The 72,089-nt window shown below is 32.2% G+C and overlaps 4 protein-coding genes across 8 annotated transcripts in view; 2 read left to right on the top strand and 2 right to left on the bottom strand.

Moving 5' to 3' along the window:
* The window catches only part of LOC124934726, a 4,062-nt gene extending 848 nt beyond the window's left edge, over positions 1 to 3,214 (bottom strand). The window contains exons 1-3 of the mRNA XM_047475238.1: positions 2,712 to 3,214; positions 933 to 1,164; positions 1 to 69 (exon numbers count right to left, since the gene is read on the bottom strand). The exon at positions 1 to 69 is cut by the window's left edge and continues 848 nt beyond it. Coding sequence (XP_047331194.1) covers positions 1 to 69; positions 933 to 1,164; positions 2,712 to 2,954 — 544 coding nt within the window. The 5' untranslated portion in view covers positions 2,955 to 3,214. The remainder of the gene's footprint in view (positions 70 to 932; positions 1,165 to 2,711) is intronic.
* A 24,177-nt stretch (positions 3,215 to 27,391) lies between these two features.
* Positions 27,392 to 29,654, top strand: LOC124934095 (receptor-like cytoplasmic kinase 176). Of its 2 annotated transcripts, none has more exons than XM_047474567.1 (5): positions 27,392 to 27,536; positions 27,630 to 28,088; positions 28,179 to 28,321; positions 28,722 to 28,845; positions 28,954 to 29,654. In XM_047474567.1, the coding sequence occupies exons 1-5, from the start codon at positions 27,503 to 27,505 to the stop codon at positions 29,412 to 29,414; spliced, it is 1,221 nt and encodes a 406-aa protein (XP_047330523.1). In that variant the 5' UTR covers positions 27,392 to 27,502; the 3' UTR covers positions 29,415 to 29,654. The 2 variants fall into 2 exon arrangements, with proteins under 2 accessions (XP_047330523.1, XP_047330522.1); XM_047474566.1 differs by having other exon boundaries at positions 27,394 to 27,551.
* Positions 29,655 to 31,793: 2,139 nt separating this feature from the next.
* On the bottom strand, positions 31,794 to 48,638 carry LOC124933616 (AP3-complex subunit beta-A). 2 transcript variants are annotated; one of them, XM_047474048.1, is made up of 11 exons: positions 48,325 to 48,638; positions 47,902 to 47,978; positions 45,148 to 45,397; positions 44,038 to 44,655; positions 42,311 to 42,484; positions 39,657 to 39,783; positions 39,480 to 39,580; positions 35,522 to 35,722; positions 34,159 to 35,135; positions 32,921 to 33,172; positions 31,794 to 32,400 (listed from the first exon to the last, which is right to left on the bottom strand). In XM_047474048.1, the coding sequence occupies exons 1-11, from the start codon at positions 48,538 to 48,540 to the stop codon at positions 32,028 to 32,030; spliced, it is 3,366 nt and encodes a 1,121-aa protein (XP_047330004.1). In that variant the 5' UTR covers positions 48,541 to 48,638; the 3' UTR covers positions 31,794 to 32,027. The 2 variants fall into 2 exon arrangements, with proteins under 2 accessions (XP_047330004.1, XP_047330005.1); XM_047474049.1 differs by lacking the exon at positions 48,325 to 48,638 and having other exon boundaries at positions 47,885 to 47,978.
* A 16,792-nt stretch (positions 48,639 to 65,430) lies between these two features.
* On the top strand, positions 65,431 to 71,409 carry LOC124934416 (factor of DNA methylation 2-like). Of its 3 annotated transcripts, none has more exons than XM_047474945.1 (6): positions 65,431 to 65,681; positions 66,699 to 66,910; positions 68,264 to 68,484; positions 69,391 to 69,573; positions 70,006 to 70,215; positions 70,910 to 71,409. In XM_047474945.1, the coding sequence occupies exons 1-6, from the start codon at positions 65,641 to 65,643 to the stop codon at positions 71,147 to 71,149; spliced, it is 1,107 nt and encodes a 368-aa protein (XP_047330901.1). In that variant the 5' UTR covers positions 65,431 to 65,640; the 3' UTR covers positions 71,150 to 71,409. The 3 variants fall into 3 exon arrangements, with proteins under 3 accessions (XP_047330901.1, XP_047330903.1, XP_047330902.1); XM_047474947.1 differs by having other exon boundaries at positions 65,433 to 65,681; positions 66,704 to 66,910; XM_047474946.1 differs by having other exon boundaries at positions 65,433 to 65,681; positions 66,600 to 66,910.
* The last annotated feature ends 680 nt before the right edge of the window (positions 71,410 to 72,089 follow it).

The raw sequence follows: 72,089 nt of genomic DNA, 5'->3' as shown, positions 1-72,089 counted from the left end.
TATCAATTATCAAACGTTCTGAGTTTCTATTCTCCCTATGGTTGATAACATCAATGTACACGTGATCACCTGTATATACACCCCGTAATAAAAAAAAAGTTCATTATTATTGACGAAATAAGAATATATCTTAATGAGAAATCCTGAGCAGTTGATATTAAGAACAAAGAAGTCAAGTGCTAATTATAAGATTTGGGTGACCTAACTAGAATTAATTGATTCCTTTTATGTGTTCTTAGAAACGATAGTTACTTATAATTTTAATTAAAGGATTTCATTCTCTCGAAAAAAAAAAGAATCTATCTTAATGGGTTGTATTGTTATAAAAAACTATTCATCTCGATTATGATCCTAAAAATCTACATTTGTTATGTTTACTAAAAATCACAATGATCTAGAAAATAATCTGATAATAATCTAAATAATAATCTTAACAGTATCGAGAATATATAATCACTAAAAAACGTTATTATTATTGAGGAATAAGAGTACATCTAAGTGAGTTAGTATGAGAATGGGGTATTGATTCCTCAAAAGTAATCATGAGCAGTTGATTTGATGAACAAAGAAGTAAAGTGTTAATTATTAAGATTTATTTGAGTGATGTTAACTAGAATTAATTGTTTCCGTTTATGTGATAAAAGAATTTTCCGTTCCTCAAGAAAAAAGAGTCTTAATGGGTTGTTTTGACATGATCCCGAAAAATTTACCCGAAAAATTTACATTCGTTATGTATACAAAAAAGTCACAATGATCAAGAAAACAATCTTATCAGGATCGAGAATAATCACTATACAAGACTACAATTTGGATTATTATCTAGAAATATATCAAATGAAGCAACAAAACTCACACTAAAGATCATGATCCAAAAAATAATACAAGTTTCCAAATAGGCTCTATAAGAAGTTTTTTTGTTGAGATTTTCATACCTCCAGGAACATTCCCATGAGCTTGCCACTTGGAGGCACAAACGGCAGCATCATAACCAGAAATCCGCAGAAGCTTCACGAGTGAAAATCGTATGCAGCTTCCTTTACAAAGCACTTTAGACTTATTAGCTAAATGAAGAAGATCCTCGTCTGTGTCCTTTATGGACAAAAGAAGAGAATTGACAATGGATAGCAAGTCATTCTCATATTGATCAGCAGAATGTTTATAATACTGCATGGTGGAGTAAAAACGACAACCAAATATGAGTTCTCATCTCAGTGTTATCTAATGATACATACTGAAAAGCAGATTATGACCAGATAAACAATTAAGTCAAGATTCTTCCTTGTGGTCGAGAAGAAAAAACAAAATAAAAATTGCACATCTTATTTAACAAGAAATATCAGAGGTTTGTATTAAGGAGCTTCATTTTTTTTTTAAATTAGGGTGTCCTGGTCAATTTCTTGAGAAGGGTAACACAACAAAGTACTATTTTGACCTCCCACTTCAATGAAAATTGTACACGAGAACTCAGTGTAGTAAGTCCCTTAGTACAAGCCTCTTTATCCTACTCAGGTAAGTCTTTTCTTCTACCTCTTTTTCTTTCTTCTTATGTCTCATATTCCAAAACATCAAAATGCTTGCAATCAGCTTACAAATGGTTCTTTTAAAGAGTAATTTCTAAGATTCTAGCAAATAGACTGAAAGGTCTCTTCCATAATGTAATCTACCATACTAAAGCAATTTTTTATTTTAGAACGAATTGCAAGGGCGATTCTCCATCTTTTCACACTATAAAAAGGAAAGAAGTGTTTTTTGTAGCTAAATTGAAATGCGCGAGCTTTTGAAAATATTAAGAGGAAGTGTATAAAAAGTGTGTTCCTTGTGCTTGTTTTTTCCTAGACTTTGTTGACCTTATTACCCGGATGCATTAGTACTTCATTTATATCAATTCTGGCCAACACTGCACCTTATGACTCTATTACACCTAAGAGAGGTCGGTCTTAGGAAAGGCGATCTTATTTCCTCTATCTTTTCACTCTCGCTATGTAGGTGTTTGGGCTTATGATCCTCAAAGAATAAATGATAAATCCGTTAAGGGTGTTACGACTTCAAGAAAAGAACCAGCTATCTCTCATTTGCTTATTGATAATGATATCTTTCTTGATTGGTAAATCATCGATTCATACAACAACAGAGCAAATGACCTTTCCCCCCTCATATTCTAGGTTTTCATGACTAATTGGAGAAATAATGCAAGAACTATTCTATGTAATCAATTGCAGCCTAAAATGGAAGATGCTCTCATGTGGAAGGAGAACAACAATGGGGAGAACTTTCTACTAAATCAGTTTCTGAGAATTTATTCCTACTCTAAATTACCGAAAGACTCTTCGCAAGAAACATGGCAGATATAAAAAAAAAAAATCATTTGCAAGTTTTTGACAAATGATTTTCCCAATCAATCTCACCAAAAAGAGTTGAGAAGGACAAAAGGAAATGCAATAAATAGATTGAAAAGCATACTCTTCCTACCAATTGCCACCATCTATACATCAATGATAGATTCAGAAAAGGCAGTTAATAAGCATCTAAATATGTTCAGCATTTCACAAGAGATAATAGTGCAAATTGGGGAAGATGAAGAAAACAAAGGCTAAGGTAAATACTCAATTACGTGAAAACAAGTCCTGAACAAGTAACATAAATATTCATCATATAGAAAACCTAACGCATATACAGTAAACATTTACAGAGACAGGAAAATAAGAACAAACCAAAACGCTATCAGCAAGCTGAGTAAGATCGCAGAAGGCAACTTCATTATCACTGCTATGCCGTGAATCAGTGCCGCTACTACCGTTCTCCAAGAAATCGCTTACCATGGCCGCTAAATCGTGCTCGCTCTCGTAACTAAAACCATCGATCTGACTAACCAATCGACCACCTCCTCCTCCTCCTCCACTGCCCTTGCTGAAGAACGACAAGTCTCCTGAGGTCGTACAGACTTGGCACTCCATTTCAATCCCCAATTTTTGAAACCCTTTTGAGAAAACGCAATTCTTCCTCGAACAAACCCCCCCAAAAAAGAATTACGGAATAAAGAATTCAAATCATGAAGAAAATTCAATTTCCCCCAATAATCAAGAACAAAATTTGGCCGAAGAATCGAAAGGTTTTATAAAAGTTTCTATTAGCGACAGATTTATCAACGAATTTTGATGATCAAGAGATGTAAAGAAGGAAAGAGATCGCCTTTGATCCTGCTTTGCTGCAAACCTGCAACAAAGCAAACGAGAGAAAATGGAAGCGAAGAGACTATTCATATATATGAATAATTATAAATAATAACATTTTTTAGACTCATTTTTACAAAATAATATATTTATACAGTTCAAAATAAATAAAAATAAAGGGTAAATATGATGAATTCGGATGGACTTTGAATTGATAAAAAAATATCATAATTGTTTAAATGAAAATTTGATCCTATAATGAATATTAATTCATACCATTCACTAGAAAAAAAAAATTATAACTTAATTATACAATATATTTATAATTTTTTGATTTTTATTCTTTTTAATCTTATACTTATTCAACTATAAAAAATTTTTAATATATAAAAATAGTTTGATTTTCATTTATCAAGATTAGTTTCATAAATTAAGAAAGAAAATTATAAATTATAAAATATATTTCATTATTATCTCATTTGAAAATTAAGAAAGTCATCTTTTCAAATCATTAATTACAATAAAAAAACATTATATTTATTTTCTTATTCTTTTAAACAATATTAATTGACTCTTAAATATATAGATGTTACATTCAATTTTTTTTTTTCTTTTTTGCATAATCATCAAATTTTCATAAGGTTTAAGCTCTAAAAAAAATTCTATTGAAATTATGGACTCTTAAATACATTTGTGTAATATTTATTTTTTAACTTTTTTATTGTCTATTTTTATTTCGAATGTTTTTCATAATTTAAAATAAAAAGGTGTTTATTATTATTTTTCTCTGAGTTAATAGTTTCATATAGTTCACACAAAGGATAAGAGAAGGAAGATGCAAGATTCCTATAATTTAATATAAATGCTTGAAATATTATAAATTTGACCATGTTTGTTTAAATATATTTTTGAAAAATGTTAATTTTTTATTAAAATAAATGCAAAATATATTCAATCGTTGCAAAAGAAAAAACAAAAAGGGAAAACAAAGCAGATAATAAAAAACAACCTAGGAATTTGAAATGCATCCCTTATCAGCCTTATTTTTCTACATTGAAATGAACACGTGTAAAATGATTTTTTAAGATTATCGTACGACCAATTTCTTTTTTTTCATATCGTCTACCACAATTTACCACAATTTGTTAAGAATTGTAACAATTGTTTTTAGTGTAGATGTCCTATAGAGATAAATATCAAGTTGTATATGTTACTATCTATGCAAATTGTAATTTCTTATATTGTTTGGTGCGTTTTGATAAAAAAAAATTAGTAATTAATTTAAATTTTAGGCTAATTAAATTTTTGTCGTATTCTATACTTATTCTCTTCTCGATTCTCATTAAAGAGATCGAATCTTATTAAAGAGACGATGGATTAGAATAATTGATTTGATTAAAAATATTTAATTAAAAAATGATTTTTAATTAAATTAAAATTTTAAATAGCTAACATTTTAATTTTTAAAGTCGTCATTTGATTTTTTTTTTAAAATCAAGAAAATATTATACGTGTAGAAACGTAAATTAAAATTTTAAATAGCTAACATTTTAATTTTTAGAGTCGTCATTTGAATTTTTTTTTAAATCAAGAAAATATTGTACGTGTAGAAACGTAATTCTAAAGATTTTTTTGAGTTCGATATTTGGTGACACTCGAAAAAAGACTTACACGTCATGTCATTTGTGCCCGTTAAAGAACGATCTTTATCTCACAAAGATTTTGATTATTTAAAAATTGAATTCTTACATGTTATTTATCAAATTATTTTTTCAAATTCTGTATTTAGATTTGACATTTTAATATTTACAATATTAAATAAATGTTAATACATAATAATTTATGTTATCTAAAAAAAATATCAATTACAAAATTTGAATTTAAGAAATAAATCGAGACAAATCTTTAATAAAAAAAATGTAAATATTCTAAAATGTTTTTATTTATTTTTTAAAAATAGTTTGGATCCTTCCAATATTAAAAATGTAAAAAAAAATGAACAAAGAATAAATAAAGATGCCTTGGCTTGGGCTGAAATAGACTTGTGGTGGATCATTGGTTCAAGGGAAGCTGTCCGGGGTCGAGTTGGGCCAGATTGGGCGCAGTCTGGACAAGGGTCAAGGTGATTTGATGGCTGGTCAATGTTGGGTGAGGCACGAGTGACTCGAACGGTGAAGGTAAAGTTGAAGTCTGTCTTCAACCTCCATCCATACCAAAACTGCAGGTTTTGGTCTATAGTTAGCAGGATCCGATCGCGAATCCAAGAGTATGGGAGCTTCGTCTCCCCATTTAGAACTAATTGGTCTTACTTCAGAGTCGTCATTCAAGCAGAAAAGGCACAAATGGAGTTTCAATAGAAAGGGAAATTTTAAATAAGAAAAGATCATTTTTTCAAAGTTTTAATTCAAATTCTGAGATTACAAAAGTTTCTTAAAGTTTTTAGAGTTAAAACCAATTGAGTAAGACTAAATGGCGATAATTTTGACCAACTCAAGAACTTAAATTTTTAAAAATTTTGAAAATTTTTAATTGTGAGGGAGCATGCATTAAATTGACTGAGATTGGTCTTACAAAGTTCTTAACATCACATACAAACGATATAACATACAAACGATATAAGGAGATTTTGAAATTGTCATTAGTGAGTTATAGGTTAAGAACATAAACTCAATTTTTTAAGATTTTTCATTCAAAATTTATTGTTTCGATTTTTATTAATTAATTCGAATTGATTTCAGAAAAATCATAAGCAATATTATGATCAAATTATAAATCATAAAATTATAGAATCGTGTAGTATAGAAGAAGACAAGAACTCATATATATAAATTTTAATTTTAATTCCTAACATGAATTATAATGAGATTGACAACTTATAGTGAGTTAAATAACACTCTTTTGTTGAAACTTTATGATGAATTAGAATCGAGCTTAGAAACTCTGTACAAAGACTTCTAACAACTAAAAAATGATTTTTTTTAATGGAGATTTCTATCGAGATTGATTGATGATGTCTTGCTTAGTTATTCTTTTTGGCCTTGGCCGGGAGGTTTTTTTTATAGAAGACTTATGTCGTTATTGGCTTAAGACGACTGGATTATAGATAAAAGATAATCAATGAAAACAACTTGTTCAACTGAAATTGATCAATTTTGGCATGGATCTTGCCTAGAATCATAGGTGAAATGATCACTAGGAAATGATCATTAGGCTGTGTTAGTCGTTTGGTTTTTTAATCATTTGATTTGGTTGAGAATTGGCGAAGATAAGTGTAGAACCATTTTCTGGTTTTGTTTTGTGTTTCTTTTATTTTTTTTGTTCCTACCTTAACTAAATTCTAAAAAAAAATAGAAACACCAAACAAATTTAAAATAACCAAAACATAAAAAAGAACTTTTCTCCAACTTTGCATGATCACATATTTTAAATCCCTTGTCTAAAAAAATCTAATTGATAAACATGAGATCACTATAATATTTATGACATAATCCATTGATTTCATAGTTTTCTAACACACTTTGAAAAATGATATTTGCTATGTAATCATGTAATTTTTTTTTAATTTTTTCCTCTCTTTTATAGGTTTTTTTATATACGTGTATATTTTTCATTTTGGTATTTTATTTTCTTGTACATATATTTTTTTATTACTTGTCTATACCCATATAAATATAAACAATCATCCTTAACTTTAGATTATATAAGAAAAATTGAAAAACTAAAAAATAAAGTGTACATTTTTTTAAAAGCTAAAATTATTTAAGTAGAGACATTGTGGGACATAGGGCTTAGCATTGGATGGTAATCCGAATCCAAAATATTAATCCAGATTGAATGTTTCTGATTCAATTGGGATCGGTTTGAATTCGTATGAGATTAATTTCGGATAAAATTAGAATTATTCAAACTATCTAATCAAAAGTATAATTTTAAATTTTATTTTTTTTTAAATTAAATTTTATCTTAATATAATATATTTCTTACATATTTTCTACATACCTTAGTCATTTAGAATTTTTTTCTCCATTATTTTATATTCAAAAATTTAATTAAAACATTAAAAATTAATAATAATTTATTTATAATTAAAAATAAAATAAAAAAATAAATAAAAAAATATATAATTAAATAAAAATATATTAAATTGAATTATCCTAGAGAGAAGTATTTAACTAATTAATCTGAATTGAATTACAAAATTGAATTAAATATTTAGATCGAATTGAGTTTAATTTAGATTGAATTTCATTCCATTTAAGTTTGAATAATTCAAATAATCTAAATAATTTGAATTAAAATATTTTTTTCTTTTATACTTACAGTTTCTCTCCTTTAACCAAGTACTTAATCGGTTCCTTTATTCTTTCTACATATACGGTAACAATAACAATAAAAATAACGATAAATTTATATTTTTATAATATTAAAACTTTGAAGGTAACAAAAAAATTCTTTAATTTAATTATAGCTCTATTTTCTTTTATATATATATATATATATATATATATATATATATATATATATATATATATATATATAAAAACTTATATAATATATGTAATTCACATTTTAAATTTTTAATTAAATAAAAATTAATTAATTAATTATAAAAAATATTATTGAATAATTTTAAGTTACACTTGTAAGCACTAAAATTTTACATACCCAATTTAAAAAATTAAACATATTTTAATTGGATTTATTATTGTTATAATTAAATCCAAATGACCAATAAAAATAAATAAAATAATTTGGAAGAAATTTTGTACTCATTTTATTCCAAATTAATTGTAGAAAAATTAAAGAGAATTAAGATAAAAATTTAAGGTAAATATTGTATTCATTTTATTTCAAATAAATTATTTATTAAATCCAAAAATATACAAAAACAAAATAATATAAATTGGAAAAATGTGTGTCATATTTATTAAAAATATTTTTTATATTTTTAAGATTAAAAAGAAATACATACAAAAGGGTAAAAGAAAAATCAATTTCAAACAAACCCTTAATTTTTTAATCGCTTATAAAATTATATGTGGCCGAAATTCGGAAGGATCATTACAGAAGGAAACAAAACCTTCGGATAGGCGTTGGATTTTCATCAAACGACCAAGAGCCGTTCGAGTAGCCCGCTGCAACGAAAGAAGAGCGATTCCGTGCAACATGGGATTAACTAATGCACGCCAAATCGTCGTTAGCCGAATCGCAGACGGAACTCAAACAGAACGCCAACAGAGCGTCCCGCATTCGAGTTTATGCCCGAAACGACGCCGTTTCACACCTGTTTTTGGCTTCTTTCTTGCGATGACGAACAAGATAAGGACAAATCCCATCTTTGATTTGTCAAAGATGGAACTCCGTTGATAGTCCACCAAAATGGCTGATTCGAAAGCTGAAATGATCACCCTACCACAGTGATCATTTCGTTTACGATCATATGCTTCATCATGGCCTGATCGGGCAAGTTGAATCAAGAACATCCAAAACGACATTAATGATTTTTTACTAAATCTGACCCAATTGCTTCACAAACCGAATTTGGTAGGCTATAAATAACCCCCTTGAGCATACTAAAGGCAATAGATCCACTCTTAATCCCTCAATCAAAGTTTTAAAAAAATCTTCCATTAAAGCTTCAAGCTTTTAGATATGTGAAATTTTTGGATAAAGCCTCAAAGCTCTAATCCAAGCATTCATAAAGCTTCCCAAGATTTATGGAGTGTTCTCCAACTCTCAGTACTATCGAACTTTTAAATTTCTTCCCCCACCGCCCGGGGAGTACGACCGAAACTAATCTTCCAATCACCCTTTCAGTTTGAAATTGAAATTTTTATATTTCAGTTTTCACAGTTTCATATACGATCTATTTGTTGGATTTCTTAATTAGAAACGATCCCTAGATCATTTACAAGCTTTCTGTTGAAGCTAAAGCCGATCAATCAATCTAAATCAAAAAAACCCAAAATTTGAATTTGGAAAATTTCAAAATCGAGTTTTTTTGTTCTTGTTCAAGGATAGCAACCCCGAAAACTTCTCTACATATTTCTAATGATGTTGGGAACCTATTTGGACCAGTTCTAATCTATCTCGATCATGTTTGATCAAAAATTAAAATTTTCATAAAAATTAAAAATTTTAGTTCTTGAATTGGTCAAAAACGAACAACCAATGTTCATGTTTGGGTTCTATTCAATCATATGAAGCATAAATAGTTCCCAATTGTCTGTAGACCAAATCATCAAAGAACATCAAACAATTACAGAATATAATAGTCGAAATCAAAGTCTGAAATTTTGGCCAAGAACTAGTTTTTGTCAAAACCTTCTCCGGCGACTTCCGCTTCGATCCAGGATTCTAAATAGCCTCCAACACCTCCTAGGAGTGTTCTCCAAGTGTTGTTATGAATCTAGAAGCTTTGTATTTAAATTTGAAATTGAAAATTTGAATGTTTTCAAATTCTTCTTGTTTGATCATGTTTGATCTGTTATAAGCATTCGCTTCGGCTACCGGCGTCCGCATTCCATCAACGATCAATGGTTTTAACTAATGGGGTTAGTCCATCTCGTTAGTTGATCCGGTGTGGCAGGTGCGCACTTGATTCGTTGTAGCGGGCTGCGTGGGAGCGTTTGGGCTGTTGGATGAAGCATGGGCGCTCATCTGATGATCTAGGATCCTGCTGCATAATTTTAACAAAAAATCGGCTACACTGGATTATTAGTTTTTTTTATTAAAAAGGTTATTAAAAATCGATTTTAATTCCTTTTTTACGTTTTTCTTCAACAAAAATTTCACAAAAAATATTTCTAGAATCATAATAAAAATTATGATCATAATTTATTAATTGGGTATTTTTGGGAATTTTGGGGTATTTTTGGGAATTTTAGGGTATTTTATTTAATTGTTTTAAGTCATAAATTAAACATAATTTATGATTAAATCACAATTAAATACTTTTTAACCTCTTCTTTAGTCTAATTTGGTAAAATAGATACAATATTTTATCCTCAAATTAATTTTGGAATTTTGAATAATTTTCCTAATTAGGGTTTATTTATCACAATAATTAACCATTAATTAGGTCTTAATTCCTATTTGGAGTTATTTTGAATATAAAAATTCAAAATATTATTTTAATATTATCAAAAATAATAATATTATTTGAAAATTATGGTAAATCAAATTTTCATGCTTATAATACTTATTCCACACTTTCACAAATTCTCGTACCCATAAAATCATAGAATATACACTTCTTCCACATTTTGATGGCCTCCCACTTTCCATGTTTGCTCATTTTGAATTCTCGCAAAAATTCAAAAATTCAAAATGTCTTCTTGATACCCTAAATAGGTCAATTCCTTTCAAAATAGTTTGGATCCTTTTAATATTAAAAATATCAAAAATGAATAAGGAATAAACAAAGAGGCCATGGTTTGGGCTGAACTAGACGTGTGGTGGACCGTTGGTTCGAGGGAAACGGTTTAGGATCGAGTTGAGCCGGATTGGGCGTGGTTTAGACCGAAGTCAAGATGGTTCGATGGCTAGTCAATGTGGGGAGAGACGCACGCGGGTGGACTGGGCAAGGCACGAGTGACTCGGGCGGTGAAGGACAAGCTTCGGTCGATTTTCAAAGCTTTAATTCAAAATTTGAGCTAATAAACAGTTTCCTTAAAGTGTAGAGTTCAAACCAATTGGGTAAGACTAATTGTCTGTAACTTTTGACTAATTTAAGAACTCAAATCATCAAACTTTTCTGAAATTTTTAATTTTGAGCAAGTATGCATTAAATCAATCGATATTAGTCTCAAAATGTTTCTAACATCATTTACAAACAATCTAAGAGCTTTTTAAATTGTCATTCGTGAGATAGAGGATAAGAACATAAACTCGAATTTTATGATTTTCAATTCAAAATTAAGTGTTTTTTATTTCTATTGATTAATTCGAATTGGTTTCAATAGAAAACTCATAAGAGATCTTATGATCAAAGTATAGAAGAACACAAAAAAAAATGTGTAAATTTTAATTTTGATTCATAACATGAATTATAATGAGATTGACAACTTATAGTGAGTTGGAGAACACTCTTAGACTTTTGTTGAAGTTTTATGATGAACTTGAATCGAGTTTAGAAGCTCTATACAACGACCTCTAACAACTAAAAAAAAATGATTTTTTGAAATGAGATTTTTATCGAGATTCATTGATGACAACCTACTTAGTTATTCTTTTTGGTCAAGAGGTTCCTTTTATAACAAACTTAGGTCGGTTATTGGCATAGGATGACTAAATTCTAGATAAAAGATCATCAATGACAACAAATTGTTCAATTGAAATTGATCCATTTAGGCATTGATCATACCTAGAATCATAGACGAAATGATCACTAAGCTATGTTACACCCATTTTGACTCTCAAATTATATAGTTTATATATTTTAATAAATCTCGAGCTTATTATCATACAAAATTAATTTATGGGATCATTACAATAATTATTAAATGAGTAATTATTTTTGTAGTCATGGCCATGTCAATTTGATTCCAAAAATAATATCGAAAGCATATAAAACCAGAAGCGCTCCTTATAAAATACCAAAGTTGATCTAATATCGAATTTGATCAACTACCGGATATAAAACCGAGCGCACTTCTTAAATACCGAACTGGTATAAAACCGGAAGCGCCTTTATACCGAACTTGACATAATACCGATTTCGATATAAAACCGATCTCGATATAAAACCGGACGCGCTTCAATATATTACCGAAGTCCACTCCTTATAAAATACCGAACTTGACATAATACCGATCTCGATATAAAACTGATCTTGATATAAAACCGGAAGCGCCTTGACAAAATACCGATCTCGACATAATACCGATCTCGACATAATACCGATCTCGACATAATACCGATCTCGACATAATACCGAAAGCGCATCGGCATAAAACTAAAGTTGATCAAATATTAAATTTGATCAACTACCGGACAACTTTCTATTTCGGTTTTCTTCACTTTGATCCTACACGTTGTCAATAACACAATGTAGTCTTATTTATGCATTAAAAATTAATCAAAAACTTTAACTTAACAATTTCTCCCTTTTGATTATTTAAACTAAATACTCAAAACCCGGTAATTTTATAATATTGATTAATTATCCTAAGTTAATTAACAACTTTAATCTAACAATTTCCCCCTCTTTGATTATTTAGAATAAATTATCAAAATCAGTGATTTATATTTAGCAATTTCTCCCTTTTTGATTGTTTTATCCTAAAATTATCAAAATTAGCAATTGATTATATCTTAAATGAGAATCAGTCAATTTTTTCTATTTGATAACCAAGTCAAGAAATGCAATTAATCAAGAGCGAAAATTCAACAAAAGTATTTCAAAGAGTTCACAGTAAAAGAAAAGTAAATAAAGAAGTTTAGTATCTCTTCCTTGTAGTTCTTTCTTCGATGTCCTCCATTACTTTGGTCACAAGGTTGTCACTAGTGCGACCACCAAAGCTTCTTCTACGACCTCTTCCTCTTGGAGCTCGAGAGTCTCCGCCTCGGGGAGCAAGAGGATCAGGTGATGGATACCTAAAAGGATTTTGAGATGACCTACGACTAGAACGAGAGCTACGAGGGATACAATTTTCCTGGTTTTCCATTTCTTGCAAAGTCATATTATCAGAGTCATCAGCATCGGCAAGTTGTTTAGCAGCCTCAGCTGCTGCATTTTCTTCATCCTAAAATCTTTGTACAACTGCGTCAGCTTCTTTCATTCTTTCTACATCGGCAACATTGAAGGATTTAGCTATCTCCATCATTTAGGACGCAAGAATATCAATTGAAGACTTAGTCTCGCCATAAAGATTGAAAGTTTTGTTGAAGAAGGGTTCCATCTTGTTTAGTTGTTGTCTCATCCTATACAACTCTTGAGTATTTTGCATGACATTGTCATCTGTTGACTTATGGGCCACAACCAGCTCATCATGCGCATTTGAGGAAGATGCAAACAATTTCTCTATTCGATCCAATCTTGAGTTGAAGGATTGGAAGGCTTCTTGCCATGGAGCCAGGACATCCATGACAATTTGGCGAATATCCACTGTTTGAGGAGACTCCTTGGAATGAGAATGAGTAGATAAGTGGGAGCCAACAAGGACTGACCGAATAGGATCAGGACAAGAATTAACCTATATGGATGTTTTTGGTTGTGCATTCTGGAATTTAGGTTGAGGTATAAAGATTATAGCTTGATGACCGACTAGTTCTTCAAGAGTCTCATTGTTGATTTTACGGATGCACTCCAAAACTTCTTTAGATTTGGTAGACTTACCCGAAAGAGATTGAGCAGGAGTCGGCTTTTTGGATTTCTAAGCTTCTGCCCCTTTCTCTTTAGCCACTTTCTCTTCTGGAGGAAATGTTTCAGCACCTGTCGGAGGAGCATTTTCAGTTTGATGAGAAGAAGAGGAAACTTCGTCAACTGTGGACGAAAGTTTTGAACAAGTTTGATCTCTCTCATCTTCTTTCTCACTTCATTAAGACTCAGAGGAGGTAACATTGATTGATACCCTCTCACTAGAGAGAGGCTCCTCTACATGCAATGCTTCCTGAATACGCTCCATGTCTTGCTAAGGAATGTGATACTGCTCTTTAATACATGGCCTCTTCAAATCATAAATGTGAAATATTTGATAACGTCATTTTTCTACATAAGTCCTCTCCTGCTCGACTATATATTTCTTAGACGTTTCTTTTTCTTCTTCGAACATCTGCTTAGATTTATATCTAAATCGAACCTTTCCTTGAGGAAGAAGCATATCTTCAATGAAATCTATAGGCTCGTCCTCATCATAATAGTTTCAATCAGTTTGAGGAGAAGGGGCCCGAAGTTCATCTAAATTAGAGGATTCTGCACCATCCACAAATTTAAGACAAGTGGAACAATATTCCTCCATTATCCCACTAAGATGATTAACTACCTCTGCATCCGTTTTTGCAGTATCAGCAAACGGATCAAAGTTCTTTCTACAAATTTTAAAGAAGGAAAAAGTCACCCTCTCGCATAGGCCTCCACAAATTCTCTTCTCTTCAGGTCTTAAGAGACATCTTTGGTTTTAGTCAAGGAAAAGATCACATTTTCCAATATCAGTATTTCAGACCATTTTTCATCATTCGCAACGTCTGGGAGTGTTGCACTGAAGCTTGTGCATAGTCTTGTGTTGAGCCAAATATTGAATAGATTGACTTTTACCTTGGCAACAGTATCAACCTCTTTGATTATCAGATTGATAGAGGTTTGAGCTTCAGGAGTGACGTCAAGAGGGAAGTCGGGCGTTAGTTCCAACAATACCTTTCCCAGACCCTGCATCTTCAACGGGTTTAGGATCTGGAACAGGTTCTCTGATTTCTATTCCTTTGACTTGTCTCATCTAGTTAAAGAAGAAAAGCCTCTTGGGATTGTTTTTGTTGGAACAACATTTGTGACATCTTCCACTTCTACGTTGAAAGCAGTCGAAGAATGCAACACATCTTGCTTAGTAGAAAGGATAGGAACTGATTCTTTATCAATGACTACATCAGCCACCTTATCAGCATCCTTACCCGTTGAAGAGACCACAACCGGAGTTAGAACCTCCTGCCGGATGATTGGAATAATATCAGGTTGAACAACTGTTGCTTCCTCTAACCAGTCAGTTTAAAGAATATCTAGTCGGTCGGTTTGAAGAACATCTGACCGATCGGTTTGAAAAACATCCAACTAATTAGTAATAATAGGATTGACCACATAGGTTGGAACATCAGAAACTATCGTTTGAACCTCTAAAACCGCATGTTCAACCGGAGTGACAAGAGGTACTGAACTTTGCTCTTGAACTAGAATATTTACCGGCAAAGAAGAGGCAGCAAAACGTGGAGGAGTAGGAATATTTACCTCAAACCAAGTTCTCTTGCGGGATGAGTTTATTTCGCCAGCTTCTTCAGGTCTGGTTTTGGTGATACTGTTGGAGCTCACAGCAGACTCGATTCTAGAAGATTTGAGTCTCTTTGCAGACGTCGTGCGGTTAGAATATTGATGCGTTTAGAATCGTCCGCTGACCTACTTCCAGCCAATTTTGCATCGGTCATTTTACCACCGATGGACTGTTGTCCGAAGGCCTCGGAGTTAGACTCCTTTAACTTCTTAGTTCTGGTGATATACCTTGCAACAGAGACAGATGACACGATCTTTTTAGGATTAAGAGGAGTACTTGGACCGGTGAGCACATTCAAATGTTCTAGAATCTAGGCAATCTGGATTGAGAAACCCATACTTCTTTTGGTGTGAGGAGACACCATTTCACAGAGGATATTGAAAAGAACCAATCCCCAGTTTACTTCTTCACCCCTTATTATCGCAGCCATCATCTCAAACTTAGACTGGGTTATCGAATCGAATGCTCCTCCTCGCCCTTTGAGTGCTTTAACAACGATATCGCAAAGAATGCGATATTCGCACTTCAAATCCTTATTCTTTCCGTTGCAGCTGACGGGAACATCACTATCGGAGAGGAAGGTTTGAATTTTGAATAAAATATTAGAGGGAATCGCTTTAGAGAAATCCAGACCCACCGTCGGAAGCTTCAGAATCATAGCGAAAATGCCTTTGGAAAGAGTAAACTTTGTTTCGTTCACCTTCGCATAAATAGAGTCTTCGATAATCTTTGTTGAATCGAAGAAAACCCATACGTCTTCATCTTAGTAGATAAACGAACCTCCTAGAAACTTCCTAAGGCCAGAAGCCTCAATAGCCTGGAAAACCGCCACCATCTCCGGTATTCCAGAGTTGTAGATGGATTTGAAGTCCACCTACATCACATTATTTGAAAACGTAGTTTCTTTAGCCATAGTAGTAATCTAGAATGAACGGAAGAAGATGAATAAGGTTTTCTAAAGAGAAGGTAGAGCGTTCGAGATTTTAGGGTTTGAGAGAATCATAATGAAAGCTTGAAGCGAGATTTTCGGCATGCACTGTATTTTTAAAGGACAGAACAAACGTGTTTCAAACCACTCTTAATGCAAAGAAATACAAACCGTCACATTAAGAAGGTGTGTTTCTCAAACGCTATAATTAAAATAAAAATGACGCCATTTTAAAAACCCATTATTTTTTTCTACATTAATTATAAAGAAAATCTTATAACAATTATTTTAATATATCATAAAAATAAATAGCCGTTATAACTCATTTAAGAGAGCACAACCGCTTATCAGCACATAACTTCAATAAATATTAATTCAAACGGTTCACAAGAACAAATGACGAAATTAAAGAAAATCATTAACCCCCCATTTAACATCAATAGATAGATTAAGATTCTAATGACTTTGGGACCCTAGAAGCCTTCTTTTCTTGTTCTTTGATTTTTTTACTTTATCGATATAGTTATAAACTCTGTCATTGTTCAGAACATATGAAGGCTTGATGCGAATTCCGGGTTCAACATGAACTCCGAGATAGAAGAAGAACGAGTTGAGCTGAGAAACATATCCAGTTGACATTCTTAGAGAGGAAATCATTTTCACCAAATTATCGAAAATAACTTTTGACCAGTTGATGGGTATACCCCTGGTAATAGCCACCCTCATCTCAAAAGTCTTTTTGGAATAGACATTTGTGATTTCTTTAGCTATAAGAGATTTAGAAATGATATTGTTGAGTAGCGAAAACTCAGGTTTTAGGGAAGACTTAATCCCATGCTATGAGTTTTGACAGGAATAGCGGTATCCGAGAATAACAACTTTATCTCGGATATAATGTCGTTTGGAGAGGTGGAAAAATCTGAAAACCCCTCCGTTGCAAGTTTGAAGAATAGAGCAAAAGTTTCTTCAGAGAAAGAGACTTCTTCTCCTCTTATTGTTGTCAGGATAATCCTATTATCTGTTATCGTTGCATACTCAAAGAACTCAAAAACAATTTGTTCATAAATGACAAGGGACCCCTTGAGAAACTTCTTCAAGCCTGAAGTTTTGAGGGATTCGAACATTTTGACCATCTGTTCAACCATCACAGAAGAGACAAATTCGAAGCCTATAAGTAGAGTGTTTCGAGCAAAGGATTCCATTTCTTGATTTCGAAGGAAGAAGATGAATTTTGGTTGAGAGCGGTTCGGAATCTTAAAGGGATTTATAGATCAAGAGAGGTTAGAAACTTATAATCACTAAAAGGATAATAGATCGATTCAGATATGCAAGTTACTCTCAATAAATTCATCATTTAATAGAGAAGACATCATTTAAGAGTCATCATAAAATCTATTGGATAAAGAAAAGGAGTCGTTATGTATGTTAGTCATATTTTTAACATTGAGAGACACGTGTCTTCAAGTTATTTGAAGTATGACTGTTCAATTTCTGAGAGGGAAGGTACATGGACATATAATGACAAAATAAGACAACTGTCCCATTTTGATCCGAAGATGATGCTACCGGAACTTTCATGTAAATAACCAAAAAGATGTGTTGTCCGCATATCTTATATTTAAGAGATCAGTTATTTATTTGAGGAAAAATCGCTTCTACTTAAAGCAAGGACTGACCGAGCAGTATTTGTTCAAATTGTAGATAACCGACCAGCTTAAATTCCAAGTTGCTTAAGCAGTTTCGGTACTATCTACGGTAGTTTCGGTCGAATGATCTAGTCGGTTTACAATGAGAAAATCGTCCAGTTTTATCTGTCTAATTGATTTACCAAATCATTTCCCTCTAAATTTATGCAGACAAATATTTTATAAAATTATGCAATAAAATCGGTTTTATATAGAAAGATTTTCCCTAAATTCATGCATGGTATTTTTATAGAAATAAGTGCAATAAAAATATTTTGAAAAGAGAAAGCTTCTCCCTAAATACATGCCATGAATTTAGAAAATTTAGTTAAGGTTTAGAAGGCCTAAAATATTTTTAAAGTATGAAAACTTAGTCTTTTCGAGTGGCTTGGTGAAAATGTCGGTCACTTGTTGATCGGTTGAGACATATTCCAGCCGGATATGCTTTTGTGTCACATGATCTCGGATGAAGTGGTGCTTGATGTCTATGTGCTTGGTCCTCGAGTGCAACACCAAATTGTAAGTTATGGCAATTACGCTTGTGTTTTCACAGAAGATTGGGGACTCCTTAGCTTGGATACCGAGATCTTTCCGTTGTTGTTGAATCCACAACAACTGAGCACAACAGCTCCCAGCAGCTAGATATTCCGCTTTAGCCATTGAGGTTGCTATGGAAGTTTGTTTCTTACTAGACCAGGAGACAAGACGGTCACCAAGGAATTTGCATGTTCCACTGGTGCTCTTTTTGTCCACCTTAAAACCTGCATAGTCTGTATCAGATTAGCTAATCAAATTGAAACTAGAATCCTTCGGACACCACAGTCCCACATTTTGAGTACCCTTAAGATATTTCAAAATATTTTTAGCAGCTACATAATGAGATTGTTTAGGATTAGCCTGAAATCTCCCATAAACACCAACAGCGAAGAGGATATTTGGCATGCTTGTTGTTAGATAGAGTAGAGAGTCAATGATCCCCACGATAGGTAGTGATGTCAACGCTTTAACCATCTTCATCTTTATCAAGCTTGATCGATGAGCTCATGGGTGTTGAGGCAGCAGAGCAACTCTCCATGCCGAACTTCTTCAGCAGCTCCTTTGTATACTTCGCCTGGTTGATGTAGGTGCCTCCTTCAAGTTGACAAACTTGAAGGCTCAAGAAGAAGATCAACTCCCCCCATCATACTCATCTCGAATTTATCTATCATCATCTTAGAAAACTTATCACATAGCTTGGGGTTAGTTGACCCAAAGATAATATTATTAACATATATTTGAACAAGTAAGATATGAGAATATTTGACAAATTTAAATAGTATTTTATCAACAGAACTTATGGTGAAGTTTTGATCAAATAGGAATTTGGTAAGTGTATCATACCAGGCTCTAAGAGCCTGCTTAAGACCATATAATGTCTTATCAAGTCTAAAAATATGGTTCATCAAGGTGGGATTTTTAAAACCAGGAAGCTACTCAACGTAGACCTCCTCATTAATTATTCCGTTAAGAAAGGCACTCTTAACATCCATTCGAAAAACCTTGAAATTTTTAAAAGTAGCAAATGCCAAAAAAATTCCAATGGCCTCAAGTCTGGAGACATGAGCGAAAGACTCCTCAAAGTCAATGCCTTCTTGTCTATAGCTTTGGGCCATTAATCTAGCCTTGTTCCTCGTAACCAAACCATCTTCATTAAGTTTGTTGCGAAAGACCCATCTAGTTCCAATGATAGATTGATTTGATGGTCTTGAAACCAAATGTCATACTAGAAGGATTCCACTAGAAGATTTGGTTTGATTACAACGCGTACACAAACCCAATCGGACAACCAAGACTTAGACACTGCCTGTTTCCAAACTCCTAGCACACAACACTCTGTTAAACAGAAACAGATTTATCAAATTACAATACTGAAAACTCACACAGAATGAACAATATGTAATACAACTTTAAGAATCTAGCAAACTTATAACTCTTAGAACTTGAGAGCTTGAGCGCTTGTGAATGCAGTGAGAAATCGAGAGCTCAAAATAGATGAAAGATCAGGTGAAAGGTCAGTGCAAATTGTCCTCCAACTTCTCCTTAAAAAGGCAAAAGGAGACTGACACATTTGCTTCAGAGGACACTTGTCCTAACTTGGTTGGTTGCATGCCAGAATAGTACACCAGACAATATGCGCTTTTGATCGTGGATGTACTAGATGGAGATAATGCGTCGAATATCATTAATGGGATCATGGTGTACTGGGAACGTACATCACATGGAATTTGAATTACTTTGGCACATGACAGTCTTTTATAGGTTTAGCTCAACTACTGTGACAGACCGCCAATACCAAATGCTTGATCAAATACTGAATTTGATCAAGTACCGGAAACGCTTCATAAAGTCGAACTCCTGTAAAAACTGGAAGCATCCTGATATAATACCGAACTGATAAAATACCGGAAGGCTGATATAATACCGAAGTTGATATAAAACCGGACGCGCTTCTTAAATACCAAAAGCATATAAATTTGGAAGCGCTCGTTATAAAATACCGAAGTTGATCAAATATCGAATTTGATCAACTACCGGATATAAAACCGAGCGCGCTTCTTAAATACCGAACTTGTATTAAACCGGAAGAGACTCTTATAAAAATACCGAACTTGACATAATACCGATCTCGATATAAAATCGATCTCGATATAAAACCGAACACGCTTCAATATAATACCGAAGTCATATAAAAACGGAAGCGCTCCTTATAAAATACTGAACTTGACATAATACTGATCTTGATATAAAACCGGAAGCGCCTTGACAAAATACCGATCTCGACATAATACCGAAAGCGCATCTGCATAAAATCGAAGTTGATCAAATATCGAATTTGATCAACTACCGGACAACTTTTCGTTTCGGTTTTCTTCACTTTGATCCTACATGTAGTCAATAACACAACTTAGTCTTATTTATGCATTGAAAATTAATCAAAGACTTTAACTTAACAAAATAATAGCTTATATTTAAGCTTAGCATAAGATTATTAAACACTACATAGCCATTAAGGTCTATGATTAGAATTAGCAGAAGTTTAAGGTATGAACTTGCCTTTTAAGAATTAATCTTAGTATAATTAACTAAAAATTTGTGAATATTATTTGATAATATATTAAAAATAAATAAATATATATATATATATATATGAAGAACTATGCATATTATATTGAAAAAGATAATTGTGAAAGTATAACAAGCAATAATTGTTATTATATAAATACTTTTTCACATTTACTTCAAGTTATATCAAGATTAATTTACAAATTAATAATTTTAAAACTTTATGAAATTTGATTTATCAATAAATTAATAATTAATCCCTTTCGGAAATCTTTTTTTTCAAACGTCAAACTCATTTATAAAATATTAACCTATTAACACTTTTAAAAGTATTGCCTTATATAGTCACTTTGTACAAATGAATGATCTTAAAATTTTCTTATGTACAACTTAATTAACTAACAAATTGGTAATTAAACCATTCAATATTGATTAGACTTAAATCACTTGATTTTGTATTCCAGCTCACACACTTTGATTTTTTTTATAAAAAAAAACTATCAAACAATACTAAAATTATTTTGATAAATTTATCTGATTGTGTTTGTCATATCTTGTCAAAGACATACCCTTTTTCATTAGGCATCGTGCCCTAGACACATCATTTTTAGGCCCTTAGGGCGTACCAAAGAATGGAGAAAAAATAAATAAAATATCTATGTATTAGTTCATTTAAAATGCAATTAATGAGTTTGTTAACCACTAACTATGGTCTCTTAATCCCTAGACTAGGTAGGTCAACTTTATTAATTAGAGGTTAACAAATAATATTTTCTTTTTTTCCTCGCACACGTCTCTTTTCTTGTTTAATGTATTCTATTCTACCAATAAATTCAAAATAAAACAAAATTAGGAAATAAGTTAGGAACCACAAGGTTTGATAACAAAGCAAAATGACAAGTTTTTAGGACAAATATATTCAAAGAGTGAAAGACGATTATGATACACTTGTAGACAAATTAAGTAGTTGAAATTTTTTCCTAAGATCGTAACCGAACATTTATCTAGACTTTCATCATTTTCTTTGTTTTACGACTTAAAATGAAAATTAAGTGATGTCTCTATGAAAAGAAAAAAATAGATTAATACCCTCACTTTTATAAATAAGTGAAATAGTTAAGACATTTTTAAACATAATAAGCTCATTTGTAAGAGGTCCAAATTAACCTCATTTTCACACATCCCTCAAAATATAATTTTTAGAGGAGAATAGTTGTTGATAGTTAAATAAAAACTTTAAAAATAAAATCATATAAATTCTCTTGAAATTAATTAATTTATAAAAAAAAAGTTATAATTAAATAAATCAACCAAACTAACTAGTGGATAAATATCAGAGTACTCTGGATTCTTCCACTTAATCTTAAAAGAGTATTTAATTGTGAATAATTTAGTCACGTTTTTATTTTATGTTCTAATTAAATATTATTATTTGTAAATGAGAAGATTATTCTCTTTCTTTATCTAACATATATGTGAATTCAAATAAAGAGTTAATATTCAAGTTGATTTTAGCTTCTTTTATTTAAAATATATAAATTTTTTAGTTTGTTTTTGTGATGTATTTGATATGTATTTGTTTTTTAGTTTGTTTTTATATATAGTGTTATAATAGATCCTCAATTTATTTTGTAATTGTTTGATTTTTATATTTGAAAATGCATTTATTATAAATTAGTGAATAAGAATCTAACTTTTTAAAAGATATGTGGATCCAACCAAAATCTATTTAGAATATGATAAATGCAACAGGTTCATGAGATGTCTTCTAGAACATGGGTGGAGTTGCCTTGTACATATTTTGTGAAGAGGCTTTTTTTTAATTAGGTTTATTAGCATTCAATATGCTTGTTAAATGATAGGAAGTTGAGTTAGTTTACATTTATTAGAGTAGTTGAAATGTAAAAAAATTAAAAGATCAAAAGTATGAAAAAGTTGGGTTACATTTTATGTTTGGTTATCATACATTTCAACACTATAGTTTATATATTTTTCTATAGATGGATTTATCATTTTATGTTAATTAATTTGGCATATAATGACATAATGACATGTTTGAATTAAAATATTAAGGGTGGATTTGATAATTATGAAATTAAAATTGAGTCTAATTCTAATTTTTATTTTTTTTATTTAAGATTTAGAATTAAAATTAAAATTTGAATGAAATTCAATAAATGTGTTTATAATTCTCTATCCTACTTTTTTTAACTTGAAATTATAGTTTTAAATATTTGTTTTTTCTATATTTAAAAAAAAATTATTTTCTAATTTTCTCATTTAAAACATAATTAACATGTTGAATTGATAATATTTTTTTTTAATTTAATAAGTTAAAATGTCGAAACAGTTTAATAATATTTTGTTTTCTTGAGTTTTGAAAATTAAAGACAAATCGTTGTTTTTTAATTTAATAAATTAACATATTGAATCAATATTTTTTTCTAAATAAAAATTAGACACAAACTATTGACACTTAAAATATATGTTTTGTCAACTTAATATTTTAATAATTTAGATAATATATTAAAATTATTCTTATTATATATTTTTTCCAAATCTAAGAATTGGAATTGAATTATATAACTGTATAGTTTTTCGAACGTTAGAATTGACTTAAATTCTAATTTAATGTCGATTCTACCTTAGTTGAAATTAAAATTCTAATATCAATTTCTGGTTCCATCATTCAAACAGAATTTAACTTTTTCTTGTTATAAAAATCAAACTGTATGATTGTTGGAGATCTTCTTTCCTCTCAAAATTAAATCCGAAAAAAAAATTATAAAAATATCAGAAGCTTAGTTTTCTTATACTAAAATGTGATCTAGTAATTAGTTCATAATCAATATTAATAAACTAATTTAATCTCTGACATTGTTAAACCTAGTGTTAAGTATGATTTAAAAATCATTGATGCTCTTAATGATGTAAGTGCTTTCGCAATGAATGGATAATTATCTGTACACACAATTAAATAATAAACCAAAGAAATAAATGAAACCCTATTCAAGGGTCAAAAAGTATGGCCCTCAAACAAGTTAGGTTATAAACCTTAATTTATTGTTTGGTATGGACTTATTTGTTAGTTAAATTGTTTTTGAATTATAGTCTATTATTATTTGTTTATAGATAATAGAATTATAAATTATTTCATGGTAAGAGACAATAGACAATAGTATCCTTCATATATTTTTAATGAATTAAAAGGGAATGAAATAAATTATATATGTATTTTAAAATAATTTAATAGGGTGTTCTATTGTTTAACTGGATACCGTGAGTTCCACCATTCCATTAATAGGATTTGAAATTATTTTAATAAATAATTAATCTTAAATAACCAATTATAGTATCATCATTAATTAGAAAATTCTTAATTAAACTCCTAAGCTTTTCCAAATTTTGAAAGTTGTCCCTATTTCTTTTCCTTGATTTAAGCCCCTTAAATTTTAGTTTCCTTTTTTCAAAATATTTTTCTTTTTTCAGAACATATTTAAGAACTTCTTTTGTTAAAGAATTTTGACAGAGTTAATGTTATTTTATATCAATTAACATGATTCTCAATTTTATTAAGATGTTTTTAATATAAATAAGATTATTGGTTAACTCGGATAACTCAATTGACGATGAGTCTTACTTTATAAATAAAAAAGTAAATCAAATGTTTCAACTTTGAGTTTTATTAATTAATTAAGGGGTCATTATTGTGTCAGGTCATGTTAGCCCTCGCAAATTAAATAAGAACATAATTTCATATTAGACACGTCGAACTAAAAAAATTCATAACTATAAAGATCATACTAGCCACGCCACACTCTCACCATACCAGATTAAATCTTGGTCACTTGTTCTCATCATCGACACCCCCACCCCACTCTAGATTAAATCTTGGTCATTTGTTTTCATCATCGAAGCTTAGTCAAAATCAACTAAAAACTATTGTACATCTATAAGTTTATTGTCCAATATTGTTACATCCTTGCAACATCTAATCTTTCATAATTACCTCTTTATAATACTAATCATTATAAAAAAAAAGTTATTAAAATATCCAAACTTAACCTAAACAAAAAAAAGTTTGAAATCGAATATCAAAATTTTGAGAAGATAAAACTACAATTATTAGTTTTTCATTTCCTCTTCCTCATTATATTATAGTTATAACCTCCTTACAACAACTCTAGACAATAGTCAAACACAATAATTATAAGATTCTTAGGCCGGTTTATTCAAAGATTAAAATATGTATTAAGATGGTGTTTGGTAAGCTCCTAATTAATAACACTAACGCGGTAAGAGCTTATAAAATCCCTCGATTGGAAAAACACATCGCGAAGACTGAGTCACACAAGTACACTTACTAAACCGGTCGATAAAGGAAACGATAGCAAATATCCCTAATTAATTAAGGCTTCCTTATCGATAGCGTCCCAAAAGATCTTCGGAATTTGAAGACAATACAAAACCTTATGATAAATATTAGAACAAAAAATGATATTTTGGTTTAATTGTGGATAGGATCCCAACAAATGTCAAAACCAAAAAGACCCTCCAGCTCATAAGGCAATAGAAATATGAGTTTGTCAAATGTGAAGAATAATGAAACATAAGTCAATTTAATACAAAACGTACCCTCCAGACCCCACACCATGTGGAAATCATCTTATTAATTTCCTTGTTTTGATGGGGTTACAATCACATAATAATACAATATTTGAGGTGATTTGGTTTTTGTCTTGTACTAATTTACAATAAATTGTATCAATAATTCTAAAATTTAACTTCTCAACTTAATCTATAAGCAATAGCTAGCTTAAAATCAAAATAAACTTTACGAGACTAAGTTTCATATTCGATTATAATTTAAATAAGAGTTATAATCATAAATTATGGTTTTAATCTTATCTAAAGAACCAATTATAAATAAATGTTTTAATTGAGCTATCACTCTCTTAGAAGGCTAACATTTATTATTATTTAGGACCAAATCCTCCATAAAATTCATTGCTGTATTCCTTGACAAAAAAAATCAAAATTAGCTTTTATTTTAATATTTAAATTGTATTCATGCAGTTCATCATTTACATTAAAAAAAGGTTGTGTGCTTTATATTTATTAATAAATTATATTTACTCCAAAAGCATATATAGATAATGTTAAAATTTTATTTTTAATTTTTGAAAAGAAAATTTTATTATATATAATAACTATATTATTAATCGAATCCTTACTCTACATTATAAATTGCGTGTCAAATCTTTCATATTTTTTCTTTGAAGTAAATTCTTACCCTTGATTGATAATTAATTAATTATTATTATTATTATTATATATATATATATATATATATATATATATATATATATATATATATAATAACATTAATTATAGTCTAGATTCAATCTCTATCATAAATCAAAATAAATGTAGATGTCTTATAAGTCTCAATCTATAGATTTTTCTAAATTTCTAATATATATTCAAAAAAGTTATATTAAACATCTGGAAGTTGGATAACATGTATTTCTTTTCTTCTGTTTTATTTATTTATTTTGTAAATAAAATTAAAGATTTTATACCTGAAATAATAATGACCAACTAACATATTATGTATGGTCTTTACCATTTGAATTACCTTAGCTAATGCCTATTATAGTTTGAAAAAAAAAGTGAATTTTGTTTTTATATAAAATGAAATAATTTTTTATAAATAATATGATTGTAATTATAATTTACCACCAACATCTTCTTGTAAGAGTCATCTCAATGGAAAATTTGACGAAATGACACTACAAAGTCACTAAAACAGTGAACAGCGCATAATTTTAAATGTGCTGGTGATCACTTCATATTCTTTTATGAAATTATTCTATTGCAAGATGCAACCGCCGCTTGCGAGACGTAATCGGATGCTATGTGAAAAGTCCACAATTGCGAGACGCAACCCCGGTTGCAAAAGCAACCGGCATACGCGAGACAAACTTTTTTTTTAAAAAGTTCACAAAAAAAAAATTGCTTCTCGCGATTGCCGGTTGCGTCTCGTGAATTTTGGTTGCTTCTTGCAACCGGGATTGCGTCTCGTGATTGTGGACTTTTCACATGATATCCGGTTACGTCTCGCAATCGGCGGTTGCGTCTCAAGACGGAGACAATTTCGTTAAAAAAAGTATGAAGTAGTCACCGACACATTTAAAATTATGCGCTGGTCACCAACTCATTTACCCAGTTACGAGAGACTTTAGTGAAATCTCTATCTAATTGAACATTTGTCGAGAATATGTAATGACCCAATATTTTATTTTTCTGTATTCTTCTAGAATTTGGAATACTCTAATTAAGAAAGTCAGTCCAATCAAGCTTCTTCTTCATGTGTCTCTTTCTCTCTGCAACTTGCATCTCAACAAAGAGACGATGAAAAGTAAAGGCCAGGTCAACACTTTTCCCCACAAGGGATGTGGCTCCGTCTCATCTTCTCCGTGTTCCCATTCTTCTTCTTCCCCTGTTCACACTTCTTTTTCCTTTTATTACCTATTTTCCTCTTTCAAACCAAACAACTACTTTCTCTCTCCCTCCATCCCCTAACCCCATTACAATCAGAGAAAGATATTCTGGATCTCTATTCAAGATTGAGTTTTTATGGGTTCCTGTCTCAGCTCTCAAATCAAAACAGGCAGCAGAGATGTTGGTAAATATCATTTTTCTCTTTGAAAATCAGCTAAATCAGTTCAATAAAACTGACCCTTAATCGTGATTCATCTTTCAGGAACAGGGCAAGGAGGAAATTCTAAACTGGGTAGTAGAAGTGGGAAGAGTTATAACAGTGGATCAAGCAGAAGGGTATCTGCAGCATCAGAAAATGAAATACTTTTATCATCTTCAAATCTTAAGAGTTTTACATACAATGATTTGAAAGTTTCTACTAGAAATTTTCGGCCTGATACTGTTCTTGGAGAAGGTGGGTTTGGTTGCGTTTTCAAGGGTTGGATTGATGAACATACTTTTGCAGCTACTAGACCTGGAACTGGTATTGTTATTGCGGTTAAGAAACTTAATCAAGAAGGTCTTCAAGGTCATAAAGAGTGGCTTACTGAGATTGGTTATTTAGGTCAACTTTATCATCCAAATCTTGTTAAGTTGATTGGTTATTGTTTGGAGGAAGATCATAGGTTATTAGTATATGAGTTCATGCCTAAAGGAAGTTTGGAGAATCATTTATTCAGAAGTATGTTGTTTGAATATTTTCATCTTGTTAGATATGATTGATTTATTAGATCATTTCTGAAATTGAATTGATTTGTTTTATTTTCTTCAGGAAGTAGACACTTTGAACCACTTTCATGGAGTTTAAGAATGAAGGTGGCTCTTGGGGCAGCTAAAGGACTTGCTTTTCTTCATAGTCCAGAAGCTAAAGTCATCTATCGAGATTTCAAAGCCTCTAATATCCTCCTTGATTCTGTATGTCTTCACTCAATCAATAATCTCAAATTTGTTTCTCATTTGAACTTGCCATCAAAATCTGATTATACACATTTATTTTATAGATAAATGAAAAAGAGATAAAAAGTTCAACTCAATTGGGATCATAGGTCGATTCCCACTAAAAATCATTGAAGTCAGGAAATAGTTTGAGTCATTTTCGAATGTTCGCAAAACGAGCATATCGCAAGTTGGAAAGCCAAGCGAGCTTTCAATATAAGTTCAGGAAGCAAATTGAGCTTCTTTCCATAAGAACATCTCTTACAAATATAAATTTGGTGATTTTGAAATACAACAAAAACAAAGTTGAGCTAAAATACGATTTTTTGTTTTTTGTTTTTTTATATCTTGAAACTAATTTTGCAATCTTAACTGACAGAACTATGATGCAAAGCTTTCTGATTTCGGGTTAGCCAAAGACGGGCCACAAGATGGAAAAAGCCACGTGTCTACAAGGGTCATGGGCACCTATGGTTATGCTGCCCCCGAATACATGGCCACAGGTATTATTACAAAGAGTCTTGACCTAAGAGACTAAGGTCTCAAATTCGATTCTCATTATAAAATGTCATATTTTCCTTTTGATGATCCTCGTGTTCTAATTGGTGAAGGTCACTTGACTACAAAAAGCGATGTGTATAGCTATGGGGTTGTTCTTCTGGAAATGTTGACGGGTAAAAGAGTAATAGACAAGAACCGACCACCAGGGGAGATAAACTTGATTGAATGGGCACGACCACACCTTTCAAGCAAAAGGAGGATTTTGCAGATAATGGATTCACGAATAGAGGGGCAATACACATTGGGAGGAGCAATCAAGGTTGCTACACTTGCTATCAGATGTTTAGCCACCGAACCTAAGTTAAGGCCAAACATGACCGAAGTACTGAAATCGTTGGAACAACTTCAGGATTCATGTAGAGATTCGGTTTCCCCTAGAAACTTGCAACAACAACAGAATAAGTCGAACCCGGTTCCTCATCGTCGAAGGAAACATGTTGATGAAGTTTCCAATGGAAAACCTGCTGTTGCTGCTAATTTAAGGCCTGCTGCTTCTCCACTTGGGGCTTAAATGAGTTGCATATTTTATAAATGCACCACTGGAAGCTGACTGGTTTCATTTCAATGTCAGTTTTCTGTATATGACTGATTGATCAGTCATTCTTATTGGGGTTATTTCTTCTTCTTCTTATGGTGATGATTAACATTAAGGGAGGGATTGGATGAGATTTTTTTGTAATAATTAATATAATGTAAATGTGATCATTCTTCCCTGTGATTCAGACTGTATATGTTGAATTCCCTTCTTTTAGCAATGTGCAGGAGAAATCAAATTAGGGTTTGATATTGTGAGATATTTAAATCATAACTTTAACTTCAAACTTTGTTCAAATCTTGGGTAGAAACACATAGGGTAAGAGAAGAATTGTTTGATAGTTAGAAACCTAACCTAAACAAAGGGTTCGAACTACTAAACAATTCAAAAAAGTATGGAGAATACCCTAACACAAATGCCAAAAACCAAGGACTAGGCATGCCAACCCTAAACAAAGGGTTCGAACTACCAAACAATTCAAAAATGTATGGAGAATACCCTAACACAAAGGCCAAAAACCAAGGACTAGGCATGCCAACCCTAAACAACAAAAAAGTATGGAGAATACCCTAACACAAAGGCCAAAAACCAAGGACTAGGCATGCCAACCCTAAACAACAAAAAAGTATGGAGAATACCTAACACAAAGGCAAAAAACCAAGGACTAGGCATGCCAACCCTAAACAAAGGGTTCGAACTACCAAACAATTCAAAAAAGTATGGAGAATACCCTAACACAAAGGCCAAAGAACCAAGGACTAGGCATGCCAACCCTTTGTTGGCCTGATAATGTTTGCAAAAATGACATTTTCGATATTTATAAAGTCCAAAATATGCCTTGAACCCTTCGCGTCACACGAAGAGGTAGCCTGATAATGTTTGTAAAAACGACATCGCGGTGCTGTCGCGTAACGTGAGGGTGCTTCGTATAACGCAAGGGGAAATTACGTCCAAAAAAATTATTTTTGCAAACTTTATCCGACCTGAGTTATTTCCCAAAAAAGAGTCATTATTAGGGATGGGTCGGTACGATATATCTTAATGTTTTATCCATACCTATACATTACTTAAAATTTCGGTATGCAAAAAATTCATACTTTTACCTTACCTTAATTTTGGTATACTTGATTTCGATATACCTTAATTTCGGTATACAAAAAATTCATACATTTACCTTATCTTGATTTCGGCATGCCTTAATTTTGGTACGGTATCAGTATGATACCTAAAAACATATTAACTTAAAAAAATCAATCTCTTCGGCAAGGTGGAGAAGGTATATATAGAATAATATTTCAGTATAATTATATTTTGATATTATTCAAAAATAATATTTCTATAATTAAATTAATATCAAATTTATTTAATTATTTCCTTATAATTATTATTATTATTATATATATATATATATATTTATATTTTAACTTATAAATACTATTTCGGTTTTTCGGCATATCTCGATATACCAAAATTTTAAAAATCCAATACCTTTACCATAGCAATAATTTCAGTATCGGTATCATACCTTACCTTTTTTTCGGTATACCTTAAACATCGATATTTTCGATATACCATTAATATCGATATTTTTCCCCACCCCTGATATTATTAGTCATTATTAGGTCATTTCATCAAATTTCTCTTATTAATTCGTCAGGTAACTAGAAAGAAAACGAAAAAACAAGGCCCAACTTAAAAAAAAATTAAGATAAAAGCTTTAGTATTATATATTCATAAGTTTGTTTTTTAAATATTCTTTTTAATATCGTAATCTTTATTTTTAATAAATATTTTATTTTCTCTAATTGAGATCTCCTATAAATTTGTGAAGACATAATAATATGAACGTATATTTATTTAATTAATAGTTACATTATCATATAAACAAATTTATTAACAAATATATATCGTCAAACAATTAGGTCCAAATTTAAATTCGGGGTCAAATATCCATCTATTCGAAACCGGTAATTTTGAATCACTTAAATACTGTTCTAAATTTCGAATTACTTATATACTCAATTTTACGGGACAGGTCAGTTTGGTTTCGATTTGGGTCACTCGAGACCCAAAATTTTGTCAAGGGACAAATTTATATAAGAGTTGTACAAGCAGACTGATTAATTTGTTCAACTGCACCCAAATTCACAACTAATTGAAGTAAGCAAGCAGCCTCTTGTTTTGTCTTGAGACTATTATCACTTGACTCAGTAGGTCTCCCAAAAGGTATAGCATAATGACTTCTAATAAGCTCAATATAGTAATTAAAGTTTTTAAGCATTATATAAACTATTGAAGACAAATGAAACCGATCAGATCACATTCACAAGCTTCAGTTCAAAACATATATCACTTATACAACACTTTCTCAAGCTTTAGCCAAATTATTTTAGTTTAGTTTCACATCTCTCTCTTTACACGACATAGTTGATAAATAAAAAAAAAAATCATTGTGGCTCTCAAATAATAATTGAACCTTTTTGTTGTCCCTTTTAAAGAACAGATTTGAGGAAGTTCAGAAATAAACATAAAACACACAAAGCCACTATAACCTTAGCAACTAAAAGTTTCACTCACTAAGTATGTCAATTAAGATCTCATAGTAGGAGGCTCAGCTAGAAAGTTGATAATTCTGTTCAAGAGATTTAAACCGAAAACAGTTTCTTCACAGTTGATTTTCACACTTATAGTCAATGGTTCACAGCATTTACCTCCGACAGTTAGGGAGATTAAGCAAAGGGTTGAGCTGCTCAGGATCTCGCCACTGAATCGTAAGCACAAGCCTGAAGCATCTTCAAGATTCCCAGCAACAGGCATATCCACAGATACGAGAAATAGATTGGCGTTGCTCAGAATTTTCAATGCTATGCTTTCAGATATTACCAGGAATTTGTCCTTGTCCTTTGAAGAAGGACCAGTTTCCTCATTATTCAGTTCCACAATATGGTCATTGAAGGTACAGCTGTTGCAGAAAAGGATTAATTAAACCTCATGTCAAAGTTGAGAAATAAATTACCAAACTATTTTCCCATGAAAGTAGTAAATAACATTTGATTTTTCTTCTTATTTTTTGAGACCAGGGTTTTTTCCATTACACCAATGTGACTTCCCACTTCAATCAGTATTTTTTGTATAATCTTACATTTTGAGAATAAAAATGAAAATGAAGACATTTTGTCTGCCTCCCAAACTCACTCTCAACCTTTTTCTGTAGACTTGCCTTAGATATTGACAGATTCTACAACTAGTATGTAAGACTTTCAATTTTTAACTTTTGACGATTTTCCAATGGGATGATTGTGATTGTGACAAAATATCAGTTTCCAAATACGCCATGTCTGACATTTCATTGAAACACAAGTTATGTTTCATGCTCAGCATTGTCATGTTAGGATAAGTTAACAGATAATCTAGGAGAAAAATATATGTATGTAAATAGAAAGAGAAGTTGATTTACTGAAGAGGAATACAGAATGACTGACCTCCTTATATATTCAAACATTCCAGGAAGTTGAGATTCCTTATTTGTGAAGATTTTACCATCCATTGGAAAAGGTTTCACAAAATACCCAATATCAGGCCGCAATTTCACTGACTGCTTTTGACTGTTGTACCATAAGACAAGCTTCAGAGGCAAAAGATGGTGATGGAACTGAACCTGGATAACTCTCTTTATTGTCTGACCAACCTCCAAGGAATCAATCTCTTCCATAGGAACAAGAGTAGGTACATCTCTAAGAAACATAAGACAACCCAAGTGTTTAGATTAAAACAGTGGATTAATCTTTCAAAAGAAAAAAAGGCAACAAATTCAGAAGATAAAAAAGCTAAGAAAAAGACTTATTAATATAATATGGAAAACACATACGAAGGAAGGAAAAGACAAACAGCATCCCTTCATTGGGGAAGAACCAGCAAACTCTCCATTGACTTTCCACAAGAGATGGGAAGCCAAATTGATGACTTGTAAACTCAATAAAGTAATTAAATCTTTTGAGAACTTCAATATTATAAAACGTTTAAATTGATACATAACTATTTTGGACTAAAGAAAACCAGATACATCACATTCAAAAGCTTAGTTCAAATCATTTATCTTGAGCAAATATGAAACAGAGAAAACAATCAGTGAGAAAGTCATGAGTGTTATACTAATCTAAATTATATATTATCTCCATCTATTTTGAGTGTCAAAACATAGATCATTTTCATAAATGCAAAGCACAAAATATTTATATAAGTTAGACTGTCAAGTAAACAATGCAGTTTTTTTTGGGAAAAGTAAACAATATAGTTAGAGTAGCCAGTAAACATAGTGAAGATCAGTTTCTCTATCTTCTCCATTGCGATCAGTTTCTCTAGCCAGTACCTCCTACTTCAACTTAAGGTGTTCTTAGTGGGAATTGAACCCGTGGCCTTTGGTCTCTTAGGCACGACTTTTAACATTTGAGCTACCCTAATGGGTTAACTAGTTTTTCATTCTAACATGCAACTGATGCAAAGTATAATATATTCTTTTTTTTTAAATATAATATATTCTACACTGGAAATTTCAGATAAACTCTATAACTATCCCATCTGACAAACTACTAATGTATTTTGATTAGTCAAATGCATAATTGAGTCACAGTAATTCAAAAAAGATAAAAACAAATATTTAGAGAACCAAGTAATGTACTAGTCATGCCTGAAAGAAAAGAATAGCATTAGCTTCACTTACCTTTCAGATGTTCCAGATGCTCCTTCTGCAGACTCTAGGCCTTTATTTGATTCTTCTTCATGCAATGATAGTTTAAACATAGACTCAGTAGAACGATTAGTGAACGAAACTTCAATACAGACAAGCAGTTTAGATATGCTTGAAATCTCAGAAGAGAAGGTGTAATCTATATTCAATCCATTTCCATTTGCAGCATCCAAGAGTGTATATGTTTTAGGTTTGACTTTGCTACCAAGATCTCCCATAAGTATTCTAGCTGAATAGCCCCCAGCTTGTCTAACTTGAGACGAACTCTGGGACGGATTGTCATCTAACCATGATTCAAGAGCCTTTCCAGACATCAGTTTACCAAAATTATCCAACCCCATTAAAGAGTCTTCCCCTGAACCTCCATGATTTAGATTAGCATTGCCAGTATCAGATAAATGAATCAACGGTTCAGCACCATCCTCAATTTCACTATCTGACATACTATAACTGTTATCACTGCCATCTGAATCTGTAGCAATATCTTGAGATCCTGAAATACTTTCCTCATCGGATCTATCAAGGCCATACTCGTATAAATCACTATCAGTTGCTCCACCCCTTGCTTCTACGTGAACATGATTAGAATCATGAGCAAGATCTCCACTAACCAAACTACAGGGGCTAGGTAGAGGTTCATATCCTGGGGCTGCATGAAGAACTAAATGGGAAAGGGATCCAGGAAGATAAAATCGACCATCATTGGGCTTAGCTTGTTGTTTTGCTCCTCGTTTAAATAAGCATTCTGCCAATTGTACACTCCTATTGTGGGGCAAGTAGTTAGCTTCTTCCTTCATGTAATCAGAGCTCACATTGCATGGAAGAAGTTTCTTCAGAACACGAGCTCGATCACGAACATCATAGCTTGAATCATATTTGGCTAGTTCAAGCACATAGCTTAAGATTTTATTATGTGTCCTGATATCTTCATCTTCTGCATTGACTTGTACCTTCATAAAAAGGCATTTTGGTAATCAAATTTATATTACTAGAAGCTCCAAAATCTAAGACAATTGAGGAGATATACAGATGCTGGATCAAGATAAATCTACGGACCAGTAAATAATTCCACCAAAAAGGACAAAAAGGAATTGAGATTTCGGTAGGTTCTAAGGATGCATTGGTTCAAATAAAGATGTAACAAAATAAAGAAAAAGGAAAACTTTTAATAGAGATGATAAGAAAGCAATTTCTCCTAAAATGTAGGATAACGGAGTGAATTTTATTGCAAAAATACATTGACATGACCGTGTGTTAAATGGGACATAAGTGATAGGAACATTGACATGAACACGGAATTTATATTCAAGGAAAAGGGAATGAATTTGAACTTTACCTTAGCAGCAGTATTTAGAATCTGGAGCTTCATTTCAAGTGATTCTGAAGGAAAACACCAAGCAAGGTACTGAAGCACTGTCATCAACGCCCTAGGGATAAAGCTCCCAACAGAGGAGTATTCTCCAGCCATCCAGGTAATCATTGCACGGGCTTGGGGCACCTTGATTGTGTCCAAACTTCGTACCAATTGAATAACTACCTTTATTATAAAAAAAACAAAAAAATAATAATTGGTAATGAGCAAACCATCAACCTATTACACTACTAACAAAGAAAATGGAGCTCTTTGAAGAATAAAAGATGTGAAAAACAGGCAAATAGCATACTGGATCTGAACTTGAGTAAAACCACAATGGTCCATCTTCCCATAAGTAATGCAAGTCACAGTGAAAACTTAATTCCTTGGATATCTGAGTTAAATCATAACACAAAAACCTAGAGGCTAGATGAACAGTACATTTTCTTAAACAGAAAATATTGACAAATAGAAGTGTCACAAACAATTACAAGTTTGTGCATATTCGATTGTACATATGCTCAAAGAGGCAAGTGATACTCAAAAGTAGGGGTTATAGTGAGTGCTCTCTTAGCCTTCCAATTTCTTTCCTGAAATTTTAACAAACTCTTGATGAATTGCACTTCTCTTTTGTTATAGAAAGTTTTGACAGATTTCCAAAAAATAATTCGGAGAATTTGAAAGATACACATTCTTAGGGTTGAACTGATATCTAAACACAAACTATGCTAAAGGGTTTGTAGTAGACTCGGATGCCAGCAGAACTGTATGGGGGCAGTGTTGGGAACATCCAATTGCTTTCCTTGGTAAAGGATTAGGTCCTAGATTGCAAGCCTTGTCGGCATATGAGCGAGAGATGTTGGTTGCCATTCATGCAATTAAAAAATGGAGTTACTTGCAGTTGCAGTTTAAGCCCTTCATCATCCAAACAGATCATCCAAGCCAAGAAAGTGGCTTTACAAATTGTTTGGATTTGAGTATTATGTTCAATATAATAAAGGGAAAGGAGACTACAGTTGCTAATGCACTCTCAAGGGTCAGTCCTTGTTTGTTTCTTTCTGAGTTCTCTTCAGCCTTGATGAGGAAGACTGCAAGAACTGGCAAGTGATGATAATTTGAAAGGAATTGTGACTAGGCTTGTAGTGGATCCTAATAGTGTGAAGGGTTTTTCATGGATTTTTGGGCAACTACAAAAAGAAGGCAGTACTGAGGAAGAATTAAGCAAGTACGTCATCTCTATTATGCATAATGTATCAGTGGGTGGGCATTTTAGGGTGATGGTCACTTATCAGAAGCTTCGACAGGTTAATTATTGGAGGGGATTGAAAAAAGATGTTCGAGAATTTGTGCGAAATTGTTTGGATTGCCAACAGAAAAACTTGGAACATCAAGGGCATAAAGGCCTCCTCCAACCTCTCAATATCCCCAAGACAATTTGGAGTGATATATATGGATTTCATAGAAGGGTTGCCCAAGTCCCATGGACACTGATCTTAGTGGTGGTTGACAGGCTCCCAAAAGTGGCTCATTGTTTTAGTATGGGACATCCATATTCTGCTAGCACAGTGGCTCAACTCTACTTAGACAAGATTTTCAAACTTCATGGGGTGCTGACTGTTGTTGTAAGTGATTGTGATAAGGTTTTTTTAGAACATTTTGGATTGAGCTATGCAAACCCATGTCAACCGCCTACCACTCTCCGACTGTTAACCAAACTGAGGTGGTTAATAGAAGGTTGGAAACCTATTTAAGATGCATGGCAGGCTAGAAACCTCAATTGTGAATTAGATGGCTTCCTCTTCTAGAGTGGCTGTATAGCACCGATTACCACTCAGTTGCATTGACATCTACTTATGAGATTGTGTATGCATAATCTCCTCTTGTCAACTACTCATATTTGGTTGGAGATTAAAGAATCAAACTAGAGGATAAGTTTATCAGTTCGAGGAGGAAATCAAACGCTTCTCTTTCATCTTCAAATGGCACAACATAGGATGAAACAACATGCTGATAAAAAGAGGGTGGATTGTGAGTTTTAATTCGATGACTGGGTCTATGTCAAGCTACAACCTTACAGGCATTTGGCTGTTCGGGAAAAACTCCATGAGTTAAGTCCAAAGTTCTACGAACCTTTTGTATTATTGTAAAGGTGAAAAAAGTAGCTTACAAGCTAGATGTACCATAAACAACGAAGATGCACAATGTTATACATATTTCTCAGCTTAAGAAAAAAATAGGGGATTCGCTAGCTACACCTCATGTTCCAATTCTATTCTAGCCTGATAGCTATTCTGGATGAATTGTTTGGAAGGACAATGTCAGTATTGGATCCGTTGGTCTGATTCAATTGACATTGATGTTACTTCAGAAGATGAGTCCTTTCTGGAGGAAAATTCCAGACTTTGTATTGTCTTTGGAAAAATCAGTCTCTTCTACTTCAAGAGTTGTTCCAGGTCGAACCATTGTTGAAGGGAAAGCTAATGTTATGAGGGAAACTTAGGGTTAGGATACCTAACCCTGGAATAAGTTGATGTGGCTTCAAGCTGAGTCAGCTGAGGAATAAGCTGGGTAGATACAACAAGTATTATTCATGTGGTTGATGGTAACTAATAAATAGCAGTTTATCTGTTTCAGTAGAGGTTGAAAGACGGATAAAAAAGGATTGAATGAATGCGAGAAAGGCAATTAAGTCATTTTCAGAATTGCTCTCATTCTCTCTCCAGGTTCATCTCTATCTCCTACCATTCAATCTATATCACTCTATTTGATCTAATCTCTGTTAATCTTCAGTTGTAGGCCATAAGCTACAGTTACGGAATTCTTCTATTATTCAATTATTCTGTAAGCTCTAGTTACGGAATTGATCTGATTCTATCTCCTACCATTCAATCTATCTCACTCTATCATCTAATCTCTATTATCCTATAGAACAGTTACGGAATTGTAGGCCATATTCTATTATTCTTCAATTCATCAAGGTATTCTATAGAGGAATGACAAGGAGCGGGAAAAATATTGACAAGAAAAGTATAAAGAATGATGTGGCATGTATTGAATGGATTGAAAATTTAATAGGAGAGAGAATTTTCAGATTTTCAATTCATGCCACATCATTCCTTACATTTTTCTTGTCAATATTTTTCCCGCTCCCTATCATTTCTCTATTCTATATTTCAAGCTAGGTTTAGCTTCGATTCTAATTGCTAGTCTAAGAGTGCATCTTTTTGCCACATCATTCTCTACACTTTTCTTGTCAATATTTTCCCCGCTCCCTATCATTTCTCTATTCTATATTTCAAGCTAGGTTTAGCTTTGATTCTAATTGCTAGTCTAAGAGTGCACCATTTTGCCACATCAATCCCTATACTTTTCTTGTCATTTTTCTCGCTCCCTATCATTTCTCTATTCTCTAATTCAAGCTAGGTTTAGCTTCGATTCTAATTGCTAGTCTAAGAGTGCATCCTTTACCTCTCTAAGCTTCTTGGGTTCAACCAATTGTCTTGAATTTTCTTCTGTGTTGAAACCTTATTTAGTTTATTCTCATTTAAGGTTGATAATAATAAAAGCAAACAGATTGATTAGTCACAAAGATATGTCATCCTACAGTATGTAGAAATAAGAGGAATCACATGATTTTTATTTTCTTTTATCATAATCTATTAAAATTTGAATATTTTATTGGAGGCGCTGGACCTAAATTGACTGATAGGTCAGGTTAGTCTACTAATGAATTTGAACCCAAAAAAAATTAGAAGCATAATTGGTGCAATTGGGACAAAATAAAATTCCAAGCATCAGTACGGTTATTGCACTGGTTCAACTCTCAAGAACCAGGTAGTTATATAAAAGACAAGACAAGAAAGAGACAAATTAAAATAAAAAGGAAAATAGTAGAGGGAAGTGAAGAAGTATCAACAGCATATTACAAGTTTAATTGTACCTTCTCATGACTAGGTGGATCAAGGTTTATAATCTGCTTAATAGAAGCTAGTGCTTGAACCAAAACACAACCTTCACCGTCCATTTCATTATTCTGAGATTCTATAAAGAAAAGAGATTTTTTAAAGGAAGATAGGTTATGAAAAGATTCTCCAGAATTAAATAGTTGATGGTTTACCTTGTCCAGTAAGAGCAAGCAACCCTTCTAAGCACAAAGCTGCTACATTTGGAAGTCGTTGTGCACATAAACCAATTGTGGCAACTGTATCCGCAGCAAACCTCCTGTTTGGATCTCTGATATAATCCTACAAGCAAACCAAAAGATACATACATAAACATTCAACAAACTTTCAAACAAAAGAGAAACAGGAACAAGAACTATATAGTCAACAACATTAAAGTGTTTCATCAAACATCACAAAGAAGTATTATACAGCATATATCTCGAGAGTCTGATTCCCGTTTTAGTAAATTCTTATTGCGCCCTTATTACAGTTATGAATTAATAAAGGAATATAGAACCTAGATGCTAGAGAGAATACAATTTTATTTTATTTTTGAAAAAGATACTCTTTTATTAAAAAGAGCGCAAGATGCGTTCAAACGTTACAAAGGGGAATGGAATAAACAAAACAATAAATAAGAAAACAACGTAAGAATTTTAAATGCCAATAAGATCGAAAAATTATCAACGCGTACAAGCCCCCATTTTGGATTGAAGTGAACGTGTGTAACATTAATCTTTGAAGAGAGAGAATACAATTATGAAGAGAGGTAGATAAAAACGCTAAGAGAGTTTTCAACTAATTTATTTTATAATCACTACTAATACTAACCATTACTCCAACCATAGGTCATTAGCCGCCCTAACTCTTTCCCCTCGTAACCCTACATATCCCTTAAATTCGTTCGTCCGCGAACGACACTAAACAAAAGTTCAGTTGAAACTCCAAGGCATTCGGTGGCTCCTCGAACCATATGAATTGTCTGAATTACTTCCTTAGAGTAACGGGTGGTTCCTTAAACCATAGTAAGTATATGCAACTCAACAATGAGGCATGACTGACTTACAATGTTTTGTAAACAATATTCATCATCGGGTGGTTCCTCGAACCACAAAACCTGGTCGCAGTTCCGACCTGGTTCTAATGAGGCATGACTTACAATGTTTTGAAAACAATAATCATCATCGGGTGGTTCCTCGAACCACAGAACCTGGTCTGACTTGGTGCTAAGTATGCTTGAGAAATGGATGTAGGACGATTTGTCTGAACCACTATAAAGGTTTGTGTTATGTTCTTTTGATTATTCTTTTCGGTTTTGGTCATGTTGTGAATTTATTGTTAGTCGGTTGTGGTTGTGTTACCACCCCGATCCGAATAACAAGATGTTTAAATCAAGATAGCCACATTGGATTATTGTTAGTCGGTTGTGGTTGGAAGATAGACACATTGGAAGGAAGAAAAGATTTACCACTGTGAGAGATATAGGAAGTCCTTGGCTATTACCTACATGAAGTTGGCTTCAACTAGAATTATTTGAGCCATAAATGTGAAAGATCAGAGTACATGATAGTTGGCTGCTCCGACCGGAAACTAAAGCTAGTTGCCTAGGTGGTTATTGTGATGAATGAATACCTAAACTGATGGAAAAGAACCATGAAATTGAACATGATTCACCTGTGGTCTGCTGTTAGACTGTCAAGGAAAATACCAGCAACAAAATTTATCATCAGTATGATTTTTTAGACCAAAATTTGACATGGTCCCCATGATCTTCTGGTGTAAATAGTTGGCTTTGCTGACCAGGTGAGGAAAGATGTGATCTTTGTTGATTAATAACTGTGAGATGGCAATGTTAGCAACAGGAAGTTGTGCTCAATAGATAAGAACTTCATGAGCAAACAGATGACCATACAATTCATAGAAAGGAACATGTTTCATCTGAGGTTCAAATACTTAATAATAACATGATATTCACTGCCAATATTGCACTAGATGATGGCATTGAACTCAATAGAAGTACGAGGCTTTCCAGCAGCATTAATTCACCAGCTAAAGACTTGGCCCTTTGTAAATAGGCAGAGATCATTCCTTTGAAGAGCCTGCAGCTCAATATTGAGTTGAAGGTATTGATTTTGTGAAACAGATCCTTTGGCATTGGCGAGAGCATACCAGGCTGCAAAGGAAGAATTCGGACCAAGATATATTGGAAGACCTCTTCAATTAAGGAACCTAACCAAGAAAGCATCATCTGGTCTTTGGTAAGTGAGGTCTCATGGGCAGGTTGAACACCCAATGCGATGGGTCTAGTTCAGATGCAATAGTTCTAGCTGGAGCAGAATGGGTACCATCAGTGAAACCATTTGAATTCTTGTAAGTCATTCATGGTTTTGAGCTTTATAGAAAAGGAGTGAGTTTAGTGGGATTTGGTTGTCCATCATGGACGGATTAGGTCCATTCAGATCTGATGCCATGTGAAGGAAATTCTTTTATTTTGTTTTGCTTCAACCATATGAAGGAATTGTAATTGTGTGTATGTTATCACCTTATAGTACATCATGTATATAGTATACTATTGGTAAGGATAAATTTAATAGAGGATAGTTACAGGTGATAAAACAGAAGATAAGATCAGAATAAGATAAGGATTTGATAGCCATACATAAACACCTAGTTAACTAAATTTCCCTAACAGAGTCAGGCAATACATCAATGTATAAGCATTCCAAACATAAGAAAAAAAGTAAACAATGGAGCAGCCTACTATGCATATTAAGAATTGATAGATAGAATTAACCCTGCACCCGAACACAAAGACAAGAAACAGTACCTGGAATTCTTGCAAAATTGTTGAAAACGTTGAATATGTAGCAATTAAAGAGAGAATTTCAAGCTTCAGAGCTTTTATTTGATACGGATCCGAAGAAGTTACAAAGAAATCTTCAAAATATGGAGCAAAGAGAGAAGGCATTGATTTAGCGAACACTAGGATGTTTCCAAGGACCTGCAGATCATCATTCAGACTTCAAATTAACATAATAAACGCCAACATTGTCAATATTTACATTTTATTTGAAATGTTAATGCTTGTATTAATAAATTTGTCGCACGGGCGACTTCTCGTAATAAAAACATTGACCATACACTCAACCATCAAGCCACATTGAATTGGTCAATATTTACTGGCTATATGCATTTTGACTACAGTTATTGTTTTTCATTGCAACTTATTAATTTATCAAGAATATAACACTCTTAGCTCTTCACTGATGGAATTATTGATATTGAATGAACCTGCACAAAGTATTGAATTGATTGGCACAATTAATGGGACAAAATAATGCATCTTCCACACCAACGTTGGAAACATCATCAACATGATCAATTTTCTTTTGCTTTCTTATTTGTTGATCGAATCAAATCTTACAACAAGAAGGTAGATTCTATCAGACTCTATAGGGTTTATTTGGAACTCCATTTGAATTTCTCTATCTATTCTAACATAGAAACCCCACATTCTTTAGAAACAACCCAATCTAAGAAATAGATCACTCAATTATTTCAAATACAGTTGGTCTGTATTCACATTAGGAGAAAACACTTGTCTCCAAATAGGCTTATAGTAACATAAACATCTAAAAAGAATTAGAAAATAACTAATAAAAGTAATTGATATGCCACTAGAGAACAAAAGAGAAGTAAGATATCCATACTAATCCCATTCATATACATGATGAGTTGAAAAGTGTATCATTGTGATGATGATAAGTATCACCTAGTAAAGAATTTGCATAGTACCAATATCTAATGTCCTTGCTGCTTATAGAATGTTCAGATTGGCCATATGATGCGTGCTTATAAAAATATTACTCAAAATAATGTATTTCCATGCAAACTCTTTATCAATGATCTAGATCTCTATGAAAATTGAAATTCTTATTAAGGGAAAAGCCGTGTTTTGGGGGTTACAGGGTCATTGAAGAACTAGCACATTATCATGGAGCTTGCATCCATATAACTGCCAAAACCTTCTCATAATACACCAAGAAACCACTATCTATTCCACAAATTCCTCTCCTATGTGGTAAAATTACTGCTGAGACTAGTCTATAAGCGCAAATCATATTATGCCAGAAAACCAGGATTATGGCAACTATCTGTAATTCTATATCCACATGGAACTAAGGAAACAAATTGACAAAACTAGACAAACAAATATACAAAAAAGTGATGCAACCTTAAGACCACATGCAAGGCACATGCATCACTTGTATCCATACTCTTATATTGCTAACAGTCAATCTGATGTGCAATTGAACTCCTTCCCCTTCTTGGTACAAGTTTATTTCTAGATTGTCTAAATTTCTTAAAATTTTCATTTCACAGGACTTCATTTGCCACCACAATTATTCCTACCACTAGCCTCGTCAATTTTGCAGAGGCGCAATGCTCGGACATTTACATGAAAAAATAATCCAAGTGCATTTTGAAAGAAAATTTATGAATCATATGAAAGAAACATGAGTCATGAGGAATCAAATGAAAAAAATGGAATACCACATATCTTGAAGCACTAGATGATCTCAGCACAAACAGAAGTGGTTTGACAATCCTCTTAACATCCTCCATTGGCGCCATAATCCAGTGCAACCCAGCTGCAGCAAGTACAACTGCACTGTTTTGACTCCATAGCAAGGGTGTAGTACTATGCAGCAGGATCTTCACATCATCATTGTCTTTGGCAGATGTAAAATGTGAAATGTCCATAAGAAAAGAATTATTGTCTCTGTAATCTGACCTTGACAAATATTTCTCAGGCCCTTCAAGATAACTCTTAGCAACCATTTCTAATTCAGATCGAAATAACCCATCACCTGCATCATCACTGTTTTCCTTGTATACAGAGTTTCCGTCTGAATCATCCTTCACATTCTCAGTTGAGCAAGAGGAAAACATAATGGACTCTTTAACAAGCCCATGTTTTGCAATCAAGTAGCGGAGCAGGATCTCCATCAATATAATCTGTCCCCACTCTTCCACGTCAGGAAGAGTCTCACACAATTTCCTATAATTTCTTCCAACCAAAGACAAGTTATTTGGACAAACAGAAGAAAATGCAGCAGCAGCAGCTCCAACAACCCCAGGTGAATTGTCATTTAGAAGTATTCCAATAGTCTGTACAGAATGAAATCCAGCATAATCAGTAGGCAATAAAAACTCTGGTGTGTAAAAAATGTTGAATGGGTAAAGAATTTGTTATATCATTGCCTTCTAAGACACTAACTTCAATAATCTACAAATACATGTCATGCATACAAAAACTAAAAATATGTTACATGAAGGAAATGCAATATTTCTGTATTACCCAGTCTTCCTGAAAAAGAAGACACGGAAGCTAGAAGTTTTTTTAAAAGGGACAAGCTAGAGGTTAAAACAAGGTAGCCTTTATTTGAAAACTACATTCAACACTTATTGCAAAGAGATCCAGTTTCTTTTTCTTTTAACCCCTGATTTGGGTAGTTAGTTAATTCATTGAGTGGAACTCAAAATAGGCGCTGAATTTAGTTAATTTAATTTTACTCAAGACTAAACACTTCATTTGTTGAATCATTCCTAAAAAAAATATTTTGAAAAGGACAAACACATGTAAAATATATATAAGCTCACCTCTTCAATTGTTGTCAATACTTCTTCCAAGTGCAAGTCATGCAGCTTGGGAAGAGAATTGGCTGCACATTTCCTAACATATACAGATGGATCTCTAGCACATTTCCCAACTGCTACCAGAACCAGAGGAGCAATCACATGTAATCTAATCCCCGCCATAGTACGAAGAGCCCATGCCCGCACTAATGGATTTGGGTCGCCTAGGTCCTTCTGGAAATAATTTATTGATAATAATGCTTCATTTGGACGTCTACGAGAAGAAAGGAAACAAATTGAAAAGAAAATCTTTAAGAGTCAAAAATATTGTATATACAACTTCTACTAGATGAGATATAGCTATTTTTGGTACAGTCAAATTTGTATAAATGATATTTTAATAATAAATGATTGTATAAATAAGTTGTGCAAAAGATAAATTTTGCATAAATGATCATTTGCAAAGGTGTGAAAGAAAAAAGAAAAGAGAGGAAGAAGTATATGGCTCTAAAGTGTAGACTATTAGGCTAACAAACTTACAAGGGAGGAAGTAGTAACATAAAAAGTACAAAGAGAGGAACAATTGTTGACTAGTTATTTGATTTGCAACCTCCTGACCACTTTTTTCTTCAATAAGCCTTTGATGAGTCTAAACCAAACAGACTTCATCAAAGGAATTGATAACCATCAATTAAATGTTGATGAGAGGTATGAAGAATCCCATTCTCCTCTTGGAAAGATGTTTTACCTACACTCATCTTCAAAGAGCACAACTCCCTTTGAAGATATAGTTGAATAAAGAACAAAAGAGCCCTAAATTTTGGCTAAAGTTGCAAATAAGCCTTTAAACTTTACAAGGTATAAATAACCTAAAACTTTGTATAATATTATAAATACCCCTGATGTTAAATCTTTATATAACAATCTCCATTTATATTTTTTATTAAACCACTATACTACATCAGACCATGCACACATAATAACTAAAATGCCTAATTTAATATTTAAATATATTAAAATATAACACAGTTTGTACTAGTACAATTGAGAATTTATTCTAGTCATCTTAGTTGATATACAACGCTTATAATTGAGAAAGTCATAATTTAATGAAAACTACAAATAGGCATGTTTTGCAAGGAGAAATCATGGTGGGCATACCATTTTAGCCAAATTTTAAGTTATTTCTTACTTTCAAAGTTCTTGGGAATTTAACAAAAGTTCAAGGCTTTATTTTTCCACTTTTCCTTTCTATATCATTACATAAATATGTAGAGAAAGTTGCACCTAAAGAATATCATTCAATAATATGCTTGATTCCACAATAAATTTTTGTAGATAAATTTTACATAGGCACCTAAAGAATGTCATTCAATAATATGCTTGATTCCACAATAATTTTTTGTAGATAAAATGTAGATAGGTATAGAGAGAAACAACTAGGAACTTAAAGGACCAAAATAATATTTGAAGGTGTCATGTACGAGAGTTCTGAAGTTTCACCATTTAGAAATCAGTTAAATCAACAAGCATCCAACAGTTCTACCTTCTAACCACATAAGGATGGCATCCCACATTGGTAGGAGAAAATGTTAAGGGTTGGTTTGTAATGAGAATTTCAGCTAGTTGCCATGAAGTGCGCATAGCTCCTATATTGGAACATATTCTTGAGTCTAATCGGAGTAAATATTGCAACTTATTGGATTGATGAGGACAACAAGGTGTTGCTACATGGAGGAGATTCATTGCCAAATTAGTGGGAGAAATATTAGAGGAAGGATTATAAGTTGGGTCATAAGTACAAATTTAGGAGTATTCTTTTGGGTAGTAACCAATTTGTTAGCTCTATATTTAAATATCTATGTACACACATGTGTTAGACTACAAATCAAGAAAATGACAAGTAGTTAGCCCAAACCATCTATAGCTCTAGAACACAAGTTCTTCAGAGTTCAGACTTGTGCACAGAGGACATAAGTCATTTTACATAACACCTAGAAAACAGGATGAGAATGTTAAGATAAGTAGAGGAATATGTGATGTTGCATATTTGGTGTGAAAAACGGTCTTAACAAGGAAAGTTGTGTCTTAGGGTTTGAGCTATAGATATTCTTTGAGTTAGAGCTTTGGGTTGCTCGATGACTCTCTAGTTCATAGCCGCACATTTGTCCATGACTACTCGTGCACTACAACACGGCCAATGGCTAGGTATTGGGCTTTGAACTGGCTATGATGAATAACTATTACTACTAAAGTAAAGATTGTTACTAAGTACTGTTGGTCTAAGTGATAAGACATTATATCTTTGTAGTAAGGCCCAGCTTCTAGTCTTGTGAATAGATTGACCATTTGTGGGTTCGACACTGCTCAAATCCAAAATTATTGGGAGCTCTTGTTATTTCGGTACTAAATGATTATAAAATTTAGTACAAATGATACATGTAAAGATATAAGAAACATTGAACATCACTAATAGTGGGATCCAAGAGACATGAAACCTCCAATATTGGTTGGTTGTTGATGAAGAAGTCTTAGCATATAGAGTGTTTAACCTTCAAGGCTAAGATGACAAATATTCATTACCAGACTAAGCAGTTTCCCAGTTGAATAACCATCACAATACAGTATCACCAAACAAATAAGTACAGTTCCTAGTAGTTGAGGAGCTCAAGCATCCATGAGAATTTGTCATATAGTTGCTCTAATGAGGAGGTGTAAATGAACTAAGAAGAGAATGGGGAAAATAAAAAAGCATAATTACCACCATCTCTGACATACTTTTCTGCATAGTGTAGGAGGTATAGGTAAACCAGCTTCTTTACTTCCAGTGACTGAGATGCCACATTTTTAACAACCTGCAAGTAGAAAAAGCATTTGCATGAGCGCTACATTAGACTCAAAACTCAGATCTCATTCATCAATCTTCAGATACACAATTGATATTTCAAGGACTTCAGCATCGCCTTGGATAAAGTTTGATTAGAAAAACAGTATACATCTTCAGTTTTTCTAAATTCCGTTGATTCATAGTTCTGAGGGGAAGTAATGGTCAAAGAGGAATGTGTACTGGATACTAATTCTACTTAGCATAGAACTCTGTAGTTCTATCATAACAGAAATCTAAATCAACTTGATTTTGGTTTAGTTTATCTCTAACAAGAGTGTTCTATTTTGTTAGCAGTAGGAAAGGGAAACGAAGACCTGCGGAAAGAAATTGGAGACGTCCATTCCTTGGGCGATGAGAGCGAGGAGACGCTTGAGAGCTTCGCATTTTTCGGAGTCAAATTTGCTGTCGAGAAGTGGCACAATGTTGACATCGTCGGGATCGTCATAAAGGTGCGCATCAGTGCCGATTCGGAACACCATAGTCGACGCCTTGCTCAGCGTGTCCGCGGTGGCGCCAAGTTGCGGGAACATCTTCGACTGTATTCAGCAGATGCTCTTGCCTCACAACTCACATCCACGATCGGAGTGAAGGAAAAGGAGAAGAGACACAACCGGCTGGCAATTTGCCAAAAACCCTGTAGAAAATACATTTCTTTCCTGCTAAGTTTATTATTTTCTACCCAAAAAAAACATATTAAATAACTAATTTTAATATATTAAGGAATTAATAATTTCATCATATACTCTTTCTCGATTATCATATTTACGACTTAGCGTTACTTCATTAAAAATTACAAACGACAAATTAAGACAAAACAAACATTTGTTTTAATTTTAAATTTATAAAAGTGACATAAACGATAACAATGAATAACGGAATAATTGCGGGTTTTGGGCGAGAATTTTATAGCGATGGAATCTTGAATTTCTTCCCCAAATGCGTGCACATTCTCATATTCAATCAAGAATCGCGTCGAAATCAAGATCGTCGGCACGTTTGGCACAATCGGCACGATCGGCACAATTGCTCGGTCGCGCGATTCAGTTGATTTGATAGTCGGTTACAGAAAATGTGGTCGGAGTAAAGATCGTCTGGCACGTTTGGCACATCGGGGAAAATCGTCTAGGGTTTGATTAAAGTCGTTTCAAGATTGTTGTTCTGACTTTAATCCATGTTCTGAAGTCTTATTGAAATATGGGTAAAAAAAACAAGGCAAAAGAAGTGGAGAATTTTGTTCTTAAATGAGTTGAATCCATAGAAGTATAGGACTTTGTTCTTAAAGGAGTCAAAGAAACTGTAGAGAAGGAAATTAACAAAATAGCTGAAAAGTTATTAACGAAAAAGTGCAGGAAATCAACAAAGACCCAATTGCTGCCCAAAAGCCTTTGGAAAATAATGTAGGGATCAAAGAGAAAAAAGAAGGAGTTTGGATGATAGGGTATAATCAAAGGGAAATTTTATTTGGACTGAAAACCAAATCATCAAACTCTTGATGCATGCTAAGAAATGAGAGATTGTACTCAACAAGGAGAGAAAATACAAAGCACAACCGTCCAACTTAACATTTACTATCTCCAAGACTGAAATTTACTCAAGAAAGATGAATATGAAGTGATAGTAAAATGGTCTGTTGCAATAATGAGAGAGTTAATGAATGCTCCTAAATCAAATACCTATATTATCAGAAGTAATTCTACATGAAAAAAATTAATGAAATTTGAAAAACAACATTGAGAAAAAAGTTGAAGATCATGCATACAAAGGAAAAATCTACTTGGGCAATGTACAGACAAAAGTGCAGGTACTGAATTCTCCTTTTGAATTTAAATTGACTGTTATAGTAGAAGAAAATTGTGTTAGGGAATAGAAAAATGTAGTGGTGGGAAACTACATAGGAAAGAATAGAGTTTCATTCATAGTCGCCAAAGAGGCACTTATGAAGCAATGGGAGGTAAAGGGATTGGAGAAAATTTCATAGAATGTACATGATTTCTACTTTCTGAAATTTAAGATGGGATCAAATCTGGATGAAATTCTAGAAAATAGGCATACATATATTGGATCCAACTGCATGAAGTTAGAAAGATAGTCTAAAGATTTGAACCTATTAAGTAAGCCTAAAGAAACAGCTCAGATATGGTTCAAACTTTGGAATATCCCTACACACATGTATAATGTAGAAGCTCCTAGTCATTTTGCAGGTTTATTGGGTACGCTATTATACATGGACTCAATTACTGAAGGAGAAGAGCACATATCATTTGTTAGAATTAGCATTGAAGTTCATTCTAGAAGCACACTGTCGAATAGTATGACAGTAGTAGACAAAAAAGGAAAATCTACTGTCATGGAAATCACTTATGAGTGGAGGCCATACAGATGCACTTTCTGCAATACCTTCCAACATGCAAGCCCAAATATTGATTTGGCTAAGGAAAAATATCAAAAAATTCATAAGGCCAGAAAGTAAAGATGTAGGAAAATGAAACAGAGGTGCCTATTATCAAAGAGAAAAATGTGGTTAAAGATCAGGAAACAGAAGATAAAGAAAATTATGTACAAGACGAAAGCAGTATAATGAAGGAGGTGAAACCTCAACCTAATCATATTGAATATATAGTTGAGGATTCTCAATCCAATCAGTTTGAAGTGGTTGCTGATGAAAATAGAGAGGAAGATACTCAGGCTAATCAAGAGGAATAAGAGAATTCTAAGGTTGATATAAAGGAATCCAAAGTTGTTAAGGATTCTAAAGCTGAAACTGAAGAAAATAAAGACAATGATATTGAAATTCAAGTTGAGAACAACAAGGTGAAGAGCTCGGAATTCCTGAAGAATAATTCATTTTATCAAATTAGAACAGGTTCATATAAAGGGAAAAATCAAAAAGAGAATAGGCAGTACTCATCACCATCTTCAGTTCACCCCCTCTTTCATTACAAGAGGAAGGGGAAGGGGAAGAGGAAGGACAAGGGAAGAGGAAGACAACCTGTTAAAACATCAGGTTGGTATGAAAATAAAAATCCTGATTGGAATAATTAGGATTTGATACAATTTATAATCTTTGTTTGTAATCTCTGTTTTTCGTATGTTTGATAGCTATTAACTAGTTTCTTTAAGGTCGTTTGATTTTCATCTTTTAATCATAGTTAGGGGTTGTCTAGTTTTGATTCTTGACCCTCATAGTTTTGGGATTTTAATGAAATGGTTTTAACCATTTTCCCAAAAAAAATAACGGAATAAAACAACCAAACAACATTCACAATTACATGAAAATTAAGCCATTTTTAAAGTATTTAAACTAGTGAGTTCCTGATAAACAATGCTCCATCTTTAGAAAATCAACCTTCTTTCACAGGTAAGAATTCGCCTCCATGTTCAAATAAATGAGTTTCCATAAAATATGATATCACTTCAAACTTGTTCAATATTATTTTGAACTCTAGAAAAAACTCTCAACATAATGATTCATTCAAATGTGATAAACAATATTGGCAAAGAAACACTTAAAGACATTTGAAGATAAATCTTTACTCTTTGCCTTGATGAGAACAACATCTCTAATATCAATCCATTCTTTTAGAAAACTAAGAAGACTCATGGATGTAGAAAACTTATCCCAAAGCAAAGAAGTAAATGGGCAGCCCCCAAGAATATAATTTATGGTTTCCTTATTTCCCACACATAAAAGACGACTTGAATCTATAATATTCATGTACATCTTGATCCGATCTCGCGTATTAAGCCTTATACGAAACACCAACCACAAGATGAATTGGTTTTTATGAATGACTTTTGAAGACAAAATCAAATGAGATCATGGTAATGACAATTAGTGTCTATGAATGACTTTTGAAGACAAAATCAAATGAGATCATGGTAATGACTCATGAACAACATCCCATGCTAAACTCGAGGAAAACCTACATTCACATTCAACACCACAAACTTGAGAATTCTCACGATCTTTAAAATGATAAGAAGATATAAAATCAAGGATCATCGTTTCTTTTGGAATACTCCTTAGAAGATTGTTTCATTTCATGTTCTTGACTTGACGAATAGTAGCCAATGGACATTTCCTCTTGATTTGAGTGAGAGCAAAATCTCTATTGAGAATAATTGGTTGATTATCGAACCAAGGGTCATGCCAAAACAGGGTTCCAATCCCATTTCCAATATGAATCTTGAGCATCTTACTAGCACTATCATTGAGTTTCAAAATATTTTTTAGAGACCACGCCATTTCCATCTTAGTTTTGCACGTCCAATATTGACCTCATTCATTATGAACCTCAAGTGCACCCATCGAATCCATAGTGAATCTTGTTTTTTCTATAACGCCTAGAAATGCTGATAAGTGAGGGTTTTATTTTATTCAATATAATTTTTAAGACCAATTCCCCATCTTCCTTGGCTTCACATTTTTGCCTACACACCATTGACTCCCCAAAATGAATTTTCTCATAAATTGATCAAGCTATTTCTTGACTTTCTTTAGGGGAACTATTTTATGTGCCTAGTATCCAATAGTTCCCATAACCACCTTCGTGACAAGTTCAATACGACATGCATAAGATAGTCTATTTGTAGCTCATCTCATAATAGAGTTCTTCACATTTTCAATTAGTGGTTTGCAACGAAAGGTTTGAAGTTGCTTTGACGAGAGCGCAATGCCAATGTAACAAACAGGTAATGTGTCCATGTTGCTTTGATGAGAGAAACATGTTTAATATCAATCTATTCGCTTGGAAAACTAAGAAGACTCATGGATATAGAAAACTAATCCCAATGCAAAAAAGCATATGGGCAGCCCCTAAGAATATGATATATAGTCTCCTAATTTCTCACACATAAAATACTACTTGAATCCAGAATATTCAAGTATTTCTTGATTCGATCTCGCGTATTAATCCTTTCACGAAACACCAACCACAAGATGAATTGGTGTCTAGTAATAATTTTTGAAGACCACACCAAATGAGACCATAGTACCGACTCCTCTATAGCTCAAACTAAGGAATTATGTCATTTAATTCAATGTGCAATGACTAAACTTGGGTAGGACAATTAACTGAGATAATTTAATCCGATTATTTTAGGAGTCGCAATACTTCGCTAGAAGTTAACTACGATTAATGGGGTTAAACATATAACTATTATAATTGGGTCATATGAGGTCATACACTTAGAGTTGACGGAATAGATTAAAAGGGAATTATTAGTAAATATATTAGATATTATTAATAACTAGGAAAATTTCCGTGCGATGCACACGGATAAGAATAAAACAAAATAAATTAAAAAAATTATAATAATATCTATTCAATGTTTAAAATTCTTAACAAATCACGAATAATATATTAAAATAATAATATAATGCTCTTATTCCACATTTTATTCACTTCGGTAAAACAACTTATTTTCTCACATGTTTTATCACATATTTTTTTCTGAATGAATCTCTCATCTCGTGACTTTACACTTTCACTTTGTTAATCAAATATTTGATTCATATTTTTTAATAATTAGCATCGTGACCTCACACTTTGGTCAATCAAATATTTGATTCATATTTGTTTAACCACTTTCAAATGATACTGGTCTATTATCTTTCGGCAAACCACATCTCAATCATATTTGGTAAAAGGTTGTACTTGTTTTGTTAGGTTGCAAGTTCGAAACATACAAATAACATTTTTAATTTTATTTTTAACTGTTTTAATTTTATGGGCGGGTCAGCCCACAATACGACCCAAGTATGCATTTACTCTCACATAAATATTCATATTAACTACAGCTCTCGACCCGGCAATCCAGAAACTTTAAAAATTAAGCATCATTATATATATATATATATTAGTTAGTTAAAAATTTGAACTTTTATTGTTAAAATATCTCGCGTTCATCAAATTTGGTGTTGAATGTTAAATATAAAGTGTTGTTAGCCTAGTTGGTTAAATGGTTGTATTTGTTTTGTTAGGTTGCAAGTTTGAAACATACAAATAACATTTTTTATTTTATTTTTAATCGTTTTAAGTTTATGGGCGGGTCAACCCACAATACGACCCAAATATCCATTTACTCTCACATATATATCCAAATTAACCATAGCTCTCGACCCGGCAATCCGGACACTTTAAAAATTAAGCATCATTATATATATATATATATATATATATATATATATATATATATATATATATATATATATATATATATTAGTTAGTTAAAAATTTGAACTTTTATTATTAAAATGTCTCACGTTCATCAAATTTGTTGTTGAATCTTAAATATAAAGTGTTGTTAGCCTAGTTGGTTAAAGAGTTGTACTTATTTTGTTATGTTGTTAGTTCGAAACATACAAATAACATTTTTAATTTTATTTTTAACCGTTTTAAGTTTATGGGCGGTTCAACCCATAATCCGACCCAAGTATCCATTTACTCTCACATATATATTCAAATTAACCACAGCTCTCGACCTGGCAATCCAGACACTTTAAAAATTAAGCATCATTTTATATATATATATATAGATTAAAAATATTGTTTTATTTATAAAATAAACAATTATTAATGGTAAAATTAATTTTGAAAATTGAATGCGAAATATAAAATATTATATTGTTTTATTATTTTATTTATGAAATAAAACAATTATTAATGGTAAAATTAATTTAAAAAATGGAAGGCAGAATATTAAAATATTCTTTTAATATTCTCAGAACGCTTATAATTATAAAAATGGATAGTCTCTTGATTTATGTTATTCTTCCATCTCTCTTTTTAATCAACGAGAGATAACTTTTTTTCTCAAAAGACAATAAGATTGTCTTTGTTGTTCTCTCGTCCTACTAATCGAATGAAACAATATCTAAACAGACTCGTTTGGACCGACTAGAGGAGCAACACCTAGGGCACTCATTTTTCATACTACAAGATCTGTCGAGTTCACACATTAAAGGTATAACTTAATGGATTATATCTTTAGTCGATCGATTATGCAAGAATATCATGATTAGATATTTAGATTGAATATTTTTCCGCAACATATATCTAATGAATAATTAATGGTATTAGAGCTAAGTTGCATAAAATTATTGTATATATTAATTGTTAATTTTTTGATACATTACTCGATATTAGAGATTTTATTAAATTTCTAATTTGTTTTGATAGAAATTCCTCTCCTATGTGGAATATATATGTTTTATTGAGTTCATTAAAATTATTTATAATATATAATTCAAAAAAAAATTATGAATTATAAAATAATCAGACCATATTTTCATAATTTTAAGGATATAAAATCTTTTATGTTTCTTAACTATTAGAATACAATTAAAATAAAACATATTTATTTTATCAAAAACAAGTTCGTATGATCTAATCTCAAATATATATATATATAAGGTTGTCAAAATCGAGAGTTTACGTAAAATCGTTGGCCAGTTGTAAACTCGTAAAATCGAGTTTACTTGAAATCGTAAGAGTTTAATTTTAAAAAATAATAGATATATATTATTATTATTTATATATAATTAAGTATTTTATACTTAATTAATTTTAAAATTTTATATATTTAAATATAAAATTAATTAAAAAATAATAATAAGTAAATAATACTATTAAAAAATTATACTTAAAAATTTAATTATATTAATTAATTTATTTGAATAAAAAATAACTTTATTTTTTAATTTTTAAATATAAATTTATTTTTCTAAACTTAAAATCGTATAGAATCGTAAAATCGAAATTATTTATAAATCGTAAAATCTTATTATCATAAATTTAAAATCGTAAGAGTTTACCTATTTAAGAGAGTACTTAAAACCAGACTCGTTAACCTAATGTGAAATCGTAAAATCGTAAGATTTTAAGAGTCAACTCGAAATTTTAATAGCCTTTTATATATATATATATATATATATATATATATATATATATATATATATATATATATATATATATATATATATATATATATATATATATATATTTTACATTTACTCATGTAAGATTATCAAACAAACCAAAAATTTAACTAGATCTCTAATATCAAGTATTGTATAAAAAATTAACAATTAATATATACAATAATTTTATGCAACCTCGTTCTAATACCATTGATGATTATTTATTAGATATATGTTGCGGAAAAAAGATCTAATCTAAATATCTAATCAGGATATTCATGCATAATCGATCGATTAAAGACATAATACATTAAGTTATACCTTTGATGCGTGAACTCGACAGATCTGTAGTATGAAAAATGAGAGCCCCACATGTTGCTTATCTAGTCGGTCCACACGAGTCCGTTTAGATCTTATTGTCTTCAATTGCTAGGACGAGAGAACAACAAAAAAAATCTTATTGTCTTTTGGAAAAAGTTGTTATATCGCGGTAAATCCTTCTATCTCTCGTTGATTAAAATGAGAGATGAAAGAAATGACAAAATTCAAGGGACTATCCTTTTTTCTAATTATAAGTGTTCTATTTTCGTTAATTATCCTACACAAGTTTAGTCATTGCGCATTGAATTAAATGACACAATTCCTTTAATCTCTCACTTGTCCTTAAACAAGTGTGCAATATAAAATATCTTTGTCTATTAATGTCTTATTTGACGATATGGTGACATTCATATAATTTATCAAATATGTTTCTTGAATTTATGAGTTTGAACAATCAATAAAATGAATGATTCAAATAATTCATCTGAGCATGGCTATGCATTTTCAGTTCTAGCCCTTCAAGTGGCCGAGACACCATTCCTTTTCAATGTATCACATTATACATGAAGCGGGAGTACTTCTACAGTCTTATATGACTATCGCTCCTCTCAGCTTTTAGTAATCCTAACAACTACATTTATATACAAAAAGTGTTTAACAGTATCAAGGAAATACCAATCATCAAGTGAGATCATAACATACTCATGTCTGAGGAATCTACTAAACATAGTTTAACTAAAAGCTCTGCAACTTTTTGAAAAGTCTTAAGGTGGTTAGTCTTACATGTATCATTCATACAGATATATGTAAATAACTTAGACATCTTCATACCCCTATAGCCCATAAAATTTGGCACTTTTTAGTCAATTTACAATATAGTAATATATAAAATCATCTATGTCCATTTGATGATTTCAAACTATAGACCTTTTAATAATTTAAAACTTCATTTCACTTAATGAGGTTTCATTCACTAGAATACTTAAGGTGATCTCATTTGTTAATAATGAATTATTTGGACATATTATTCAATATTGATAAGAATAATATATAATTAAGGATGAAATATCTTATATCATAAAATTATGCAGTCAAACATAAAATTAGTGTCAAACACTCCTAAATTCATAATGTAATACAAAATGTAAAATTAAAGTCATTCTCTAATATGCTTGAGACTCTTAGCCCTATTGTGACTTTTATGTTTGGGCCTAGATATAGGTTTGGTCAATGGATCTGCAATATTATTATTAGTATGCACCTTATACATCCTAATATTACTTATATTGATGATGTGTCGAATAATGTGATATTTTCTCATAACATGTCTAGATATAGAGCACGAACTTGGTTCATTTGCCTGGGTTATGACACCATTATTGTCACAATAAATATCAATAGGATTTGAAATGCTATGAACAACACTTAGTTCATCTAGGAACTTCCTATCCAAATGGCTTCCTTTGTTGTTTCAATAGCAAAAATGTACTCAGCCTCTGTTGTAGAATCCTCTATTGTATCCTACTAGGAGCTCTTCCATCTCACAACTCCTCCGTTAAGGATGAATACATAACCCAATTGAAACTCAAAGTCATCCCGGTCTTTCTAAAAGCTTACATCAGTATAGCCTTGTACGATTAATTTTGCATATATCTCATACACTAAGAAATTATCCTTGGTCCTTCTCAAGTATTTCAGGATATTCTTAACTGCACTCTAGTGTGATTCTTCAGGACTTAACTGGTTTCTGCTACACATGCTTAAAGTATATGCAACATCTAGACGTGTACATAGCATGACATACATGATAGATCCTATAGCAAAATCATATGGGATCTTTGTCATTTTTTCGAGCTCCACAGGTGATTTAGGACATTGTGTCTTGCTGAGATATATGCCATGTTGAATGGATAAAAATTCCCTTTTAGAATCAGACACTCATAAATTCATAATGTAATACAAAATGTAAAATTAAAGTCACTCTCTAATATGCTTGAGACTCTTAGCCCTAGTGTGACTTTTATGTTTGGGCCTAGATATAGGTTTGGTCAATGGATCTGCAATATTATTATTAGTATGCACCTTATACATCCTAATATTACTTATATTGATGATGTGTCGAATAATGTGATATTTTCTCATAACGTGTCTAGATCTAGAGCTCGAACTTGGTTCATTTGCCTGGGTTATGACACCATTATTGTCATAATAGATATCAATAGGCTTTGAAATGCTATGAACAACACTTAGTTCATCTAGGAACTTCCTATCCAAATGGCTTCCTTTGTTGTTTCAATAGCAAAAATGTACTCAGCCTCTGTTGTAGAATCCTCTATTGTATCCTACTAGGAGCTCTTCCATCTCACAACTCCTCCGTTAAGGATGAATACATAACCCAATTGAAACTCAAAGCCATCCCGGTCTTTCTAAAAGCTTACATCAGTATAGCCTTGTACGATTAATTTTGCATATATCTCATACACTAACAAATTATCCTTGGTCCTTCTCAAGTATTTCAGGATATTCTTAACTGCACTCTAGTGTGATTCTTCAGGACTTAACTGGTTTCTGCTACACATGCTTAAAGTATATGCAACATCTAGACGTGTACATAGCATGACATACATGATAGATCCTATAGCAAAATCATATGGGATCTTTGTCATTTTTTCGAGCTCCACAGGTGATTTAGGACATTGTGTCTTGCTGAGATATATGCCATGTTGAATGGGTAAAAATTCCCTTTTAGAATCAGACACTCATAAATTCATAATGTAATACAAAATGTAAAATTAAAGTCACTCTCTAATATGCTTGAGACTCTTAGCCCTAGTGTGACTTTTATGTTTGGGCCTAGATATAGGTTTGGTCAATGGATCTGCAATATTATTATTAGTATGCACCTTATACATCCTAATATTACTTATATTGATGATGTGTCGAATAATGTGATATTTTCTCATAACGTGTCTAGATCTAGAGCTCGAACTTGGTTCATTTGCCTGGGTTATGACACCATTATTGTCATAATAGATATCAATAGGCTTTGAAATGCTATGAACAACACTTAGTTCATCTAGGAACTTCCTATCCAAATGGCTTCCTTTTTTGTTTCAATAGCAACAATGAGTCAATGTACTCAGCCTCTGTTGTAGAATCCACTATTGTATCCTACTAGGAGCTCTTCCATCTCACAACTCCTCCGTTAAGGATGAATACATAACCCAATTGAAACTCAAAGCCATCCCGGTCTTTCTAAAAGCTTACATCAATATAGCCTTGTATGATTAATTTTGCATATATCTCATACACTAAGAAATTATCCTTGGTCCTTCTCAAGTATTTCAGGATATTCTTAACTGCACTCTAGTGTGATTCTTCAGGACTTAACTGGTTTCTGCTACACATGCTTAAAGTATATGCAACATCTAGACGTGTACATAGCATGACATACATGATAGATCCTATAGCAAAATCATATGGGATCTTTGTCATTTTTTCGAGCTCCACAGGTGATTTAGGACATTGCCGTCTTGCTGAGATATATGCCATGTTGAATGGGTAAAAATTCCCTTTTAGAATCTTGCATTTTGAATCTCGAATCTTTCAAGAATCTTATTAATATAAGTTCTTTGACTTAATTCAAGTAGTCTTTTAGATCTATCTCTATATATCTTGATTCCAAGTATGTACTCGGTATTTCCTAAGTTTTACATTAAAAGCATTTCTTCAGCCATTCTTTGACGGACTTTAGGATCGGAATGTCATTCCCAATAAGTAGTATGTCATTCACATACAAGATTAAGAATATTACCTTACTCTCACTGAATTTCTTATAAACACAATGATCCTCTTTGCATCTAATAAATTCAAACTCTTTGATTTTTTTATCAAATCGAAAGTTCCAACTCCTGAATGCTTGTTTAAGTCCATAAATAGACTTCTTAAGCTTGCATACTTTCCCAATATGATTTGGATCTTCAAAACCTTCAGGTTGTGTCATTTACACATCTCTTCCAAAAATCATTTAGAAAGGTTGTTTTGACATTCATTTGTCATATCTCATAGTCATAATATTCAACAATAGTTAGGATTATCTTAATGGATCTAATCATAACAACATGTGAAAATATCTCGTCATAGTCTATACCATTAATTTGTCTAAAACATTTGACAACTAATTTTGCCTTGTGAATATATATTTTCATCTTTATCAGTTTTGAGTTTGAAGATCCATTTGCATCCTATAGGTTTTACCCTATTTGGCAAATCTATCAAGTCCTATACTTGATTTAAAACATCGAATTCATTTCGGACCTCATGGCCTCAAGCCATTTTTTGGAGTCTGTACCCATCATTAATTGATTATAGGTAGAAGGCTCATTATGTTCTATCATACGAACATCAAGACTTGCATTTAAGATAAAATCATTGTAACGTCTTGTCATAACTCTTGACATTTTCGATCTACGAGTGGGTTCATTGATCGGACCATGTCTAACAATGTCATTTTCTCCTTTTAGACGCACCATTCAACTATGGTGTTCCCAGGGTTGACAATTGTGTTACAATACCACAATTTTTCAAATGATGATCAAATTCGATGCTCAAATACTCACCACCACGATCAAATCAAGGTATTTTTATTTTCTTGCCACATTGAGTCTCTACTTTATTTTGAAATTCTTTGAATTTTTCAAAGAACTCCTATTTGTGTAACATAAGATAAACGTACTCATATCTACTCATGTCATTAGTAAATGTGATAAAATATCTATAGCCACCTCTAACTTCCATTGGCCCACATACATCAATATGTATTATGCCCAATAGTTTAGTAGCCCTTTCAAAATTTCTTTTGAAATGTGACATTTTTTCCATCAGACATGATTCAAATGCAACAATAGATTCATAATCTATATATTTTAAAAGTCCATCTTTGGAGCTTCTTCATGCGATTCACACCAACGTGACTCAATCGACAATGTCATAGGTAGGATTCACTCAAATTACTTAATTTTTGTCTTTTATTATTAATGTTATATAATTGTGATTTGAGATCCAAAATAAAGATCTCATTACTCATCTAAGGAGCACTCGCATAGAAAATATCATTCTTAAAAATTGAAATACTCTCATTTTTAATGTTAAATTCAAAACCATCATAACGTAAATTAGTAACCGAAATAAGGTTCTGAATAATGCAAAGAACATAATAACAATTATTCAGTTCAAATACTAATCCGGAAGGTAAAAATAGACTATAAACTCCTACAGTAAGTGCAACAACATTTGTTCCATTTGCAACACGCATATCTATCTCCCCTTTATGTACATGTCTTCTATTTCTTAGTCCCTGTATATTTGAAATAATATGAACACCACACACAATAACAAATACCCAATTGGGACCATTATTTAATATAAGGAAATCGGTTTCCATAATGTCAATAACATAAATACCTGAAGTTGAACTCACGGTCCTATTTTCTTATTTTCCAAGTACATGGGACAGTTTCTTTCTAGTGTCCTTTGTCCTTGCAATAAAAACATTCATGATTAGAAGTTACTCTTGGCTTATAGCCACCCTTGGGTATGACAACTTGTTTGCATTTTTCTTAGTAAATGTTTTTTTTTCTTAGACACCTTATTAAAAGCCTTCCCAATGTTGACATTAGAACTTCCTTCCTCTTGTCATCAATCATATTATCTTCAGCATTTTTAAGCATGTTATGGAGCTCATTCCGATCATGTTATAGACCATTCATATGGTATTGCATTTTGAATGGTGCAAAACCATCATGTAAGGATCTAAGAATAATATAGTGACCAACTCTTGATCATATGGGGTCCTTAGATTTTTCATCCTCTTGAATATCCCAGTAAGACTAATCACATAAGGACTCACATGTTTTCCCTTTACAAACTTGCTATCAAGTATAGCCTTGTGATTTTCGTATCCTTCTATACTTGCTTGATCTTGAAACAATGTTTTAAGTTTAATTATGATGGTATAGGCATAAAAGTTTAAAAATCTCTTTTACAATTCAGGTTCCATTGTTGCAAGCATTAGGCAAGTGATAGGCAGTGCTCTAGTTTTTAACCACATTATCGTTGTCTTCTCCTCATCTGATGAGATTTCTGTCACTATCGGGATAGGGGTAGCAAGAACGTCCTCACGTCCCTCGGATCTGAGAATGATTTTCAGATTTCTTTCCCAATCAAGAAAGTTCGTTCCATTGAGCTTTTTTTTCTCAGTAATTGAGCTCAAAGAGAATTTAAAATTATGGTTTGTCATTATCTACAATATATGAAAATTAGTCATTGTTTGAAAATACAAATACTTATGATTAAACAATTTAACATATATTATTGCACATTTTATTCAAATTATTATAGTCCCTTATGTATAAAATGATTCCAAGATCCCAACGTACTTTTGCACTACCTTAGGTCTTGTGTGTTTAAGGTAAGTAACAATTTACTAATTATAAATATTCTTTTATAATTCTTGGTTGATGATCCACATCCAATGTAAAATCATCTCCATGTCTCAAAATATAAAACTTTCTTTTGATCTCTTGTTGAGTATAACCGCATCAAAGTTTATGAATCCATGTATATATTCGTCCGCATGAGTATAAGGTTGAGGAAGGACACCTCGCTTTTGTGAAACTCATCCAACCAAAACCATAAACTACATGGGTTATGATGTGGAAATGCATTGCCCCAAAGTTCTTTAAGAACTTAAGTCCTTGTTCTATAAAAAAATATTTATAATATATAATTCAAAAAAAAATATGAATTATAAAATAACCGGACTATATTTTCATAATTTTAAGGATATAAAATCTTTTATTTTTCCTAACTCTTAGAAAACAATTAAAATAAAACATATTTATTTTATCAAAACAAATTTGTAGGATCTAATATCATATATATATATATATATATATATATATATTTAGTTTTTACATTTACTCATTATGCAAACCATTGTAGATTATGTATTAAATATATATTGCGAAAAGATATCTAATCAGGATATACATGCATAATCGATCGACTAAATATATAATTCATTAAGTTATACATTTGAATCTTGATGCGTGAACTCGATATATTTTTTATGTGTGAACTCGGTAGATCTTGCAGTATGAAAAATGAAAGTCCTACGTGTTGCTCCTCTAATCAGTCCACACGAGTCCGTTTAGATTTTATTGCCTTTGATTACTAGGATGAGAGAACAACATAGACAATCTTATTGTCTCTTGAGAAAAAGTTGTTATATCGCGGTAAAATCCTTCTATCTCTCGTTGATTAAAAAGAGAGACGGAAAAAATGGCAGAATTCAAGGGACTATACCTTTTTCTAATTATAAAATTATAAGCGTTCTTTTTCATTATGGGAATATCAAAAGACAATATTTGATATTCCACCTTCCATTTTCAAAATTAATTTACCATTAATAATTATTTTTGTTCATAAATAAAATAATAAAACAATACAATCTTTATATTCTCCCTTCCATTTCCAAAATTAGTTTATCATTAATTTTTATTTAATGCTAACATCGAGGAAAATCTTCCTCCACATTCAACACCCCAAACTCGAGAATCCTTGCAATCATTAAAATGATAAGAAGATATAAAAGCAAGGATCCTTGTTCTTTTGGAATACTCTTTAAAAGATTGTTCAATTCCTTGTTATTGACTTGATTGATAGTAGCTAATTGACATTTTCTCCAGATTCGAGTAAGAGCAAAATCTTTATTAAGAATAATTGGTTTTCTAATTCCATTTCCAATATAAATCTTGAACATTTTACTAGCACTATTATTGAGTTTTAAAATCTTTTTTAGAGACAACGCCATTTCCATCTTAATTTTTCACGTCCAAATGTTGACCTCCTTTCTTATGAACCTCGAGTGTACCCATGAACGCCTAGAAATGCAGATAAGTGAGGGTTTTGTTCCATTCAATACATTTTTTTAAGATCAATGCCCCCTTTTCCTTGGTCTTATAAAGTCTAGTCCTTCTTGGTTTCATCATCGAAAATCGCAAGATTGGGTCGAGCGGCAAGTCAACTTAGTGCTGTCAAGGCAGTTGAAAAGTCTCATAACGGAAATGTGCCCTTGTGATGATTAGAGAGAGGGTTGAGTGCAGGTTTTTGCCACTTACGTGTGCCGACATGAGCCTTCGCCCTTCACTCCCTTTCATTGATGAGGGATCGCCCTCACATTCTAAGATTTCATTTTTTCTGAATCATCCTTTTCCCAATTCATGATGTATACATCCCAAGTTAAGGAAAGGGGAAGTGAGCTGAACCAGTGTTAGAAGGCTTGACTACGTTAACCTCATCGAACGAGGAGAGGGTGGGCTAATGCACATGAAATAAGCTTAAATAAAAGAATGTGTTCTCATATCGCGAAAGTCATGCATGGAGGGATGTCCAGTTTCACATAGCAAAGAAGTAGATTGTTTTCGTTCTAAAGAGGCAACAATAGGTGAGATGACTTTCATTAGATCATCCTAGTTCCCGTTCTTTTCCGGTGCACTCGCTTTATATCTCCGACACACAAGGGAGGACGCAGTGGGAAGGAAGCATCCCTAGCCTCTATCCGGCCGATTATTTGCTGGCATCTTGCATTCACGCCTCCGTTTGACTACCGCTCGCAAAGGTGCTATTGAGATATTGGGCTCTTATGGAATCTCGTAGACATTTCGACGAGCGAATAAGTCAACATCAAATCAAAATGGTCATTTCATCTTTTGTTTCCACGCTCTTGATTCCCCTAAATGAAATTTCTCATAATTGATCACTTTTTCATGACTTCTTTTGGAAGAATTATTTGTCGTGTCCAATATCAATGTTTAAATAAAGGGTTAGAATTTTTAAGAAATCAAATGAAAAGATAGGTAACAAAAACACAATTGGTAAGAAGAAAGAAAATGAATTATATTTTAAAAATGATATTTAGTTATATTTTGTAATAATGTATTCACAATATATAATTTTTATCTAATAAAATAAAATGGAAATATAATTAAATAAATAGAAATTCTAGGTCTAAAACAATTATTTTCTTAACACAATAATATATATATTTATTTTTTCAGTTATAAATAGTTTATTTTCTCATCTTCTTGAATGAATCGTTCAATTCTCTCTCATTGCCTCTCTTAACCGCATCACGTTCATGGAGTGAGTGCTTATGTTTTTTCACCAGTTTCTAAAATAGAATTAAAATTAGGGTTTATAATCAAGGAAAAGGAGCGTCTTTCTCTTTCTTGACCTTGTAGATAATATCGACAATCGACCTATGCAATGAGCTATGCCTCTTCTTCTCTCAAGATATTGAGTGGTCTCATTTCGATTCCAGTTACCAATGTTAAATGATAATGCAGACATAACCATCCATGCAATGAGGTAAAGTTCTAATTTTTCTCTCCTAAGCTGCTTTTATGTGTTTTCATTATCTTAAATTTGCGACTGCTCGCTGTATCTGGATCTTCTTTTCTTTTGTTGATTTGAAGACTGTGTTTCGGAAGTAAAAAAAAAACAGTTTTTTTCCGCAATGGGATGTCATTATTTGTGGAATTTCTGAAATTAAACTCACAGTCTAGTGATTACTGACATTCTCGTATCAGAGGTTAATAATGTTGAGGGTTTATCTTATAAAAGGAAGAAGAAACAATTGTAGCTTCAGATTTGCTTTTAAATAGGGCATTGTACTGGGTTATATATCCATCTGTTCTATTAAATTCAAGTTCTTGAGTTGATTGTCATACTTGAAGATGGTTTTGGTTTTGGTATATTCATCATAAAACATGTGGGTTTACTACTTTAAATAGTATTCAACCAAGTGTTAACACAAGAAAGGGGGTTGTGAATTGGGATATCTTTTCTTGAAATGTTAAAGTTCAAATTAATGAATTTTTCACGAAAGGCGGCTTCTAATAGTACATACAATGTTTATATCAAGTATTGAACATGTGACCTGAATACTCAACTAAGGTGACGGAATCATTTGGAAACACTTTCTGGATCTGAATCCGGATACAAAAAACCTTTAATAAGTTATGTTTCCAAACGCAGTCTCATCTGGATCCACATCTTGATGAGATACCATGACATAAAAGGGTGTTTCCAAATAAATTTATTGACGGTTTTGGATCCGGGTTCAGATAGAGTAAGAAAGTGTTTCCAAATGGGGCGTTTTCACTTTGTTGATTTTGATTAATGATTTTCTTACTTGCTGATATCTTTGCTTCAGCATTCTTTAGCGTGTTCTTTTCTGTATTTATTGCTGGCTGAATTGACAAGAATTCTACAATTATTGGATAGGAAAAATTGGATGCAAAATATTTTCTGTGAACTATTACTGGTGCCAGTTCAATTGAACCTTGTGGATTAATTGACGTGATATTTCTTCTACGTAAAAAGTATAGGCACCTTGTGCTTTCTCGTACAAATGGATAAGGAAATACTTCTTGAAGGTCTTTTTAAGGCACGCACATTGGCTCGAAACCTAGCTAAGGAGATTGACATGAAAAATCAGAATTTGTGGGAGTTAGAGCATAAACACAATGAGACTTCGGTAGCTCTCAACAGGATGATTGCTGAGAAAGACGAATTGCATCAAACATTTGCTCAAGGTAAAGATTTGTTCTCAACCATCTCCAGCTCATCATTGTTGTGCTGAGTTGCTAATTTGATTAGTCCCAACAAAGCAAAAAGAAAATACACTGCCTGATCCCCAGATAAGTTTTTTCAATAAAATGTTCAGGGTTTTTTATGTGATGGAAGGCTGTGGGCTTGCTATTATGCTGCCTTACATGAAAGACATTAAAAAGCATTTTCATTTCTCCATTGTTTTTAGTTATAATCTCATTGTCTCAAGTTGCTTTTGAAAAAATGACCAAGTACTTCTCAATTGTTATTTTGGGGCGAAAATATTAAAGTTGTATTATTAAAGTTGTTGAAGAGTGATTTCTAGTAATATACATTATCATCTCATCTAGTTATTAAATTAGCACAATTAGGGCATTAAAATACTTTAGTAAATTCATGGTGAGGAATAGATACAAATGCATCAACCAAATAAAAATTAATTTTTTTTTCCCTTCTATCCTTTCCAATCTATATTTTCTGCCTTTAGGCTATGTTTGGCTATTGTAGAATTTGATTTGGAATTGGAATGGAGTGTGAGTGAATGTTTGAAATAAAGAACTAGAATTGAAATTATAAATTTCATGAAATTGAAATCAATGTTATTTGTTGAGCTTCCTAGAAATGAAGGAATTTAAATTCCATCTATTGGGGCAAAACATGTTTCTTTTACACAAATTTCAGTGCAAAACAATGTGACTAACAAAATGAGATGGAGAGTTATATCTTATGCTTAATCTTTTCTGATTCCCATATATATACATCCCATCACCCAAATATGCCTTTATATTGGCTGAGTTGTTGTAATGAGATTTGATCCCGGCTGCTCAGAAGCTATATGCGCACTATCTTTCTCTGTCCTGGAAAGGAAACTATCTTCATAAAAGAAATATGCATTGGAAGACTTAATTGACACTATATTTTTCTCTATTATCACCTCTTTATGTAGAAAGATTGTCTTTTCTTTTTCTAAAGAAAGGTTTCTGAATCTTATTTTATTTGATTTGGTTTGGTCTCTTAAGTGGTCCTTTCATGACTAATGATTCATTCTTTTACTTTCTTCTTTGTCAATAGTTCAAACTTCAAAGTCTAATATTATGTTTGTATCAAAACATTCTTACCTGTTTAGCTTCTATGTCCCGGAAAAGTGGTTTATTTGAATAAAATACCAAAATATCATTATTTTCAAGCTCCCTGAAACTGATAATCGATTTCTTATTATCTCACCATTTTCTCTTGCAATTATTTCTGATGTGTATTTAGTTAAAATTCTATTGATTGTAAGAATGAGTATCTAAAACTATTGAATAGTGTTCATGACAAGTTGTTACTATATTCAGAATTGAGAAAAATGGAGTTTATTAGGCAAGAAAATCAAAAGCTGAAATATAAGCTGGAGTATGAGGTCAAGAAGATGCAAACTTTAGGTTTAGAAAATGAAAATCTAAAGCAGGACCTGTCTAATCAAAGAAATGAGATTGAGCAAAGGGCAACGGAACTGGAAAAGCGAGAATCCCATGTTGAACATGAGTTCAAAAAGATTCACACAGAGATGGAAAATGTAAGTATGATTTTTACTATTAAAGCAGTTACCGCATGTTTTTGCATTCGGAATCTCTGTACTGCTAATGGAGGTAACTTGAATATGATCATGTTCATCTCTGTAGTTCTCATTTTGAGTGCTACGAATTACTGGTATTTAGTTTCTTATACATTTTGAGTGCTCGAGGATTTAGCATTGAGCCAAAAAACATTTCTGTTTATAGTAAAACCATAAATGAATCACCCAGGATTTAGGTCTCAAGTTTGATTCCCATTCAAAGAACCTTGATTGATGTAGGGGGTCATGGCGGTGGGACCTGCTTTAAAAAATAAATATAACAATTTGTTACATCATACACTACTTATTTTCTCTTCAAAATTTTCCAAAAATAATGTTGTATTGTTAAAAGTGAAAGTCATAATAAACAGAACAAATAGCATATAAAGATTCTAAGTTCTAATAATTCATGACAAATGGATAAGAAAAAAGGGGAACATGAGATATAAAATGAGACAAAGAGAACATAATCTGAAAACACTTATTTTTGTATCTCATCCAGATACATTTACGTTTGTAAACTTGATTTAGATAGAGACAGATTCATAAATTTATTAGTTGTCTATCATGTGGATTTGGATTCGGATCCGGTTACAAAAAACCAAAAGTACAAGTGCTTCAAAATAGAACCACATCACCTTCATTTGCTTTGACATAGGCTTCTAATCTTATAGCTTCTTCATTCAGTTGCTGATTCCAAATCGAGTTATTTTCATTGATGATAAAATGTTGATTTTGTCACTTTTTTTTATATAAGCATGTAGCTGGTCATGTTCTATGTAGAGAAATACTTTGTATTCAAAAGTTTTTCTTTCTTAATTGATTTCTTGCAATCTGATATGTTATATTTGGTTATGAGTGATGCAGTTGAAAAGCCAATATCTAATTGAAAGTGAGTACAGCATGGTCCTCCAAGTTGATGATTTGAAGGAAGAGTTGGCTGAAAAAATGGATGAATTGCATAATGTGGAAAGCTTGAACCAAACTCTCATATTGAGAGATCACATGAGTAACAATGAACTACAGGAAGCTCGCAAAGAATTGATAAACGTTAGAACCTTCTCTTTACAAAGACATAACTTTTCTATATGAATTAGTTATGTTTCCTTTAAAAAGAAAAACTATTCTATATGCACTCACCTAGGGTAGCTCAAATGGTAAGATGTTGAACGTAGAGGTTGAGGTCTCAAGTTCAAATCTTCTCTGAAAGCACCTTTAATGAAGGGGGTTATAACGGTGAGACGATTCTAGCCTCCTCCACGGAAAAGACCCTAGTGTAAGAAAAGAAAAGAAAAAACTTTTCTATATGTTAAATCGATTAAAAGAAACAAATTCAATTAAGTAAACAAATTTAATATAAAAGGGTGTTTTGTTCAAAAAATGGAGCCGTTGAGTATATTATTTCAATGCAAGTTGAAGTTCTTATGCGAATAATACCATTCTTATTTTGTTATGTGATTTTCCTTGAACGAACATTAATAGGTTCTGCCAGATATATTGGATAATACAACAATAGGGGTCAAAAGAATGGGAGAGGTTGATCAGAAACCTTTCCAGGATCTATGCTTTCGCAGGTTTCCCCGTGAAGACTGGGAGGTGAAATCAATGGAGCAAACCTCATTGTGGCAAGAAAATGTCAAAGATCCTGGTTGGCAGCCTTTCAAGACAGTGATGAAAGAAGGAAAACTGCAGGTACCGCTTCAGATTTCCAAACCTACAGTTAGCCCTTCCATATTTTACCGCATCAGCCACTTTGGCACTTTACCCGGAATTGGATATAATTTCAAACTCTATGTTTGAAAAAATCCCTAGAACTGTAATTTCATCAAGTAGAGAGAGTATGGAATTGTGATGGAAAAAAATGTATATGAGTGAATTCTTTTAAAATTTGAATTCCATTTTCAACATACTCTGAACACATTAAATAGAAAATTCAATAATGTCATTTCCAATTTATTAACATGTACCAACCTAGACATTTAGGATTTGCAAAAGAGAGGTAGATGAGAAGAATAGCCTTAGGTCATTCTCTTTTCATTTATCCGTAATAGAAAATAGACGCATATCTTCATTCATATTTGCACATTATACATAATCTATTATTTATAAACTACTAACCCACTAACTTACTATTGTTGGAATAGTTTGTGATGAATTGTTGTGTATATTGAATAAATACATGTTTTCATCCTTATTAATAGACGATACATCCTATTGGCACAACATAATTATTTTCCATCGAGTTTGAGAGCTTTGTTGTTTCTTGAAAGATAGTTACTTCATACTTGCACATATTTGCCTCTAGGAAAGTCATATCACTCATTCATATTTCCAAACAAATATAGTATCCCTACTGATACAAATTCCACCCTTTTTTATGGTGCAGGAAATAATTGATGATTCAGATCCAAAGTTGATGGAGTTGAAAAACATATGGGGAGATGGTGCATATGATAGTGTGGTGAAAGCACTATTGGAGTTAAATGATTACAATCCAAGTGGGAGGTATGTAGTTTCTGAACTTTGGAACTTCAATGAGGGAAGGAAAGCTAGTCTTAAAGAGGTAGTTCATTGTATTGTCCAACAACTGAAAACTCTCAAGCCTACCAAACGCAGTAGAAGGTGACAGACATCGATGATCAAATTTATTGTATTATCAGCTCCTAGAGAAATGCTTGAACAGTGCATCAAAATGTGACATTACTGTAACATATTTATCTGCTCCACGAAAATGTTAGGCATAACTTTATACTATCTGCTTCTATAAAACGATGTTGATTATTGTAACATTAGAAGAATGATATAATAAATATCTTACTGGCAATTTGATAGAGAGATGCTGTTGTTTACTTTCATCCCTCATATTTGACAAATGTTATATATCTTGATTAGGTTTCTCTACACTTATTTGGTCATGCAAAACTAGTAGATAGTGTATTTGTTTGTAGAAGAAGGTGAATCAATGAAGAAAGTTGGAGATAAACCTCCTATACAATTCTAACAAGGCAGAAAAGATCTGCCCCATAACAGCCATTCAATGGCCTCAAAACAGCCACAAACAAAAACAAAGAAAATACAAAATAGACAAAAACTCCTTTGCCTTGGCCCAAATGATCACAGATGCCAAAACCATTGAGTTGCAACTTCCTCTCTTAACCTAGCTAGGCTTCATATGATATCCAAACCGAACAATAACAACAAATAAGACTTTGCAAGTAAAGCCTATTCATTAGACAAATTGTCTTCATCACTGAAAAGTTGTAGCTGAAATCCCACTGTAAACAATGCTGAAGGGTTGGTCTAAATGCCAATGATTGAAAAAAACGATACTTTAAAAGTTAAGTCTATGCATTAGTCGCCTGGTTCGATTTTGAATTAGTCTAATAACCCAAAAAAAATTAAACATCACTTCTCAACTTCATCAAATCAATCAATTCATTAATCAAAATATAAAAAAATGTCACATCTAAATTATTATTTTTTATTTTATTCATATATATTAATATCCTTTAACCATCTTTAATAAAAATAACATATTCACCTCTTCAAAATCATTTTCTATCATT

The sequence above is a fragment of the Impatiens glandulifera genome, chromosome 4, assembly GCF_907164915.1.
Source record: "Impatiens glandulifera chromosome 4, dImpGla2.1, whole genome shotgun sequence".
Lineage (NCBI taxonomy): Eukaryota > Viridiplantae > Streptophyta > Magnoliopsida > Ericales > Balsaminaceae > Impatiens > Impatiens glandulifera.
This window is presented reverse-complemented; position numbering and strand designations above follow the sequence as displayed.

Excerpts from the sequence above, each read along its gene's own strand:
- LOC124934095 (XM_047474566.1), top strand. The coding sequence starts at position 27,503 with ATGGGTTCCTGTCTCAGCTCTCAAATCAAAACAGGCAGCAGAGATGTT. Across the intron at positions 28,322-28,721 it reads CTAATATCCTCCTTGATTCT|AACTATGATGCAAAGCTTTC; the intron begins GTATGTCTTCAC and ends CTTAACTGACAG. Across the intron at positions 28,846-28,953 it reads CCCCGAATACATGGCCACAG|GTCACTTGACTACAAAAAGC; the intron begins GTATTATTACAA and ends TAATTGGTGAAG.
- LOC124933616 (XM_047474048.1), bottom strand. The coding sequence starts at position 48,540 with ATGTTCCCGCAACTTGGCGCCACCGCGGACACGCTGAGCAAGGCGTCG. Across the intron at positions 39,581-39,656 it reads GCTTGCTCTTACTGGACAAG|AATCTCAGAATAATGAAATG; the intron begins GTAAACCATCAA and ends TTTTCTTTATAG. Across the intron at positions 35,136-35,521 it reads TTCTAAATACTGCTGCTAAG|GTACAAGTCAATGCAGAAGA; the intron begins GTAAAGTTCAAA and ends CTTTTTATGAAG.
- LOC124934416 (XM_047474945.1), top strand. The coding sequence starts at position 65,641 with ATGTTAAATGATAATGCAGACATAACCATCCATGCAATGAG. Across the intron at positions 65,682-66,698 it reads ATAACCATCCATGCAATGAG|TATAGGCACCTTGTGCTTTC; the intron begins GTAAAGTTCTAA and ends CTACGTAAAAAG. Across the intron at positions 69,574-70,005 it reads CTCGCAAAGAATTGATAAAC|GTTCTGCCAGATATATTGGA; the intron begins GTTAGAACCTTC and ends GAACATTAATAG.